This window comes from Hordeum vulgare, chromosome 4H (assembly GCF_904849725.1).
Source record: "Hordeum vulgare subsp. vulgare chromosome 4H, MorexV3_pseudomolecules_assembly, whole genome shotgun sequence".
NCBI classification, from domain to species: Eukaryota; Viridiplantae; Streptophyta; class Magnoliopsida; order Poales; family Poaceae; genus Hordeum; species Hordeum vulgare.
In genome coordinates this window covers 389,152,130-389,224,218 of record NC_058521.1, presented here as the reverse complement: position 1 = coordinate 389,224,218, position 72,089 = coordinate 389,152,130, and the positions used below count along the sequence as shown (strand labels likewise).

At 43.7% G+C, this 72,089-nt stretch overlaps 1 protein-coding gene and 2 pseudogenes across 1 annotated transcript; all 3 read right to left on the bottom strand.

The window, feature by feature from the left end:
• Positions 1-14,513: 14,513 nt before the first annotated feature.
• LOC123448689 (villin-2-like) lies at positions 14,514-23,571 on the bottom strand. Its single transcript, XM_045125657.1, has 24 exons — positions 23,374-23,571; positions 22,669-22,776; positions 22,472-22,571; positions 22,302-22,370; positions 21,968-22,204; positions 21,700-21,877; positions 21,483-21,615; positions 20,671-20,830; positions 20,441-20,594; positions 20,255-20,355; positions 20,002-20,160; positions 19,626-19,694; positions 19,480-19,548; positions 19,162-19,299; positions 17,021-17,149; positions 16,532-16,679; positions 16,387-16,397; positions 16,160-16,300; positions 15,954-16,079; positions 15,816-15,872; positions 15,607-15,705; positions 15,341-15,521; positions 15,082-15,257; positions 14,514-14,988 (listed from the first exon to the last, which is right to left on the bottom strand). The coding sequence occupies exons 2-24, from the start codon at positions 22,722-22,724 to the stop codon at positions 14,875-14,877; spliced, it is 2,805 nt and encodes a 934-aa protein (XP_044981592.1). The 5' UTR covers positions 22,725-22,776; positions 23,374-23,571; the 3' UTR covers positions 14,514-14,874.
• Positions 23,572-27,413: 3,842 nt separating this feature from the next.
• Positions 27,414-28,809, bottom strand: LOC123450553 (annotated as a pseudogene).
• Positions 28,810-30,308: 1,499 nt separating this feature from the next.
• On the bottom strand, positions 30,309-32,425 carry LOC123450551 (annotated as a pseudogene).
• Between the last annotated feature and the right edge of the window lie 39,664 nt (positions 32,426-72,089).

Here is a 72,089-nt window from a genome sequence, read left to right as displayed (position 1 = left end):
TCCACTTGGCTTCGTTTATGAAGGTAGCCACCATGTGGCTGACACCAGGAGGAAGTTTCAAATCATCAATGGGTGTGTTTGGGTCTTCATACCACACATTGATGAAGTCGAGGAGGACCTTGGGGTCCATCGCCAAAGGAATAGCACTGCCTGATGCTTGTGCTACCCTTTCTTGCTTGTTCCTGATGATGGCTTCCAGAGTTTCATCATCATATTCATCACTTCCCTCTGATGCAGATGGGACTGTGATGATTTTGCTGGGGCTGGGCAGAGGTGCAGGTTCAGTTGTTGTCAAAGTCTTCAAAAGGGGTGTTGAAGACTTCGTCTCCGAGCTTGTTGCAGCTGGGAGTGAGGAGCTGGAGCTGGCAGTCGTAGTCTTCACGACTTTCTTCTGTACTGGCTTTGGAGGTGGAGCTGAGGACTTTGGTGTAGATGCGATTGGTGCTGAGGGTTTTGGCGCTGATGGTTTTGGTGTTGACGGTTTTGGAACCGAGGGTTTTGGAGCTGAGGGTTTGGTGATAGAAGTCTGTGCAACCTTCTCTTGGGGCTTTGAAGCTTTTGGCTTTGTTGGCACAGACTTTGGTTGAGGAATCTTGGAGCCTGAGGTTTCTACTGCTGATGAATGAGCAGCACCGGAGGCAGCAGCTGAGGATTCATGAAATTTCTTCACTGCTATTTTGGCTTGCTTCTTGAGCTTGGCCAGATGCCTTTCTTTTTCATCTGGGTAGTCATCAAGTGTCATAAGACTTGAGGGATGAGCTACTTGATGATCCTCAAGTGGGGCCCTTCTGCCAGGAGGCTTCAACAAGAATTTCTTCGCATATTTTGGAGTCACAAACCTGTACTCCTTCCACTCCTTTGCCCATCTGCGTTCAATTTTCTGCAGCCTAATCTTTCTTTTAGGCATAGTCTCAGGTTCATCATCAGGCGTGCAATAGTCCAGGTATATGTCATCAGGAATATCAACAGTTGTGTTCTGCTCCAATTTCTTTCCACCCTTCTGTTTCCTTTCTTCCTCCATTTTCTTCAGACGAGGAACTTTCTGAGGATTTTGAACTCTTGAGGATTCTGATGAGCCTTGAAGAGTTTCTTCGAGAAACGCTGCAAATGAGTTGATGTGATGAGAACCGAGAGATTCATCAGCTGACATGTGTGTACCTGTGAACAGAGTATAGTTGCGAGGAATTTGGAGAGGTCATATGCGTTCTCAGATTTGAAGAAAATGAAAAGTTTGACAGTTTGAGGAATATAACCAGTGGTTGAGGAATTTGCTTAAGCATTCTATTCTTGGGTTCCAGAGTTGTACAGATCCGAAAATTCGCACAATTGAGGAATCTCGTGAAAATCTTAGATGCTTAGCTAGTTCATCAATGATTGTGGTGATGGATAGTGTTTGAGGAATCATGTGCGCATCGTATCTTGAGGAAAAAACAGATTTCACATGGGAGAGGTAAAATTTCAGATCTAATCTGTTGTAAAAATGGGATATAATTACCCTGGAAGGTGCGAACGAAGAACACAAAAAGGTGGTGTTGGAGAGGCTCTTCGGTCAAGTGTCCAATGCACCCTAACTTGGTAGCAGAGGACGTCTACGGCGGCGACGGACGTAGATGTTCCGACTCCGGCGTGATCCTGGCGACGAGAAGGTTGAGGCAGTGAAGCTCTTCCTTGCCGGCGACAAGACTACCAGCGGTGGCGCTAGGGTTCGGTGTGCTGTGGCAGGAGAGCGATGAGGCGAAGAAGATGATACCGAGGGGGTTAAGGACATATTTATAGCCCGAAAGTTACTGTTTGGCGCGGAAGTTTCGGACCGAATAGCCCTTGCCTCTACGTCTCCGCAGGACACGTGTAGCTCCCGTACGATGCGGTGGATATAGTGGAGATCGTGGCTATCCAATCGTGGGAAGTGGGGGTTCAGTTACTGTTCCTTTGAAGAAAACAATTTTTCGAAGATTTGAGGATTTTCGTTACAAAATCATCAGCTGACAAGGATGCAGTGAGGATTTTGAACAAAGTTTCAAGTAGAACGCATATGATGAATTGAATAGACTGGATAAGTATAGCATAGAGGGAAAATAGGGTCCGATCACATTCACTTAGCAGAAACATCAACTTGAAGAAATAGCAATAAGTGAATGCTGTTGAGGACTAGAAATCACAGTCTACCTAGGCAAATGAAAGTCATCAAGTGTTTTTGAAGATTTTGCAATAGATCATCACAATGAAGAACAGCTGTTTTGAACAAAAATACATTGTGAGCAATTTGATCATTTGAAGAAAATCAACTTGAGGAATTTCACATTGGGCGGTGGCGTTGCCCACCATATAAGAATGTTGATTACAGACGCCGCGTACAATTGTCGTAGGGCCCTGAGAATCAATTTCTTCGTTAATTTCTTCATATTCAGAGTGACTTTCTTCATTGGTTGAAGAAAATCGTTTCATCATGTGTTGCACATCTAAGTCATCAACTTTGCATAAGTGTTAGGATGTGTGCATGTTTTTACAAAACATTTGAAGACTCTAAGATATTTAGCTCACACAGCAACTTGCAAAACCTTTTCTCATCCAAGGGCTTAGTGAAGATGTCAGCCAGTTGATCATCAGTCTTCACATGGTCGATGAGGATATTGCCCTTGAGGACATGATCCCGAAGAAAATGATGATGAATCTCGATGTGCTTGGTCTTCGAGTGTTGTACTGGGTTGTAGGCAATCTTGATAGCACTCTCATTGTCACAGTAGAGAGGCACATTCTTCATGTTGATGCCGTAATCCTTGAGGGTTTGCTTCATCCATAGTAATTGAGCATAGCAAGAACCAGCAGCAATGTACTCAGCTTCGGTAGTGGAGAGTGATACGCAGTTCTGCTTCTTTGAGGACCAGCAAACCAGTGATCTTCCGAGGAAATGGCATGTGCCAGAAGTTGAATTACGATCCACATGGTCACCAGCATAGTCTGAATCAGAATACCCTACTAGATGAAGATTGGAGCCCTTGGGATACCATAATCCTAGTGTTGGTGTGTGAGCTAGGTATCGAAGAATATGTTTCACAGCCTTATGGTGTGATTCCTTCGGTTTTGCTTGAAAACGTGCACACATGCAAACGCTAAGCATTATGTCTGGCCTAGATGCACATAGATACAATAAAGAGCCAATCATAGAACGGTATACCTGCTGATCGAAATCTTTACCATTTTCATCAGTGCCGAGGTGACCGTTGGTAGGCATTGGAGTCTTGGCACCTTTGCATTCATGCATGTCGAATTTCCTCAGAACATCCTTGAGGTATTTCTCCTGTGATATGAAGATTTCATTGCTTTGTTGACGAATTTGAAGACCTAAGAAGAATTTCAGCTCCCCCATCATAGACATCTGATATTCTTCACTCATCATATAGGCAAATTCATCACTGTATCTTTTGTCAGTACAGCCAAATATGATATCATCAACATATATTTGACATACAAACAGTTCATTATCATAAGATTTTGTGAAAAGAGTTGGATCGAGTGAACCAGGTTTGAAGCCTTTCTTCATGAGGAATTCCTTCAATGTATCATACCATGCCCGAGGGGCTTGCTTGAGGCCATACAGAGCCTTTTTGAGTCTGAAGACTTTGTCTGGATTCTTTGGATCCTCAAAACCCGGGGGCTGAGCAACATATACTTCTTCCTCAAGCTTACCATTGAGGAATGCACTTTTCACATCCATTTGATATAAGATGATGTTATGATGATTAGCATAAGCAAGTAGGATTCGAATAGCTTCAAGTCTAGCAACAGGTACGAAAGTTTCATCGAAATCTATTCCTTCAACCTAGGTGTAGCCTTGGGCTACAAGTCGTGCCTTGTTCCTCACCACTTGACCGTCCTCATCTTGCTTGTTTCGGAAAATCCACTTGGTGCCGATTATGTTATGCTTGCGAGGATCTGGTCGTTTGACGAGCTCCCATACGTCATTCGGCTTGAATTGAAGAAGTTCGTCTTGCATGGCTTGGATCCACTCCGGTTCCAGAAAAGCCTCAGCTACTTTTGAGGGTTCTGTGATAGATACAAAATAAAAATGCCCACAAAAGTTAACTAAGTGTGAAGCTTTTGAGCGAGTGAGAGGACCTGGCGCGTTGATGTCGTTGAGGATTTTGTCAAGTTCTACTTCATTTGCAATCCTTGGATGAGCTGGTTGAGGATTTTGTCTGGGCTGAGGAAGTGGTGCTGTTGCAATTTCCTCAGGAGCATCTTCTTGACTTTCATCGGTGATAGGGATTGTTTCTTCACCAATTTCCTCAGAGGGAACAATGTCTTCAGTAGGCTTAAGCTTTATTGCTTCCTCAGGAGATAGCTTATCTGGATCAGAAGGCAATTGCTCTCTTTGCGAGCCATTAGTTTCATCGAACCGCACATCTACAGTCTCAACAACTTTGTTGTGATAGTTGTTGAAGACTCTGTAGGTGTGCGAGTCCTTTCCATAACCGAGCATAAAACCTTCATGTGCCTTAGGTGCAAATTTCGAGCTATGATGAGGATCTCTAATCCAGCATTTTGCACCGAAGACTTTGAAATAACTTACATTGGGTTTCTTGTCAGTGAGGAGTTCATATGAGGTTTTCTTGAGGAATTTGTGAAGATATACCCTGTTGATGATATGGCATGCAGTATTGATTGCTTCAGGCCAGAAGCGACGAGGAGTCTGATATTCTTCAAGCATAGTTCTCGCCATCTCAACCAGAGTCATGTTCTTTCACCATTCTGCTGAGGAATACCGAGTTCATCAAGATAATCATCAAGACCAGTGTTTTTGAACTCGGTTCCATTATCACTCCTAATATGTTTGATCTTGATGCCGAAGTTCGTCGAGGCCCTTGAAGAAAATCGTTTGAAGATTTCCTACACTTCAGTTTTATACACTATGATATGCACCCAAGTGTATCTGGAATAATCATCAACTATGACAAAGCCATATAGAGATGCTGCATTGGTTAGTGTTGCATAGTGTGTAGGTCCAAATAAATCCATATGAAGAAATTCAAAAGGACGTGTAGTGGTCATGATGGTTTTGGAGGGATGCTTGGATCTGGTCATCTTCCCAGATTCACAAGCACCGTAGAGATGATCCTTGAGGAATTTGACTGATTCGATGCCAATGACATGCTTCTTCTTTGCAAGTGTGTGCAAATTCCTCATGCCTGCATGACCTAGTCTTCTATGCCACAGCCATCCTTCTGAGGTTTTTGCTAGTAAGCAAGTGGCTGGTTGAGGACCTGTAGAGAAGTCAACAATGTACAAATCCCCTCTTCTTACACCTTTGAAGACTTTGGATCTGTCAGATTCCATGATGACTACACATCTATATCTACCAAAGATAACAATCATATCAAGATCACAAAGCATCGAGACTGACATGAGGTTAAAACCAAGGGATTCAACAAGCATCACTTTGTCCATATGCCTATCCTTGGAAATAGCTACTTTGCCAAGTCCCAATACCTTGCTTTTACCTTTATCAGCATATGTGATTTGCTTCAGAGGTGATGGAGTTAGTGGCATATTCATCAGTAGGCTTTTATCACCAGTCATGTGATGTGTGCAGCCACTATCGAGAACCCACTCTGTATTTTTGGGTTTGTCATCCTGTAGATGAATTAGTACAGCTTACCATCTCATATGCTTCAAATTTGAAGAATATGATACTAATTTCATCATAACAGAAATGTAAGGACGTGTGAAATATTTCTATTTCATCAATCATTAGCTTGCGTCCTATCAAGCATTTCCTCAGGTCTCCAGCAAATTCTTCAGATGATGATATTCATCTGGAGACCTGACCTGTAGAAGTGATTAGTTTGATTTCTTCACCACCCACATCTGAAGGGGTGGCAAAGCGTTCATCATCCTGCGAGCACCATATGAGAAAGGTGGCGTTGAAGCTAATGCACTTCTCTTAACAGTAGGGGGGTTAAAGTACTCATATGAGTATGCAGAGAACTGGTTTGAGGATTTATGAACATAATGACTTGAAGAATAGAGCTCATAATCATATTCCTTATAGTTTCCCTGCATGTTAGACGCATAAGCACGGGTATGAGCATAGTTTTGACCAGTTGAGGATTTTGATCCTCTTGAAGACTTTGGTCCTCCTGAGGAATTTGATCTGGGGTTCAGATTCTTCAGAGGTGATGTCATGAGGACATTTACTTGAAGATTTTCAAGACAACTTTTGGGAACCCAGATTTTCCTCAGAGGAGGGCCATTCCTGCAGTTAGTTCCAACATATCGAGCAAATACTTCACCAGATTGATCTTTGAACAGTTTATAGTTGGAATCAAATGACTCATCCGAGGAATAGGATAATTCACATGAGAAGCCAGTTAGATTAGATGGATCAAAAGGAGGCCCTGTAGCAGCAACCCATGAGGTTTTGGGATACTGCTCAGGTTTCCAATAAGATCCATCAGCATTCAATTTCCTCTCAAAGGCAATTCCTTCTTTCCTCGGGTTCCTGTTCAAGATCTGATTTTTGAGCACATCACAAAGGATTTGATGTCCTTTGAGGCTTTTGTACATGCCTGTTACGTACAATTCCTTCAACCCTGCATTTTCATCAGTGACATTTGTGTTTTCCTCAAGTGAGGAAATAGACACAACAGGTGCAATTGAAGTATTTGTAGCAGTGGTAGCATTTGAAGATTCTGGTGAAGAATTAGCAGTTTCACGATCAATGCATTTAAGACATGGAGGAATAAATTCAACTTGACTAGCGCTGATCTGTTGAGATAGTAATGAATCATTTTCCATACGAAGATCATCATAAGACATCCTCAGCTTCTCAAGATCAAGCTTCCTTTGAAGAAATTCGTAGGGAAGCTTCTCATGATCAGTGAGGAGTGTATCATAACGATCCTGAAGAATATCAAATTTAGACTGAAGATTTTTCATGTCATCAGCGAGGATTTGATTAAGATTCATTTCATCATTCAACATATCATCACTTTTGTCTAGCAGTTTTTGAAGCTTTTCCAGAGCAGTTTATTGTTTAGTGGCAATGATGGCAAGTTTACTGTAACTGGGTTTTTTGTAATCATCATGTTCACAGTCACTTGAATCAGATGAGGAGGCATTATGTGATACCTTTGAACCTTTTGCCATGAAGCAATAGGTTGGAGCGAAGTCATCAGCATAGTCATCAGTATGGATGGTGCACTCATTTTCTTCAAGATTGAAGATTGACTTGCTGACGAAATTGGTTGCTAGTGCAAGACTAGCCTGTCCGGATTCTGAATCTTCTCCAGAGCCTTCTTCATCATCACATTCTTCTAATTCTGCCTCGGAATCCATTTCCTTGCCAATAAGTGCCCGAGCCTTTCTGAAACTAGTCTTCTTGTGTGAGGAGGACTTTGAAGATGAGGATTTTGAAGATTTCTTCTTCTTATTTGAGTCATCTGAACTGTCATCCTTGTATTTATTCTTCTTTGATTCCTTTCCCCAGCGAGGACAATCAGCAATGTAATGACCTGATTTCTTGCACTTGTGACAGGTCCGTTTCTTGTAGTCCTCAGATGCAGATTCTGATTTCCTCATGTCTCTTCTTGATGATTTACCGAACTGGCCTCGTCGTGTAAATCTCTGGAATTTCCTCACAAGCATTGCAAGTTCCTGACCAAATTCTTCAGGGTCACAACTGCTGTCATCTGTGTCTTCTTCTTCAGATGAGGAAATTGCTCTTGCCTTTAGTGCACGTGGTCTGGAATAGCTTTGTCCATATAGATCTCTCTTTTCTTCTAGCTGGAATTCATGAGTATTTAGCCTTTCAAGGATATCAGCAGGATCTAGCATCTTGTAGTCTGGTCTTTCTTGGATCATCAGAACTAAAGTGTTAAATGAAGAATCCAAAGATCTCAGCAGTTTCTTCACAACTTCGTGATCAGTGATGTCTCGAGCTCCCAGTGCTTGCAGTTCATTTGATACGTCAGTGAGGCGATCAAAGGTGTCTTGGCAGCTTTCATTGTCATGTCTCTTGAAGCGATTGAAGAGATTGCGAAGAATATCAACACGAGAGTCGCGTTGGGTTGATACTCCTTCATTTACCTTGCACAGTCTCTCCCAGATCAGTGTTGCAGAGCCTAAGGCACTTACTCTTCCAAACTGGCCAGGGCTCAGATGACCACAGATGATGTTCTTCGCTTGAGAATCGAGTTGCTTGAATTTCTTCACATCAGCTGCAGTGACACTAGCAGAAATGATGGGGACACCATTTTCCACAATATACCAGAGATCATTGTCTATAGCTTGTAGATGCATTTGCATTTTGTTCTTCCAGAAGGGAAAATTCTTTCCCTCGTAGGTAGGACATGCTGCAGTCACCTTAAACATGCCTGCAGTCGACATAACTAAAACTCCAGGTGGTTAAACCAAAATCACACAGAACAAGGGAGTACCTTGCTCTGATACCAATTGAAAGTGCGTTATATCGACTAGAGGGGGGGTGAATAGGAGATTTTTAGAATTTCATCACTGAGGAAATTCCTTTTGAGGAAATTCCTCACTGATGACTAACTTACAACGGAAACAGTTAAGGATCAGTAGTGCAATCATTCACAACAGCAGTATTGCAGAGTGAAGATTATGAAAACAGATTGCACAGTAAGCAGGCACGCAGAATACAGATGATGATTTACTCAAGTGAAGAATTTGGGGTTGAGGAAATTCAGAGAAAGTCTTCAGCAAATTCTTCAAACAGTCACAGTGAATGTCATCAACACATAATACAGAGAATGTAAAGAGTTGAGGAATTAGAACCCGATTCTTGGTGAAGACTGTTGTTGATGACCCAGTTCCAACTGCTGTGACAGTTGTACATCTGGTTTGGAGCGGCTTGGTATTGAAACCAAAGGACACCCAGTCCCGGGACACACAGTCCCTACCGTACTCTCCTTGAGCTTAAGGACACACTGTCCTCGCCCAACACTCGTGGTAAGTCTTCAGGGCAGACTTCCAAACCCTCACAAACTCGGTCACCCGGCGATCCACAATTAACTGCTGGATTGCTCTAGACCATGACGCCTAACCGTCTGGAGGATGCACAGTCCTCAAAGGTAAAAGGCTTCAGTTCCACACAGGAACAACTTCTTCAGTGATGCTCAATCACTAGGTTTGGTTTGTGGTTTCGGTGGGTGGTGTATTTCCTCACTGATGATTTACTCTCGAAAGCTCTGACGAATTTGGGTTGCTCTTATGACAAGTGTCAGTTTCTAACGGAGCAGCCAACCAGCTAGTGGTTGTGGGGGCGGCTATTTATAGCCTGGGAGCATCCTGACATGATTTGACATTAATGCCCTTAAATAATATGACCGTTGGAGTGGATAAGACCAGTGACTTGGCGTGGCTATCGAAACGGTCGGGACCCTCAAATGTGAGAGTCCTCATGTCACTCATATTCCTCACTTGAGGCTTTTGGTAGGATTTGGCTTGGGTTGAGCATCATGAGGAAATTCATTCCATAGCGTTACTTTGACCCCCTTTAACAGTACGGTGTTCCTATTCATCAAATGCGAAGAAAGTAAAACAGAAAACGTAAATCTTCATGCTTCAATTTCTTCAGAACGATTTTCTTCAGGAACCACCGATCTTATCAATATCAATATCTTCATGAGGAATATCAATTTCATCGCAAATTCTTCGCGATTCATTTCTTCAGCTTCAGACCAATTTCTTCAACTGAAGACATATATTTTTAGGGGTCGATATTCTTCAAATATCTCAAACTCCTCAATGACTTATAGATCCTGTGTACACTTATAAACACATTAGATACTTAACCTATAAGTCTTCAAACCACCAAAATCACTAAGGGGCACTAGATGCACTTACAATAGCAAGCAATGTCTTGCTTCATCTTAGATCACCAACATTTCTCAGGAATGTCTAGATACATCTTGGTACTTCCCGGGTGAATAGACAGGGATGTGTCGTGTGCTTCTTTCATAACTTTCTTTGTCATAAAGTCGAATTGGGCTACCACAAGGCGATCTCTGAAGAACAAAGCTCCATCTTCATCTAGAGAGAAATCCTTGGCCTTCTCAGAAGAAAGATCATTCTTAATTTTACCAATTTTAGTGTCTTTCTCTTATGCGGACTTGATAGCTTTCTAAAGAGTCGGTTCCAAGACAAGGTTATTAAGATAACCCTATGGAACAATATGAAGGTCCAACTTGAGAAGTTCTTCATGAAGGCGGGGTTGAGCTTTCTGAACCATGTGGTTGTTACAATAAGCTTTTCAACTCAAGGCATCTCCCATGACATTAGCCTTGCTAGGGTTATAAGGAAAACTTGTTTAATTATGCATGTACTGAGATATTGTTGCTTCCGCTGACTTATGTATTCGAGCCTTCGTGGCCCTACTTGTAATATAAAAGCTTTATGTTTGAATTTGTGTCTGTGTTGTGTTATCTTCTCGTGAGTCTCTCATCTTGATCGTGTGCATTTGCGTGTATGATTAGTGCATGATTAAGATGTGGGCGTCACAAGAAGGGGTTCCTTATTGATATGAGTAGTCTATCATCCCTAATAAGCCATACTATCACATACACCCCCACTCAGAGGAACCAATGTCCTCATCGGGCCACAAGAATGTTCCCTCTTGGCATATATGTCTATGTGTCCAGTCTGGTACATGTGTCATGTCGTGTGCCATGATGGGTCACAAACGTCATGAACAACATGACCATGCACTTGTCTGCAAACATCCGTGTAACCGCAAGAGTTAGATCTGATACCAACTTGTAACGCCCCAAACATACTCGTCGATGGTCGTTACTCCTTGCGGATCTAGATTGGCCTCACAGATCAACACTAGTCTTTCCTGCACACTTTGTCCTCACTCGTGCGCACCTGTGAACAACTTCCCGGTCGGTCACCTTCCTGATATTACTCCAAGTTGAGCATTCTTAACTTGGGACTTATTTCCGAATGGGCTTCCAGAAAAGAAGGAATTCATTATTGATATGAGTAGTTTTTCATCCCTAATAAGCGAGGTTATCACATCCGAGGACCTCAAGCGCATACAAGTGTGTACGTCAAGGAATCCACCCAGATTCACCAAGTCACTCAGACATCTCCCTTACTTTTGGCCTGGCATCAACACTTTGACAAAGGATACATATAGATGGGAGCTACAACGTTCGAGGGACTTAATATCATACATCAAGTGTAGTTATAACTGTCGTTACATGTAACTATCGTAGTTATAGCTGTTGTTATTTGTAACTCTCGTAGTTACACTCCTTCATTCCCCTTTAGACGACTCATTAATGGGGCATTCACACTCTATATAAGCCAGCATTGAGCTCCGAGACAAGGGTTTAGCATTCCATTGTAAACACACACCCACACAAAACACAAAGCCCGTGGGAACGAGACATAGGGTTTTACCTCTCTGAGAGGGGCCCAAACTCGCTAAATCCGAGTGATATACTTGTGATGTAGCTAGGTCCTCCCCTCATTCGTACCCCGAGTACTCATTGTCAGGATCGTTGCCTCGACATTTTGGAGCCTACAAATTGTGTGGAGTTAAACCAAGAAGTTTGTAAGGGCAAGGAGATCGCCTACTTCGTGAAGATCTACCCCGAGTGAGGCTAGTATTTCGTGGATGTAAGGCATGATGTCATAGTCAAGGTTGCTTCTTCATGGACCCTTTGTGGGTGGAGCCCTTCATGGACTCGTGCAGCTGTTACCCTCTGTGGTTTGAAGTCTCCATCAACGTGGATGTACAATAGCACCACCCATCGGAACCAAGCCAAAAACATCATGTCTTCATTGCGTTTGATTTCTACAATGTATCATTTACATACATATGCAATGGCTCTACTATCCGTTGATCAACTCTTAGACTTACATGTGTAGGGTGTTTCTTGACTTGGTAAAATTGATAAAACTTGCCTACAATTAAAATTGGGAAAAGGATAAGTTTTATTTGGTCAAGTAATCTAATCAACCCACCCTCTAGAAATACTTTCGATCCTACAGATATCACTTGTAGGATTGCAAGTAGGTGTAGAGGGGGTGATTAGATTACTTGACCAAATAAAACTTTACATTTTCCCAATTTTATTTGTTGGCAAGTTTTACCAATACACTCAAGTCAAGTAACATCATAGACATGCAAGTATAAGTAGTCAGCAGTGGAAATTAGAGACATTGCATATGAAAGTAAAGGAGGGATCTGAAAAATCAAACACAATGAAGACACGGTGATTTTTAGCATGGGCCCGATAGGTGGTGCTATCATACGTCCACATTGATGGAGACTTCAACCCACAGAGGGTAATTGTTGCACGAGTCCATAGACGGCTCCGCCCATGAAGGGTCCATGAAAAAGCAACCTTCTCTATGCCAACCTTGGCTTACGTCCACAAAGGACTAGCCTCACTCGGGGTAGATGTTCATGAAGTAAGCGGCATCCTTGCCCTTACGAACATCTTGGTTCAACACCACACGATTTGGAGGCTCCCAAGCGACTCCTAACCAATCTATGAAACACCACCCTCTAAAAGAAAATAGATGTTGTGTTGATGACGAACTCCTTGATCTTGTGCTTCAAAATATAGTCTCCTCAACACTCAATCACTCTCTCACAAAATTTGGCTTGGTGGAAGAGAGGGATTTGGGTGGAAAGCAACTTGGGGATGCTAGAAATCAAGGTTCATATGGTTGGAGTGGAATCCCTTGATCTTAAGACAACTCTAGGTGGTTCTCTCTCAGAAAATGGATGTGAAAGGTGTATGCTTCGTGTTGGTTGCTCTCATTGAGAGTAGGTGGTGGTGGAGAGGCATATAGCCATCACCAAGAATTTAACTATTACTCACTTTATGTCCAACTCGATGAAACTGTTTAATAATCTCGGAGGCACCGAATGGTGCAAAATATTCGAACGTTAGACGTTTTGGTGTGACCAAATGGTGTCGCTCAGAGGGAATGAAGTGTGATGACCTAAGCGGTTCCTCACTTCGGTAATTCTGATCGGCTGCATTCGGAGATTCGAAAGTGAAACATATGGAATACAGAAGGTTGGCACATGCACTTTGGTGGGACCGAATGTCATTATCAGTGTCATCGAGTTACTAGGGTTTAGGTTTTGGCTGATGTCATGGATATCTCGGTGGGATCGAGATAGACTTAGGGAAATTAGACATGTTTGAATCTGAGAATGTGGTTGACGACTTTGGAGGCAAATCTCTAAGCACGTGAGCAATTGAGTCATCAACAAGACCTCATTCCCTTTTAATAGTGTTGGTATTCCCATGGACTCAATGTCATATTGGATACTTAACCATAAAGAAGAGTCTTGGAGCTTTTGCAAATCCTAGTCCTTAGCATTTTGAGGGGTCCACATCCACATGTCCTAGCCACCTACATTGAACCACCTTAAATGATCTTTGGAAAGGCGTTAGTTCAATGATGTATATGTTGTTTATTAATTACGAAAACCACCCGGGGATTAGTTGCACTTTTAGTTAGGCCACCGTCAGCGCTGGTCACTGCCACACGAACCGGGAGGAAGGGGCAGTGACGAGGAGACGATGCACAATGGCGATCCCAGCTACATGGTATGCCGCCTCGGCGAGGTTCGCCCAATCCATCGTCCGACAGCGTGCAAGGGAGTCCGAGGGCGACGCCAAGCCTCGGGGAGGAGAGGGGCGCAACAAGAGGGAGCAAGTTCTGTGCTATGATCCGCCGATAGCGAGGGGGGACCTACGGCGCCCACGGGGTCGCCAAAGCCACTTGCAAAATCCATGTTTGTCCCTCTGTCGAGCAGAGTTATCGTCGCCCGCAGGGTCGCCAAAGCCACTTTCAAAATCCATGTTTATCCCTCTATCACGCAAAGTTTATTATGTTTGCCGAGTTCCCTTTACATGGCTCTGAGCAACGACATGGTTCTGCTAATTCGAGCACGTTGCCAAGAACTGTACTCGGCTTACGCTCCCGCGGTTTGACTCTTAGCAAAGATAACAGTAATGACGCACAAAAAATACAAGTCTAAGGGCTTGTTTGGAACTACCCTGCTTCTTAAAATTCAGCTCCGCTTTAGAAAACGCAAGCCAAACAAGGTAGCTTCACTACCTACCGCTCCGCAAAAAAATTAAAATCTGGGGTACAACTTCATGTTTTTTGTGAAGCTCTTTAGGAGGTGCTCCAAAAAAATATGGAAACTGGAGTTGGCAGAAAATTACCCACCATTGCCATCAATAAATGGATACCCCTTCGTTTCTCCCCACTCATCCAATCAGATATATCCTTTTCGTTTCTCCCCACTCATCCAATCAGATATATCCTTTCCACCAAATTTCTCGTTCTTGAAGCTGGAGCTAGATGGAAGCCAAACACTCTCTTTAAAAGAGTTACGACTTCTGTATGAAACCGATCCAAAGTGAATTTGATGGACCGGAACTGAATTTTATGAAGTAGAGTAGTCTTAAACAGGCCCTAAGAAGGCAGAAGTATTTTTTGTCAAAAGAAAATAAAAGTAAAAGCAGAAGTCTGGATATGAAATAGTAGGAGTATCATACATCTCAGTAGCAACATAGAGTGACCATGAGAAACGACGCCAAGAACTGATACAAATTTGAGCATGGCAATGGTGTACATGTGCATCAACGAAGAATAACCACGAGAGCAATTGATGTAGGAACGATCCTTGGAGTTGCGTAACGCAGATCATGTAGGAATTATAATATACAAATAATAATACTGCAGCCTATAAAACTTGGGGAAATCAAATGAGCAGATAAACCAGCAGGTAGTCTCGCGTCTGGAACATGAAGACTGCTGGGCTTGGGCTTGTGGTACCAATCATGGAAGAGAAAACTAGGAATTTGTGCTTCAGAAAAGATCCGCTTTTCTTTTCTGCAATTCTTGCTTCCACCTTGGCTGCTGGTAGAACTCCTCCTTGTTCATACCAAATACAGTCTGGAATTCAGTGTCCGACAAATATGTCTGCAAAAGCATAATGGAATAAGCCTCTGATTTGAAACCCGACAGATTAGATAGATTTCTATGGCCGGAAAAAAGGCAATGGAAATGACAAACCTCCCTGCGCTTGTAATCTATCCCACGGACAGGGTCGGTAGACTTTGATATCAGACGGTCATAGCTGAAGATTGTTTCACCACCATTCTCGTTGGCAGTCTCTTCCCGTGATACGTCAGGCTCAGTTCGCTCCGCCTCATCCACCATATCAAATTCTGCTGCTTCACCCTCTGCATCTGTTAATCAGCTCAAGTTGTCAATATTTGGTATCAATCAAGATGAAGAAGAAACAAGAACGTAAACACAAATCCCGGCCTACCATTGCGGGGACTTTGAGAAGACACTGAATTAGATAATGCTGCAACAGCAGCTGCTCTCTGAGAACCTTGACCTGGACGAGATTGTGAACCTGACGTATTGAGTGAAGATGATAATGCAGCCAATGCTGAAGCACGCTGAGTAGGTCCACCATCACCAGAGCTTTGAGGCCTATCAGTAGACTAAACAAGACCACAACATTAGTTGACTTGTGAGATGTGCATTTTAATTATTTAGTAATAATTTGCTAAGAAATACTTAAATTACCTGTTTATCTTGGGAAGATGGATTAAAAGCGGATGAAAGTGCTGCCAGTGCTGATGCCCTTTGAGTTGGTCCACCATCACCTGAGCCCTTAGGCCCACTCTGCAAGCAATTATTAACTACTTTACCAAACTGAAATTGGCTTTACATTTCCAAGTATCTTTTCCATAAACTGAAATTGACTTGAAGAGAAGAAAAAAAATGCAACTTACCTCTGAACGCATTCCAAAAAGAAGTGAAAGTTTCTTCTGAAATGAATTCCCATGGATCTGTTTCAAGGATGAAGTTTATTATAAAACATCCTAAAACAATGTTGACAGCAGGTTCATTACCAGGAGCTCCTAGCATACCAGAGATCTGGTGCTATCCCAGGAGAAGTATGTCCTAAAGAAGCAAGGTTCATTCCCTTCACTGACTTTATAGAGAGGCACGTCAGGTGCAAGACCTTCGAAGGTCAACGCATGCTCTATGTATTTCTGCATAAAAGTGGTTATTTATCTATGTTGAACGGTACTAATACAGATGAAAACAACAAAGATAATATTTCATATCATACCTCGCCAATTTCAAATGCCATTTGTTTCTCTTTTGTGTCCACACACTGACCCATCCAAACAAAGACTTCGGCGTGTGTGTCAAGTACCATCACATCTTCGGTCAACAAATCATCTTGTGAAAAATTGTAAACTTCAGTTACCTACAGATAAAGAAGCTTTTTCAAAATTTGCAATCCTGAAGTGCTGGAGCATACAAAATTTACAGTTCAAAGAATGAATGACAAACCTCCAGCTTGCCTGATAAGTGGCGGAACATGAACAATGAAAACAACACACCAGAAGATGATTAGGGTACTTGTACAATATAAACTCCAAAAGTAGCAGCAACAAGATAAAAAATAATATGGATTTAAGTTCAGAATCGAACTGACCATTCCTAAATGAGAATGTGTACAGATGGGGTTCTCTAACAACATCCTGTGTGGCATTTATATTTGAGTAATTCTGTTTTCCACCAAGAGCAGACCAGAAAGAAGAGCTCTCGGTTCCCTCCTTGCAATGCTTGACAGCAACGCCAGGCTGTGGTTTGGAACACATAAGATAATCATAGTCAGCAATAAGTAACTGGAAATTCATGGAAATATCAATCGTTCTGCAGTCCTCACCTTCTGTACATTCAAGGGTATATGGGACTTATGGGCACACACAAACACATATACAACTCAACAGATGTCATCTCATTTGATCTAATGCCTAGAAAGTTATTGCATGACAAGGAACAAGAAAATGTAACATGAGCTTCACTTTCACAGATTCACAAGTTCTCAATAGGAGCACAGTTTATCTTTTCTTAAACACGAAATTGCAGTCACTAGAAAAGATAGAAGGGGAAGAACGAAGGTGGTATCTTTTTCTCATACCTTCAAGAACTCAGCAACTTTTGCAGCCCACTGTTGTTGTTCATAAGAACTTGTGTTGCCAATCCATATAAACACTGAATTTCCAGATTGCAGGACAAAACAGTTTGTAGAACTCAAGGATGTTGACACCTACAAAATTGTTACTGACAACTTAATTAAAAGAAGCAAACGTTTGTTTCGTACTACCTAAGGTTAGTGGAAAATATGTAAACGAGAATGACGCTGGATGTTTGTAAGTTTTTAATGAACCCAGTATGCTAAAAGGTCATTCTGAAGAACAAGAAGAATGTGGATTTTATTATCGGAAAAATCAGTCCTATCTCTATCTCCACCACTTAAAAAGAACATAAGGTTCACGTTTAGCTCTTCTTTCCTTCGTCCAAACCGCCACGTACGTTCAGCCCTCCCTCCTCCCAGTTTTTTTTTTTTTGCCCTCCCATCTCTGTTTTTTCCACTGGTTTTCTCTATTAACTGTTTCAAATAGTAGAAAATAAAATCCATTTTTCCATAGGCAATCACATTAGCTATAAAATGGCACGTAAGCCACGATGATCATGTACAAAAACTTACCAAAATTTTAGTGAAACGTTTATAGCCGGCAGTCTCGGCCGGACGCGCGTTGTGCGCTAGATCGCGTCCATCCTGTGACCGTGCGCCTCATGTGACTAATCATCTGGGCCCGCCGCGAACCGTTTTCTTTTCTTTTTTTCTTTCTCTCGCGACAGAACGCATCTTCTCCTCCGGTTCTCTTTTTCCACTCATTCTTTTTTTCTCTCTCCCACACAGGGATGTGTTGCAAGCTCACGCATCATGGTAGAACCCGCGACGCGCCATGGGGGACGAGACGAGCGCCAGGGCCTGCGGTGGGAAGTTGCAACCAGATTCAGGCAGCTACTGCAACCGGGGGCGGCCCGTGCTGCTGGACCGGGGTCTGCTGATGCTGGAAACAGCAGCCATGAATGCTACAACCAGCAGCCATGGATGCTACAATCAAGAGAGACGGGCACCTATGCTTCAACCGGACATGGAAAAATGCTTCGACCAGCCTAGGAAACGTTACAACCGGTCACGGAAAAAGCTTCAACAGGCATGGTAGAAAATCTTCAGCCCCCCATGGAAAAGCTTCAGCCGTGAAAAAAAAAAAGCTTCAACAGGCATACAAAAAGCTTCAAGCGACATAGGAAAAGCTTCAACCGGCGGTGAGAAAAGCTTCAATCGGCGGTGAGAAAAGCTCCAACTGGCATAGAAAAAGCTTCAACCGGCGGTGAGAAAAGCTTCAAGCGGCATAGAAAAAGCTTCAACCGGCTTCGGGAGGGGAGCTTCACCGATGGTAAAAGTTTCAAACAGCAGTTGAAAAAGCTTCAACCGGCTTTGGGTAAAAAGTTTCAGCTCTGCACTTGCCGACGGTGCGAGCGGCGATGCCGTGGGCTGCAGGCAGGCAGCACGGCAATACTACAATGGCGGCAACTAGGGATGCTGCAACAGCAGAGAGACGTGAAGGAAGGGGGGAGGGCGAGCTGCAATCCAGTGCCGCTGTGCTGGAAGACGGCAAAGTGCAGCGCGGCGAGCCGCAAGGGTCTCGCCGGAGACGGCGGTGCTGTGAGCGCCGGCAGCGGCAAGCGCGGAGTCCACCATGGACGAAAGTTGGTTAGCTGTGGCCGCCTCGGATCTCGCCGTTGACTTCTTCTATGCGTGCGTCGTTAGGTGTGTCTGTTTTGCACAAGACGAGCAGAGCAGATCCAATGGTTACAACCACTCCAATCGAACGATGCAGGAGGGACCAACCGAAAGCTGGCGCCGGTGCGCCGGCGCCTAGCACTTGCCAAAATTTTAACGCACAAATTTCCAAATGATGGATGCTCAATCAATATTTACTTCACAGCATTGCTTCCTAACAGCATGGTAAACCACCGTACTATGACTTTTTCACTGTTTACCATTATGACACTCTATTATGAATCATTTATGCCACATCATGAAACTGCATTTGAGCAAAACGAATCTCAGAAGCTAACTAAATTCTTAGTCATTATTATGGTATGTCATCTTACAACATAAAAATAAGCGTTAAATACAGTTTCACACTTTCAAGAAATATTGTCACTTTGAATCAAAGAAGGACAGGTAGAAGTAGACCATACCGCATCAACTTGAAGTGTTTTATTGTTATGAATTGGCGTTCCATCAATTCTAACAAGAGCGACACCGGTGCCAGGATATGTTTCATCTGGCAAGCCCTTCTCTTGTACAGAATTCTTGTATCCGCAGCTGATTCCACCCTGCATGATTTTAGTAATAAACTTAGCTGATACTTGACAATGTAAATATCTTCAGCTATGCAAATCAATCCAGAGTTTTTTTAGAACGATTGGTCCATAGTTTGCTCCTCACAGGATAGCACTTATTATGAACCCAATCATTATACATTACTTGAGTAAGGTAGGAAGTAGAGACCATACCTTAAGAATAACCATGGGCTGGAAAAGAGCAATAAACTGTGGAGGCTCCTTCCCTTGATATATACGACCCTGCAATACCAAACACAACACATGTCAAACTCCTTTCTGGATATATTGTGCAAATTGTCACGACATAAATACACTACCAGAACAGGTCTTGCTTTCATTGAATTCCAAATCGTATTAGTTATTTGAAGAGCCATATGCTGATCTTCCTGTTACAAATAAATGAAAGAGTAAGTTCACAGTTTTGTAGTGGGATAGGGATTACTAACAAACATGACATAACAATATCTAATTGTGCTGAGAAGAACAAGAATTCATTGAAAATAACAGAAAGGTCAAGAAGAAAACGTGCAATACATAAACTCGAATTTACCATCACAATGATGTGGTGATCACATGCAAAGTAAGAAAAGGCACAAAAATGTGGGGTGATTTCATAAAAAGACGAGAAAGAAAATATAACCAATAGTAAGGTACTATATTTAAAACATTTGAGAACGGTGAAAACCCAATTACCAGTATACTATTCTTCCCAATCCAGCAAGTTAGATAGAATTCTTCTCTTTTATCACCCGAATGATATGTATAGAGAACAATATAACAATCCCCGCTATGAAATTTTCCAAGATCTTCCTTCGGAAGAGCAGTCTTAGCACTGCCATCAACACACCATACCTGAAATATGTGCATAACTTTTTTATGGCACCTTCCTGTTTCCAATTGTGGTTATTAAAAGAACTTGTAAATTATGATGCATGATAAGCAAAACCTCAAGCTTTCCCCCGACTTCTAGCAAAGGAGGAACTTCCTCATTTACTGTGGGGCTGTTTTTGGAGGCTCCCTTGACATCACCTTTTTTCTTCAACATCGCTAGAGGAAAACAAAGTATTATCAACACCAATCAAAAGAGGAACTTTTTAATATACCAAAGTACAATAAAAAATAAAGAAACTACCTGCAACTTTTCCTCGGCCATCCTCCGCACTGGCTCCTGCCGCATTACTTACAGGCCACGAATCAAATTTGGACTTGAACGTATGGTCCTCATAACCTTGAATTACTTGAGTCACTCTTGTTGTCTTTGGCCTATTTTGCTTAACAATGAATTCCTGAAAATCAAAAATATAGCTAGGATGACTTATTTGAACAAGATAACATGCTCAAAAGGATATCCTGTGGGTTTACCTCCACTGCCACACTTGCAGCTTTCCTATCATCCACTTGTGTTACCCGGCCAACCCATACATATAACTCGGACCCGCAGTCAAGTAGAAAGCATTTAGTGTTCTCAAGAATTGATTTTGTCAAAACGGTATCTTCTAACGTCAGTTTACCATTATTGACACTGCAAACATAACAGGTGACATGTGTGAAGACAGTTCAAGGAATGAATAAAAAGTTGAGACACTGAAAACTTGTAAAATAAATCTACCATACAATGGGGCAAGCAGACCTAATATATAGTACTCCCTCCGTCCCATAATAGAAGATGTTATTACAACCGATATACACGCATATTAGTTGTAATAACATCTTATATGATGGGACGGAGGGAGTAATAAACTTTACAGGTCAACTAGAAGTCTGCTGTCCATTCAGTAGATTTGACTAACAGGAAACTGCAGAAACCTATAAAAGGAGCAGGCTAATCTAAGAGATGGTAGTGAGAGATATCCGAACATCGTCCAAAGGATTTTAGTTTCAGCATAGAGTTGATCTATTTCAATGTCTACACTCTTTAACCATAAACTTCTATATGTGAAGTTTCTATTTTATGAAGAGAGGTACGAAGTCTCCATCTTCTCAACCTACTGACTCACATCTCACAGCCCCCACTTCTGACTCTCCAATAGGTGTAACTGCCTTTTGTTGGTACAGATATGTAATTCACTAAAACATTGCACAAGTTCAAAATTGATGAGTATCCAATTGTTGGTTAATTTGATCAGTTGCAATCCTTTTACAATTTTTTCATAACAAAATCCTTGTACAGGTACCTGTAAAGCTTTGTTGGTGTAGTTTCAAGAATAACATCATCATCACATGGAGCTTTCTTCCCTATTGGTGCAAAACCACCAAAAACGACCCAGAATTCACCTGAATCTGATTCTGCTTGCAATTTTCCATCATCTATTATAAAAAGCAACTATAAGTAAACGTGTTTACTTGCCTCACTATGTCACAAGTATTTAGTTAAAATGTTGGGCGTCTCACCAACAATTGCAACATCACACACTCCTTCATGGTACTTGTCCTTTAAATGTTGGATCACTTCCAGTGCTTTGGCTCTTTCTTGAATATTGGAGTTAGCACCATTGAATTGATATATTTTCTTTTCAGTATCCAAGATAAAGACATCGTCGTGGTTTAATGAGGAACGAGCAAATGGAACCTGAATAAACAAGACACTGGAGGATTAGTTTTTCATATGTAGTGTATTTTTTAAAGGAAAGGAAAGGAGATGAAATGAAATGTATTACACCTCTTTGACTCTGATAGCTCTCTTTCCTTTGCAAATATACAGCCGCGTTTCAAATTTTTCCTCCTCTGGCTTTCTAAACCCAGAAGCAAAACCTCCCTCCATGGGTATAATGCATGGCTTGAAGTATGATATGAACTTATCAGATTCGTAACCTTGGGGTTCCCTGTGCTGGACTGCACGACCCCCAAGCATGCTATCAAGTTCAACCGTCTTGATTGCTGAAGTGCCAGCTTCATCCTGGATGACAAGATATCAAGTGAGGATGAGGACTGAGCTAGAGGGAAATGCCATTCTGGTCGGTATAGAGAAAGTCGTGGTACTATAGAAGATGTACTTGACTAGAATCTTTCCCAATCCAGAAGTGAATGTCAAAGAGGTAAGCACCACCCCTGTTACAAGTCGTCTAGCAGAAAGATGAAAAACAGTAGTATCGATTAAAAAGGGTATTCTTGGTGAGAAGAAATAGGAATTCAGAAAGATTCCTCGGAAAGATGAAACAATCACCTGCAGAACTATGTATGAATCTCCACAGTAGAATTTACCATAATCTGACTTTGGCAAAGGAACTGGTTTAAAATCTTCAATCCGCCATATTTCTGTCCCACTGTAGGGTTGTTAAGGGGCATGCAACATAAAGAGACAAGGGGAGTATTGGGCGAAAGCAAACCAATAGTGCCTAGTTGAAGAAATGAAAAGGATACGGTTTTTGGCCAGCTCCTTGAAATGCAGGATCAAGGACCTGTTTTGCACTTGACATTTAGAAGCAACCTTAAAGGAGACTCCACCACACAAGACCTGTTACTTGTATACTGTGAAAGGAACCAGAGAAACAGTTAGCAGCTGGGAGAAGTATAGTTACTATATTTCCTGGATTGACATGGATATGAATGAAATTAGTATGATTCGAACCCATAATCAAGTCAACAGGATAAGTTAGCAGCTGGGAGAAAGGAATCGATACTGTGGCAAATAAGAGAAGAGCAGCCATGATAAATCAGGAGGCAGGGATTGTAGGATTTCTTGCTCCGACCAAAACTGCAAGTCTGATGAGAACATGAAACCTGAACCTAGGCATGCATACGCAGAACCAACGACCATGTGTGGGAATCGCATTGAAATGTCTAGCGCAGTTGATCAATGTCCGATCGGCCAACCGATTCATCGACAACAACTGACCTATATCAGACGTCGGCCGACCGCTCGCATTTAACCCACATTCCTGACGATCGGTGGATGGAACAAACCAAAATCCCTCCCAACCCCGAAACGTAATGACACAATGGTGGGGACCTTCAATCCCACCCAAAATACGATACGCCCGGCGGAGCCACACAGACTAGTGGGATCAAATCACAAGGAAACTAAACCTTAGAAGCCCGAGAATCGACGAGAGGAGAGATACATACCTTGGAACGATCCCGGTGGGACGGCGGGCTCGAAGGATGGATAGATGAGGGGGATGGAGGTGGCAGGGAAATGCGGAGGCGAAGCTGGCTAAATAAAGAAAGGAAGCGGGGTGGCGCTAGCTACGATTGCTCCCGTCCTCCTCCTCCTCCTCCGAGATCTAAGAAATACGTACCGACGTTTCGGGCCTGGCTTTTTAAAGAAAACGCCCCCTAACTATTTATACGGCCGCGTAGCGCGCGGCAGAGACTGATGATCGAGGGAGATGGATGTTCAACTCTTAGAGCATACTAGTTAAATGCAGATACGTTGTCACCGGACAACAAAATAATGCGATGTTGATGTCCTTACGTGGGTTTAATCTCGATCCACTCCTTTTGCTCAAGATCTGCTCCTATCGCTCTACTTCACACAATATAGTTTCACTTTAACATGATGAGCTCCCGCCTATGATGCTACGACAAAAGTAAACCCGTATTGTCGCTAGGGACAAGTGTATAGGTCTGTTGTCAACAACTTAGTTTTTTCGCCTAGTGTTGTCATTACTGAAGCACTTTAGCTATCCCTATTTATGGAATCCTCAATTACTACCATCAGAAAGGGAATGTGACCACTGTTTTAATATATTTTTTCTGAATCTTATTTCAATTTTTATTTTCAAAATAGAACGGTAGAATTCTGACACTACATAAGCAACTTAATTCCACCACACTTCGCTTTCATGGACTTCACCAAAGCCCACACATCATTCTTCAGTAGAAGGTCGGTTTATATTCAAGTTTGTTCATGCAAATTTTAGAGAAAGTAATTTGAATATTAAATTAAAGGAGTGGCATTATCAAGGTTATTTAGGGTTTAGGGTATAGGAGGGGAGAAGGAGAGGCATGTGTACGTTTTCAACCTACAGCAGATATCTGGATAACAAACCTGTATGAAAGCAAACATGATATTGCATCTTAGTTTCGTGAACAACTATACTGGGTAATACAGAATACAACAGAAGAAAATTCAACTGAATGTAGAGAAAAAATAGAACCCACCTGCTGCTCTGGCCGTCACATGCAAGCAGCAAAAACTATGCATAAACCAAGATGTGGTGGGCAACACAAGTAAGCAAATAAAAACCTATATTTTGCATAACCATGCATCGAAATCCAATTTCTAGAAAGGCAAATGTCATAGATCTTACACCTTGATCGAATAAGCTTCTCGCAAGAACAACCCTAATAAGGACAAAAAAAGAATCAACTAAAAGTATTATATATTAACAATTAAGCAACCACCAAACTTTAAAGGTTACAACTCTTGCCCAGTGAAACACCCTTTGCCAGACATAGCAGAACACTCAAACAATTTTGTTACAGAAAAATAAAATCATATACAACTATTATATACAAAATCTAATCCATTGCCACCGTCTACTCCCGTCCATTGCCACCGGCGGATCTCCTGTTGTCCGTTGCGTCACCATCCATTGTCCCACCATCTGTTGCCACTCGTTGGCCCCTGCCATGGGAGAGAAGAACCTGGGGGTTCATGGTGCAGCAGTAAGGGCAATGCAAAGGCACAAACAATGTGATGTAGTTTCAATAAAAACATGTCGCATGCTGCAGAAGTCACAATTAATAGACATGATGTGGTGTTGGGAGGACTATTTTGTGTGCCAAAAGAACGTGTCCGCACTCTGCACTAATGAACATGATAGTTCATAACTTAGTATCAGCAGCGAATCAGATAATAGATGTGTGTGTTTGTTCCAGTTCTGACAGTAAAATATGTTTTACTCGGCAAAGTGCACGTCTAATTTGCAGAAAGATTGGAAAACGTACCTGAGAGCAGAGGATGACCGCTAGCTCCATGGTTCAGGAAGAGCGTGAAGTGGCTGGTCAGGCACCGCCAGTTTGGCGCTTCCACTGCCACTCCTCTGCTCGAGTGTAGCCACCGCGTCGGAAGACCACCGTATTGGAAGTGACCCACCGGCTGTCACCCTTGTTAAAGCCTGGTTTTTTCGTTTACAAGATTCTTGTATTCTTGTAAAAATAAATAGGAAGATTGTGTGATAACTTATAGTGAAAAGGCAAACCTAGAATCTCTAAGAACATGCAGATACTACTGGATTACTATGGTTGTTGAAGTCACAATGCAAATTAACTCACCTCTTTATTCGGTTGTTGTAGTTTTGAATCACATACTTCTCCATGCGCCATGTGATCTGGATAGTTCAGAAGGAGGAAAATGTGAGCATATGTTCCAATGGGAGGACCACCATGAAAATTTATTTTGTGTATGCTTACTGGTAGATGCCGATGGCGGCTTTAATGCGAGCATATGCTTACCTATAGATGTCAATAGCAGCAATTTAGATGAAAAATAGATGGTGGAAATTAGGATTTACTTATGCAACTTGATTCAATCACACAACTTACATACTTGATGATGTCAATTGTTGCCTAGACAAATCAAAACTGAAAAACTACTAAAAAAATAATTGGAAAATAATGAAAGTGGACATGAGTATTTGCTACTAATATATGAAAACCACATAAGTAAAACTTAGATTACACCCTGAGAGTAACTGCAAACTGCAGATAAATATTTAACAGCTAGAATTTCAGCCGCGACATCTTAACAATGAAAAATTAACAGACAAATTAGCAGCACACATGGAACTAAATCGACCAATCAGACATTAGGGGGGTGAAATCCTAGTAACTGACCGATGTGGCATGAATCGTTTGTGCGTGATAACAGATCAAAAGATGGCGCACTCAATGATACTCCCTCCGGTCCTTTTTACTCCGCATATTAGATTTAGGTCAAGTCAAACTTTATAAAGTTTGACCAGATATATATTAAAAAATATCAACATCAACAATACCAAATATACATATCATGAAACTATCTTTCATAATGAATCTAACAATATTTATTTGACATTGTGAATATTGATACATGTTTCTATAAATTTGGTCAAAGTAGAGATACTTTGACTTCGAACAAAGCTAATATGCAGACTAAAAAGGACCGGAGGGAGTACATGCGCAAGAGATGGGAATCATCATATACTCCCTCCGTTCCTAAATATAAGACATTTTAAATATTCCACTATAAACTATATACGGATGTATATATATAGATATATAATAGTGTATAAATTCACTCATTTTACTACGTATATAGTCTATAGTAAAATCTCTACAAGGTCTTTTATTTAGATACGGAGGGAGTATAGTTTAACTTGAACAAACCTCAACCATGAGGAAATAGGAGCACTGCTCCTTGCCTTGAGCGCCTGCTTGCTTTGGTTTAGCACAAATTAGCATGTTTTAGGATCAAAATATTGGTACCTGAAACAAAAAACAAAAAATGATAGGACGATGTAAGCGGCAACGTCTTAGGAGCAAAAAAAATCAGATCATGATAAGAGCTTCCTAGCAACACAATCATACCTACAAAGGGGGGGGAGTAATATTTTCTTCGACATACAAACTGAAGGCATGTTTTTAAAGTCAAGGCACATAGGAAACAGAATGGAGGCACAATAATATACATGCATAATTAAGGGACCTCATATTTAAAGATCAATATAACTGGAAATAAGTTGACCACAACACTAGAAATCTAGTGGTGCACTCGCATGCAGCTATCGGACGTGATAGTGCATCAAATCATCTAGGCATTTAATTAATCTACAGTTGTAAGCATTTATATTAGTGATTATGTGCAATCAGTCGATTACATATTCCACAATCCACATACAGGTCAAGTATAAAAATGATACCTCACTCGGACCACCATTTATAATTTCTAGTACATTCCTAGGGACGGCTAGGATCTACATATCCTCTTCCGGTATCCTCCAAGACCAAGAGAATACTGGTGGATTTCGTTGAACACCTCCAGTACACAGCAAAGTAAGTAAATCCACCCATGGGGCATACCAACGGAATGAGCTTGGATTAACCTGACATGACGCTAGTCCAGTTACCTGGCTACTATGCTTGCACGCCACTTTGAGTTGATGGTTCTGCCTTCTCATGCTCTAGCTTTCCAAAAGCATGTAGTATGAATCAGCATGATCACCGTTACTCGGCACATCAGAAGCCATGTACAGCTGCAATAGATTTTATAGATAGCCAAGAAAGATTCAATGCTTGCTTGTCATGGTAATTCTCAGAACAACATAAATTTTGTGATTGATTAACCTGACATGACGCTAGAGGCCAAGGCTCTACAGAACCAGAGTAATGAAGGGATGATGTTCAGAGGCCACACCTTAAAGAAAGCCTCAAATACTTTGGGGGGATTGAATAAAAACGCAACAGAAAGCCTCTCGGGGTAATGGTTCTGCACGATATTCGCACTGTCTCTGGCAGTCTTTATGGGGGTTGCATTGGCCAGTGTCCATCCTGTGAAGTCTATCAACCACACCATTTTGTCTAGACCCTGAGCCCTCACGCAGGCTGAGAACTGCATTCTCCAGGGTATATATAAGATACCGCAACTGCCCCTGATGAGATGACGTATTCTTAAAAAAAATTATACGGGTGAATTAAAGGATAACGAAACTATAGGCCGCCAAAAACGTCGAGTTCTTACCTGCTTTGCAGGTCTCATAATAACGACGGCTCTCCCCTCTCTATCTGCGAAAGTTGCCCTGTACATTTTACCTGTTTCTGCTTCCACAGAAACATCAGGCTGGAATGAAAAATGAAAACAATCAGAAGAACGCTTGGTTACTTGACCAAGCTCTGAGAAATAAATCACTTGAGCATTGCAGGGAAGGAAAGCACATATATATTTACCTAGCGAATATCCTCAGGCCTGCTAACTTCCCTCCACTTGAGACATTTTTCCAACATTTTCCGAGATTTGTCAACATTCCAGTTGCGTGCTTTGAGATACCTAGCCAAGCATGCTTCACTGCAATACTTCTCGCCACGGGCAGACATAGGCCCAAGTGTAGCTCTCAGTTCGTTGATCTGCTCACAGAAGAATGTTACATGAGAAAATAGCATATATGTTTAACCAAAGATGCAGATACCAAGGGTGGTTTTCTCTTTGACAAGAAGTAGCATGCACCGATATTTCTCAGCTTACGAGGTACGACCGAACTGGAAACATCTAAAGAATTCATAAAAGAGCTCCTGTAGGTTCTGGTATGGAAGGGGGCTATGTTGTATCATACTATCAATGACAAGATACGTTTGTATCAAAGCACATGTAGAAAAGCTTATGTGGTCAGACATTTCACACTCCTAAAAATGCTACATTATGGGCTTTTGTGCAAAGCTGAATTTCATTTGATCTATATAGGATTTGCATGGTAACAGTTTTACAGCGTAAACCAAACGTGACAAATTTTCAATTATTACCTTTGCTTGTCGCTGCTCAGAATCATCTGAATTGAAATGAGAGGCCTACTTCCTACGGAACATGATGTCTTCAACTTACCGAGGCTTCAACCTGCAGATGTGAAATGACGATAAATTAACACACATATTAGATGAGTAAATAATTGAATACAATTGTATTTTCTATTTGACTAAACGTGAAAATAAGTTCGTCGTGACTTTTGAGAGGAAGTGGTTTTAAATCTGACAAAATTGGCGTGAGTCAGAGGTCATGTAGTGAGATTATTAATATTATGTCTGGTTTTCTTCCTATTACAAGAGTTCGCAAATAACATTAGAAACGACAATTAAAATTGGACAAAAATGAACATGATGTAATTATATTTTTAGTCTTCTACTACAGAATGTTGTAGAATGAACAACATGAGTCGGCCATTTTGTGTGCCAATGCAAAGATTACCACACTGTTAGTGTGAGGTCTTACCATCCTGATAAGTCTGAATGAATCACAAGTAGACCACAAGTATTTGGACCCATTTGAGCAAGCATAAATAAGCCAATTTGCTCTACCTACTGCCTCTGTCTCCGAAAAAGGATGGGTGCATCTTCCCCTTATTTTCTGTCGCCCATCAATTGAGCGGGTCGGGCAGGGCATCGTGCAGGTCGGCGAAGACGCGAGCCCCGGCGGCGGCGGCCTCGGCGGTGACCTTGCGTAACGAGCCGCCGGAGCGGGAGGAGATGAGGCGGCCGAGGTCGAGGCTGGAGACAATCCCCGACGGCGCGGCCTCGAGGGCCTCCCGGTTCGCGCGCTTGGACGGGCGCAGCGGCGCGGCGCCCTGCCCGGCTCAGGAGCGGCCGCGAGCGCGCGGGGGCGGGGGCAGGGGACCGAGCGGCCAGCGCCGGAGCGGGAGGAGATGAGGGGGCCGAGGTCGAGGCCGGAGACGATCCCCGATGGCGCGGCCTCGAGGGCCTCCCGGTGCACGCGCTTGGACGGGCGCAGCGGCGCGGCTCCCCGCCCGGCTCGGCGCCGACCGCAAGTGCGCGGGGGCGGGGGCGGGAGCGGGGGTGGGCGACCGAGCGGCGGCTAGCGCGCGGGGGCGGGGGTGGCGTCGGGAATAGCGGCTAGCGCGTCGCAGCCGCCGATGCCGCGATTGTGTCAGGGGAAGGAAGGAGAGGGGAGACGTGGGAGGCGATTGTGTCGGGGGAAGGAAGGAGAGGGAAGACGTGGGAGGTGGATCCACGAGATGTTTTTTTTCTTTCTTACGAGGTGGGATCGAGAGGTGGGATCTTTCGCTGCGAGGTCTAACCATCGCGGAGGTTGAATCATCACGACGACACATCCTGCTTTAATAGTAGAGATTTAAATATTCCACTATAAACTATATACGGATGTATATATATAGACATATAATAGTGTATACATTCACTCATTTTACTGCGTATATAGTCTATAGTAAAATCTCTACAAGGTCTTTTATTTAGATACGGAGTGAGTATAGTTTAACTTGAACAAACCTCAACCATGAGGAAATAGGAGCACTGCTCCTTGCCTTGAGCCCCTGCTTGCTTTGGTTTAGCACAAATTAGCATGTTTTAGAATCAAAATATTGGTACCTGAAACAAAAAACAAAAAATGATAGGACGATGTAAGCGGCAACGTCTTAGGAGCAAAAAAAATCAGATCATGATAAGAGCTTCCTAGCAACACAATCATACCTACAAAGGGGGGTAATATTTTCTTCGACATACAAAGTGAAGGCATGTTTTTAAAGTCAAGGCACATAGGAAACAGAATGGAGGCACAATAATATACATGCATAATTAAGGGACCTCATATTTAAAGATCAATATAACTGGAAATAAGTTGACCACAACATTAGAAATCTAGTGGTGCAGTCGCATGCAGCTATAGGACGTGATAGTGCATCAAATCATCTAGACATTTAATTAATCTGCAGTTGTAAGCATTTATATTAGTGATTATGTGCAATCAGTCGATTACATATTCCACAATCCACATACAGGTCAAGTATAAAAATGATACCTCACTCGGACCACCATTTATAATTTCTAGTACATTCCTAGGGACGGCTAGGATCTACATATCCTCTTCCGGTATCCTCCAAGACCAAGAGAATACTGGTGGATTTCGTTGAGCACCTCTAGTACACAGCAAAGTAAGTAAATCCACCCATGGGGCATACCAACGGAATGAGCTTGGATTAACCTGACATGACGCTAGTCCAGTTACCTGGCTACTATGCTTGCACGCCACTTTGAGTTGATGGTTCTGCCTTCTCATGCTCTAGCTTTCCAAAAGCATGTAGTACGAATCAGCATGATCACTGTTACTCGGCACTTCAAAAGCCATGTACAGGTGCAATAGATTTTATAGATAGCCAAGAAAGATTCAGTGCTTGCTTGTCATGGTAATTCTCAGAACAATATAAATTTTGTGATTGATTAACCTGACATGACGCTAGAGGCCAAGGCTCTACAGAATCAGAGTAATGAAGGGATGATGTTCAGAGGCCACACCTTAAAGAAAGCCTCAAATACTTTGGGGGGATTGAACAAAAACGCAACAGAAAGCCTCTCGGGGTAATGGTTCTGCAGGATATTCGCACTATCTCTGGCAGTCGTTATGGGGGTTGCATTGGCCAGTGTCCATTCTGTGAAGTCTATCAACCACACCATTTTGTCTAGACCCTGAGCCCTCACGCAGGCTGAGAACTGCATTCTCCAGGGTATATATAAGATACCGCAACTGCCCTTGATGAGATGACGTATTCTTAAAAGAAATATACGGGTGAATTAAAGGACAACGAAACTATAGGCTGCCAAAAACGGCGAGTTCTTACCTGCTTTGCAGGTCTCATAATAACGACGGCTCTCCCCTCTCTATCTGCGAAAGTTGCCGTGTACATTTTACGTGTTTCTGCTTCCACAGAAATATCAGGCTGGAATGAAAAATGAAAACAATCAGAAGAACGCTTGGTTAATTGACCAAGTTCTCAGAAAGAAATCACTTGAGCATTGCAGGGAAGGAAAGCACATATATATTTACCCAGCGAATATCCTCAGGCCTGCTAACTGCCCTCCACTTGAGACATTTTTCCAACATTTTCCGAGATTTGTCAACATTCCAGTTGCGTGCTTTGAGATACCTAGCCAAGCATGCTTCACTGCAATACTTCTCGCCACGGGCAGACATAGGCCCAAGTGTAGCTCTCTGTTCGTTGATCTGCTCATAGAAGATTATTACATGAGAAAATAGCATATATGTTTAACCAAAGATGCAGATACCAAGGGTGGTTTTATCTTTGACAAGAAGTAGTATGCACCGATATTTCTCAGCTTACGAGGTACGACCGAACTGGAAACATCTAAAGAATTCATAAAAGAGCTCCTGTAGGTTCTGGTATGGAAGGGGGCTATGTTGTATCATACTATCAATGACAAGATACGTTTGTATCAAAGCACATGTAGAAAAGCTTATGTGGTCAGACATTTCACACTCCTAAAAATGCTACATTATGGGCTTTTGTGCAAAGCTGAATTTCATTTGATCTATGTAAGATTTGCATGGTAACAGTTTTACAGCGTAAACCAAACGTGACAAATTTTCAATTATTACCTTTGCTTGTCGCTGCTCAGAATCATCTGAATTGAAATGAGAGGCTTGCTTCCTACGGAACATGATGTCTTCAACTTACCGAGGCTTCAACCTGCAGATGTGAAATGACGATAAATTAACACACGTATTAGATGAGTAAATAATTGAATACAATTGTATTTTCTATTTGACTAAACGTGAAAATAAGTTCGTCGTGACTTTTGAGAGGAAGTGGTTTTAAATCTGACAAAATTGGCGTGAGTCAGAGGTCATGTAGTGAGATTATTAATATTATGTATGGTTTTCTTCCTATTACAAGAGTTCGCAAATAACATTAGAAACGACAATTAAAATTGGACAAAAATGAACATGATGTAATTATATTTTTAGTCTTCTACTACAGAATGTTGTAGAATGAACAACATGAGTCGGCCATTTTGTGTGCCAATGCAAAGATTACCACACTGTTAGTGTGAGGTCTTACCATCCTGATAAGTCTGAATGAATCATAAGTAGACCACAAGTATTTGGACCCATTTGAGCAAGCATAAATAAGCCAATTTTCTCTACCTACTGCCTCTGTCTCCGAAAAAGGATGGGTGCATCTTCCCCTTATTTTCTGTCGCCCATCAATTGAGTGGGTCGGGCAGGGCGTCGTGCAGGTCGGCGAAGACGCGAGCCCCGGCGGCGGCGGCCTTGGTGGCGACCTTGCGCAACGAGCCGCCGGAGCGGGAGGAGATGAGGCGGCCGAGGTCGAGGCTGGAGACGATCCCCGACGGCGCGGCCTCAAGGGCCTCCCGGTGCGCGCGCTTGGACGGGCGCAGCGGCGCGGCGCCCTGCCCGGCTCGGGAGCGGCCGCGAGCGCGCGGGGGCGGGGGCAGGGGACCGAGCGGCTAGCGCCGGAGCGGGAGGAGATGAGGCGGCCGAGGTCGAGGCCGGAGACGATCCCCGATGGCGTGGCCTCGAGGGCCTCCCGGTGCGCGCGCTTTGACGGGCGTAGCGGCGCGGCGCCCCACCCGGCTCGAGGCCGGCCGCGAGCGCGCGGGGGCGGGGGTGGGAGCGGGGGCGGGCGACCGAGTGGCGGCTAGCGCGCGGGGGCGGGGGCGGCGTCCGGAACGGCGGCTAGCGTGCCGCAGCCGCCGATGCCGCAATTGTGTCAGGGGAAGGAAGGAGAGGGGAGACGTGGGAGGCGATTGTGTCAGGGGAAGGAAGGAGAGGGGAGACGTGGGAGGTGGATCCACGAGATGTTTTTCTTTCTTTCTTGCGAGGTGGGATCGAGAGATGGGATCGATCGCTGCGAGGTCTAACCATCGCGGAGGTTGAACCATCACGACGACACATCCTGCTTTAATAGTAGAGATTCAATATAGTAGCATCAGCGACGGAGCCAGCATTAATGCATAAAAGGACAAGTTTGTTTATGAAGGGGGTAAAGTTAATATGAAGTGACTTACTAAAAATTGAATATAGCAACAAGAAAAAGAAGATTTAGCGACCCAACATTTTTTGCTCCAACAACATTGCTATAAATTTAGCAAATCTTTCAATGACACGTGGAGACCTGTGCCACGCCAGGGCAGCAGGAATCTAAGGGACGGTGGGGTCCATTTATCAATGGAACAAAGGGATGTAAGGGACCACAAAAATTAGGCTGCTAAAAATTGTAGCAAGTGCCTCTCCACTTTGCAAATATACCAAGTGTGAATGCAAATATAGCAAGCTTTGTAAAATAATTTATGGGGGACCACTTATACAAAGGTTGTTGGAGCAATATTTTTGGGTCAAGTTGCTATATTTCTAGTTTTTAGCAATTCTAGCCAAATATACAAAGGCTATTGGAGATGCTCTTAAACCAGCAAATACATCCACCATGCGGCCCAGCGGTTGAAGCGCTACCTACCACCACCACCCACAAGCCGCCGCCACCCACACACGGACAAACATTTTTCTTCCGCCTCAAAAGCTCTATTTATTTCTTTTCAGGATCCAAACAATTTATTCCAATGCAATAGTGTTACAATCGAGTGGCATACAATCCTCAATAGATCATACAACAAGACTATATTCTATGTGACTCTGAGCAATTGCGAATCTTGAAAAGAAATATAGTATAGGAGGGGTTGAGTTGTCTATGAAGTGCAAATATATATCACGCTGAAATAACAAATGGCTAGATTAAACTTTGAGACTAGTAGTAATAAATATTTTGGCAGCCGCTAGAGGGGGGGCTTAAGCCTCTTAAAGCCCCCCTAGTAGATTTACCACCGACTATGAGACGTCAGTCGATTTGCTATACCACCACACGCACGGTGTGTGATGATAAACATTTTTCTTCCGCCTCAAAGCTTTATTTATTTTCAAGAAAACGCAAAGATTATTTGTGTTTTCATTGCATTGAAAAGATAGGAAAGAACAATCCTCTTAGAAGGTGAGTGTTACATGGGCCATGCATCCAATCAGTGGGCATCCCAAGACGTGAGCAGAACAACTCTTGGCCCAGTGCTCCTATTTGTGCCTAACATTTTGCCTCATCTTTAATCATATCCACTAATGCATCGATCGAGGGTCGTGCATTGTAGAAGACACATTCATTCCACTGCTTCCAATCATCGAGGGAACGAGCATGGCGATGGATTGCAGGCCTTTACACATCGTGTAAGGTGTCTGCTGCTTCGCTCGCAACCATTAGTCCATAAGGATAAGTTCATTTCTCGGTGGTTGTGATGGTATCCGCGTCAAGTCCAGGATGGTGTGCTAGGTTTGCCACGTGAACATGCAGGCCAAGAGCATGTGCTCAATTACCTCTGACCGAACACACTGCTCTAGGTAATGCCCGGTCTCGAGTGATCGACACGTCGAAGTCCTAACTAAGCTCTTCAGAGAGGTCAACACGTCGGTCTACATTCTAAGTGTGAAGGGGTCGTGGGCCTATCACCCTAAGCACTCATGCACGTCGCGTGACTGGCTAGGGACCAAGCCCACCTCTGTATACATGCATGCCCCTCACCCCAACAATCATCCTGCTCCACTGAGACATCTGACACAACTTTCAGTAAGAACTGACGATGTTGACGGCCCCATAACCATTATCCCATGCAACGGTTAGTGTGTATATGCCGATGGTAGTCTTGGTTCAAATACCCAAATCTTCTTAAGCATGTTATTATGAAATAAGTGCGGACACAGACCAGGGCCCATGCCCACCTCTCTCCTTGGTGGTCTTTGACTGCACTGTCATTTCGCCACAATAAATCACATGGGAGCCGTTGGGAACCCCATCCCACCACTACCTGGATGGAACCACCCGTCCCTTCAGCCCCAAGTCCGATAAGTATCATAAGTGGTGTAGTAATATATAGTATATCCGTGATCACTGCCACAAGGGGTTAGGTCTAGGATCCAAAGTATGTGTAGAGGGTGATTAGACTACTTGAACAAATAAAAACTTAGCCTTTTTCCAATTTTAGTTGTGGGCTAGTTTTAGCAATTGTAGCAAGTCAAGCACACCCTATACATGCAAGTCTAAGAGTATAGCTGCGGAAAGTAAATACATGCACATGTAAATAGAGGGTAGGGATATGAAGATCAAATGCAAAGGTTGACACGACAATTTTTGGCGTGGTTCCGGTAGGTGGTGCTATCATACGTCCATGTTGATGGAGACTTCAACCCACGGATGGTAATGGCCGCGTGAGTCCACAGAGGGCTCAACCCACGAAGGGTCCATGAAGAAGAAACCTTATCTATTCCATGACGGCTTACTTTCACGAAGGACTAGCCTCACTCAGGGTAGATCTTCACGAAGTAGGCGATCTCCTTGCCCTTACAAACTTCTTGGTCCAACTCCGCAACAAGAAGTAGGAGGCTCCCAAGCGACACCTAACCAATCTAGGAGACACCACTCTTCAAAAGGTAACAGATGCGGTAGTATGGTGAACTCCTTGCTCTTGTGCTTCAAAAGATAGTCTCCTCAACACTCAATCACTCTCTCACAGATTTGACTTGGGTAGTGTCGGGGAATGTTGCATGGGACACAATAATTTCCTACACACATACAAGATCTATCCATGGTGATGACCATCTAAGAGAGGAGAGATCTGATCCACATACCCTTGTAGATCGTTTAGCGGAAGCGTTAAGAAACACGTTGATGTAGTCGAACGTCTTCGCGATGTTATCACGATCTGTCCCGCCAACTCCCTATCAAGTGTCGAATGGACGACACCTCCGTGTTCGGCACACGTACAACGCGATGACGTATCTGCCTCCTCAATCCAACAAGCGAGGGAGAAGTGGTAGATGAATTCCCCGGCAGCACGACGGCGTGACGGTGGTGGTGATGGTGTTGTCCCGGCAAGGCTTCGCCTAAGAACTAGCGGAAAAACTAGAAGATAAATCGATTGAGGAAGAGAGAGGGGGCACCAAGGGCTTCATGTGTGCTCTTGGGGCGCCCCCTCCCCTTTATATATAGGTTTTTTAGGGGACCCTCTATATATAGGTGGAGGGGCATGGGGAACAACCCCTTCAAGCCCTAGGGCGCAGCCAAGGGGGGAGGAGGTGGAATCCTAGTCCCCTTCCTTCCCTTCCATACAAAGGTGGACTCTCCACATTTCCCAACTACATGGGACTTGAGGGACTTGTGCGCTTGGCCCAATAAGGCCAAGACATCTCCCCTCAGCCCATGCAAACCCTTGGGACATGGTGGAACCATTGGTGGACTTCCGGACTCCTCCGGAAGTTTCTGGAACCTTCTAGAAGCTTCCCGGTACAATAACAAAAAAACCCGAAACTTTTCCAGTAGCCAAAATATGACTTCCCATATATAAATCTTTAGCTCCGCACCATTCTGGAGCTCCTAGTGACGTTCGTGATCTCATCCGGGACTCCGTACAACTTTTGGTTACTACCACACATAACTCATTAATGCCAAATTGTCATCGAACCTTAAGTGTGCAGATTGTGCGGGTTCGAGAACTATGCACACATGATCGAGACACTCTCTGGCCAATAACCAATAGCAGGACTTGGATGTACATATTGGCTCCTACGTATTATACAAAGATCTTTATCAGTCGAACCACAATGTCAAGGATTCAATCAATCTCGTATACTATTCCATTTGTCTACCAGTATGTTAATGGCCCCAGATTTGATCGTCGGTATCTCCATACCTCATTCAATCTCATTATCGGCAGGCCTCTTTAATCGTTCCATAATATAAGATCCCTTGGCTAACTCTTTATCACATTGCTTGTAAGCTTGTTGTGATGTTGGATTACCGAGTGGGCCCTAAGATACCTCTCCGTCACACGGAGTGACAAATCCCAGTCTTGATCCATGCCAACTCAACAGACACCCTCGAAGATACCTGTAGAGCACCTTTATAGTCACCCAGTTACTTGCAACGTTTGATACACACAAGGCATTCCTCCGGTGTCCAGGAGTTGCATGACCTCATGGTCATAGGAACACATACTTAACATGGAGAAGACAATAGCAATAAACTAACATGATCATATGCTACATTCATAGTTTGGGTCTTGTCCATCAAATCATTCTCCTAATCATGTGATCCAGTTATCAAATGACAACTCATGTCTATGGCCAGGATACCTTGACCATCTTTGATCAACGAGCTAGTCCTTTAGAGGCTCACTAGGGACAGTGTGTTGTCTATGTATCCACACATGTATTTGAGTTTCCAATCAATACAATTCTAGAATGGATAATAAAGGATTATCATGAACAAGGAAATGTAATAATAACCACTTTATTATTGCCTCTAGGGCATATTTCCAATAGTATCCCACTTGCACTAGAGTCAATAATCTAGCTCACATCACTATGTGATTTACATTGTAATTAATCTAACACCCATAAAGTTCTGGTGTTCATCATGTTTCGCTCGTGGAAGAGGCTTAGTCAATGGGTCTGCAATATTCAGATCCGTGTGCACTTTGCAAATACTTATGTCCTCCTCCTTGATGTAATCACTGATGGAATTGAAGCGTCGCTTTATGTGTCTGGTCCTCTTGTGAAACCTTGGTTCCTTGGCTATAGCAATGGCACAAGTGTTATCACAGAACAGAGTCACTCGATCCAGTGCACTCGTGAAAGGATCGATGTGCTTTAATAGAGGGGTGAATAGGCAACTAACAAATTTTAAGCTTTTCTTTGAAAAATTTAGGATTAGCAACAAATAGGTTGTCTAGATATGCAACTAGGTGATCAACCTATATGGTGCTAACAACAACAATAATAAGCAATAAGTAAATACAAGTAAAGGTAAGAAATAACCACAAGTGGAACCGGTGAAGACGAGGGTGTGTTCCCGAAGTTCCTTCCCTTTGAGGGGAAGTACGTCTCCGTTGGAGCGGTGTGGAGGCACATGATCCCCAAGATGCCACTAAGGCCACCGTATTCTCCTCACGCCCTCACACAATGTGAAGTGTCGTGATTCCACTAAGTGGTGCTCTTGAAGGTGGAAATCGGACCTTTACAACAAGGTTGGGGCTCTCTCCATAACTCAATTGGAGGCTCCCAACAAAACCACAGAGCTTCACCACAATGGAATGTGGCTCCGAGGTGACATCTTCCTTCTAGGGTGCTCAAACACCCAAGAGTAACAAAATCCACACAAGAACTTGGGGAATCAATGTTCCTTTGGTGGAAGTGTAGATCTAGGTCTCCTCCTTAAATCCCTAGCAAGACAGCTTGGGCAAGAAACCCCTAGCAAGACAGTTTGGGAGAGAGATCGGGCAAGAAATCTTGAGTGCATCAATGGCAGAGAGAGAGAGGTAAGAGATAAGAGGGAGGAGGAAGAAACCCCTCCTTATATAGCCCCCCCAATTTCTAACCATTACAACCATGTTTTACACTGGGTGGTACAACCGGTTGCCATGGCGGTACAACCGGTCTTCCTAAATGAGCGGAAAAACAGGCCAGCCACCGCCCAACAACCGGGCCAAAACAAAGACTTGGCCCTGAGGTTCCACCAGCCATGGGCGCTGGGCGTGGCTAAGTCCCAAGCAGTACAATCGCTTGGAACACCGGTAGTACCCGCTATATTTAATATAATGGTACAACCAGTCCACCATCGCCCAACAACCACAGTGAAACAGAGCCGTGCCCGGTTGTGGACCGGTGTCGGGCCAGTACAACCGCCCAGGTGTTCAGCGGTACAACCGCCCATGGAAGTGGTACAACCGATCAGTTAGAAAATAGGGGCCTCTCTCTCAATGATGCGATGGAATGAGATGGGTGCAAAAGTGTGTGAGAAGAATTGATTCATCCATAGACCTCCAATGTGGATTCCCTCTTAATAGTACGGGATCCCTACGACCAAAGAGAATAAACACGTAGGGAACACGTCTTCAATCTTTTCTGTTTGGAGGGAATACCTAACCGTCTTGTGTTTTACATATGAAACCTGCATACTTGACACACGGTTAGATAACATAGTGAGTTGTCATCGTCACCAAAACACTTAAGCTGGATAATACCCTTACAATCTCCCCCTTTTTGGTGGATGATGACAACAACACGATTTGCATAGATGGTATCTAAAGTAAAAGTGGAGCTCCCCCTCGCTATGTGCCGCGGATGGTACAGGAACATGAATTGGAGCTCCCCTTGGTTTTAGAGACCATCCACAGGGTACATAGAGGAATTAACATTAAGGAGCATATGTATGAGACAAAGAGTAGAGCTTAAATGATACGGGTAATACTAAACATAGTCTCCACTGAAACTCAAATAGTCTCCACAAGATAGGTTCAAGACCAATTAACAATCAAATAAGAGTTCAACTTGAAAGCAAAACGAATGATACGACGAAACGACGGCCAAAGCCCCCGTGGAAATCCCGTCATGATATAGCTCTCTCCTCCTTTGGCATCATGACACCAAAAAGGAAAAGGGCGATGCTATCACCCCGGTGCTCAGTAGAGCTTGTCAGATCCATCAGACTCCTCGAAATCACCGCTAGCAAACTCATCATCACCATCACGACCATCACTATCAGACACATCGTGAGCATCAGCACTAGAGGAGGAAGCAGGCTGACCCGAGACCTCATCATCAATCCAAGTGTTATGACCATAGATCCACTTTCCTTTGGGTGATGGACTTCTGAGAACCACTGGCTGCCTCAAGCTTGAGAGCCCGCATAATCTGAATCTGTCTCCACCTAGAAAGTTTCTCATTGACATGGGCTTCATAGATCTTATTCTGAACATGAGCTTGGAGGAAGAAGGTATTCTTTAACTTATCTGAGAACTTGGAGACCCAAGATGGCTTGGCAGCTGCAGGAAGCTCAAAGTCACTGTCACTGGAAGTAGCGAAAACATCCTCATGTGCGTCCTCGGGGAAGCGAGGAGCAGAATGCTTCTTCTTTCGGAGTTTCTTGACCTCATGCTCAGTGAGATTCTTAGGAGAAGAGAGAGGCTCACCAGGCCTACGAACTGCTCACACAGAGTTGATGAAGCACATAATGAACGTAGCATACCTGGGGACCAACTTGTAGAAGACCATGGAGTAGAGCTCCTCCCATAACCATTTGGAAGCATCAAATGTAGCCCAGTGCCAGCCTCATCCCGCATGGCAACAAGAAGATCAACGAAGTATCCTTGAATCTCATCTTGATTGCCAACCTTTGGCAGGAGAACATTCCAGAAAACACGGTGCAAAATATCATATACCGGCAGCAGGTCCTTAGAAGAGCCAGGAATCCCACGCCCGGGAATGTACAAGGGGGAAAGCTTCACCTTATCCATAGAATTTTCCCGATCATGAGGACGAATGCTGCCCTTCCCATTGAGACCAGTATGATCATATGCAAGAGCATTGCAGAAGGCACGCCACGGGACTGCGAGAAGCTCATCATGACACACGAAGGTGAGGGTGCGAGCGTCATCATTTCCAAAGTGAACAGTGGCATAGAACTGGTGAATGAGTTGCACATCGAAGGGACAATTGAGAGTGATGAGCTTGAGCAAGTGAAATTTGTCACATAGAGTATATGATTCTCCAAAGTAGTCCATGTTGTTATTCGAGTGCTCAATGGCAATAGTCCATTGCTTTCCAAACTTGTTCTTGTGATGATCATAGAGCTCATGCACAATTCGCATCTGAAGAGTTTCTAGAACTGAGGGGTGACTTGTAACGCCCCGGACACACCCGCCGGTGGTCGTTACTCCTGGAGGGATCTAGCCTGTCCCCACATATAAATACTAGTCTTTTCTACGCACTTTATCCTCACTCATGCGCACCCGGGATCAACTTCCCGGCCCGGACACACCCACCGATGGTCGTTACTGGCGAGATCTAGACTGGCCCCACATATCAATAGTAGTCTTTTGTGCGCACTTTGTCCTCACTCATGCGCACCCGGGATCAACTTCCCGGTCGGTCACCCATCCTAGATCTACTCCAAGCCGATCGGTCACCCATCCTAGAACTACTCCAAGCCGAGCACGCTTAACCTAGGAGTTCTGTTCGAATGGGCTCCCAGAAAAGAAGGAATTCCTTATTAATATGATTAGTCTATCATCCCTAATAAGCCAGGCTATCACAGGTGGTCCGGGTGGAAGAAACGGGTTCCTCATAAGGATTCTGAAAACAAACCCGCTCCCAATCAGCTAGCTTCCATGAGTGCACTGGCTTGGCAAATTTTTGCTTGCGGCCAAGGCTTTTGCACGGCGAGAGGGATTAGTAGGGATCACAACTTCCTCGTGCCCAGAGTCATCCACGAGCCTACACCTGCTAGCACGGTTCTTGGTGTTCTTCCGAGGAGCGGAACGAGAACCAGAGCCACCTGTAGACACAGACTAGAGAAGCACACAGAAAGAAACCCAGAAAAGATGAGAGGATTGTATGCAAACGAGGAATAAATTAGGTATGAGGAGAAGAACTTAGAAGCAGTGGCGTAGGAACCAGGCAATCCGGTTGTACCGGTCACCAGAGCGGTTGTACCGCAGGAGCGGTTGTACCACAGATGCAAGTAGTTGTACCGCTCCTTTGGGGAGGCCGATGCATCTGGATCTGAGACCTACGCCACTGATTCTAGTGACTACTCCACAAATCTGATGGGAAACATATATGACCTCCTCTCTAACAATAGTTTGTCCAAAAACGCGGGATCCTAGCAATGCCCTACGAAAAACGGATCCAAAGAAGAGAACCCAAGAACTAGAAGGAAGAGGGCATTACCAGTGTGCATTGGAGGAGGTCAGGGGAGGAAGGCACCAGATCCGGGGCATCGGAGGCACTCCGGGCGATGGTGACGATGGTTGGCGACTAGGGCACCGAGAGGATGAGTTGGGCACGAAGGGGAAACTAAGTACCCCTTAGGCCTGGCCCTCCTTTTAGGCGCCGGTTGCTGCAGCCGGTTGTACTGCTCTGAAGAATGGTTGCACCGACCCGAAACAACGTGCAAATTAGTGGTAGAACCACAAACTAGTATCGGTTGTACCGCTGGGGAGAGACAACTCGTGATTAGTAGTTGTACCGCTGTTACCACCGGTTGTACCGCCCTGCCACAATCACCACCAGAAGAGATTCAAATGCGTACAATTGGATATGACAGGGTTTCGAAGTGAGGAGAGCTTGGGACAGAAATCAGACATTCAAGTATGATGGGGTAAGCTCTAAGGTGAACGAGAAGAAACACAAAAATGGTGAATGAGTATGATGGGGTAAGCTCCAAGGTGAACGAGTGGATTGGTATGGCATCGCGAAGATTTTAACCTTGGGCCCATGACCAAAGCTCGTCTTTGAGACACAAATACCATCAGAAATGGTGAATGTGAAAGATCTGATTGTTTTATGCATAATAGTAGGAGGGATAGTTCATTGAGAGAACTACACCACCCCTAAATTCATGCCTACATCTAAACATAATATAATGATGAGAGTGGTGGGATGTGCCTAATTTCAATGTACATTGCTCAGATAAATGATATTTAGCTCATGCCTTAACTCGCGGAATCTTGCTTCATTCAAAGGTTTTGTGAATAGATCTGCCAGTTGATCATTAGTGTTTAGATAAATGAAATCAATTTCCCCACGTTTGCTATGCTCCCAGATGAAATGGTGGCGAATACTGATATGCTTCGTCTTGCAATGCTGAACAGGGTTGTTGGATATTGAGATAGCACTGATATTATCACAATAGAGAGGCACTTTGTCACAAGTGACACCGTAATCCTTTAAAGTTTTCCTCATCCAGAGCAACTGAGCACGGCAACTGGAGCAACTACATATTCGGCCTCGATGGACGAGAGAGAAACTCAATTTTGTTCCTTTGAAGACCAACTTACCAGAGAGCGAGCAAGGAATTGGCAACCTCCGGAAGTTGACTTCCTATCCACACGGTCTCCCGCTCAATCCGAGTTTGAATATCCTATGAGATTAAATGAAGCACCTTTGGGATACCATAAACCAAAGTTTGGTGTATAAGCCAAATATTGAAAGATTCTCTTGACTGCCACATAACGGCTTTCCTTAGGTGTGGATTGAAATCATGCACAAATTCCCACACTCAACATAATATCCGGTCTAGATGCACAATGGTAAAGCAGAGAACCGATCATAGAACGATATACCTTTTGATCCATAACTTTACCATTGAGATTGAGGTCAAGGTGGTACTTGAGAGGCATGTGAGTGTTAGCCTTGGTAGGTTTTAGATCATCCATCTTGAACCTTTTGAGCATGTCTTGAGTGTATTTTGCTTGATTTATAAAGGTTCCTTGACTTTGTTGCTTGACTTTGAATCCAAGGAAAAACTTCAACTCTCCCATCATGGACATCTCAAACTCTTTAGTCATTAGTGTCGTAAATTCTTCATTAAAACCTTTGTTAGGAGAACCAAAGATAATATCATCAACATATAATTGAGATATGAACAAGCTCCCCTTGACCTTCTTAGTAAAAAGAGTGGAGTCAATTTTCCCAACTTCAAATCCACGGTCATGTAACATCTCGGTAAGGTGCTCATACCACACACGTGGGGCTTGTTTAAGGCTATAGAGTGCCTTATTGAGAACATACACATAATTAGGGAACCGGGGATCCTCGAACCCCGGGGTTGCTTGACATAAACCAACTCCTTAAGAGGAACATTAAGAAATGCACTTTTCACATCCATTTGGTATAATTTGAAGTTATTATGAGAATCAAATGCAAGCAACATGAAAATAGACTCAAGGCGAGTGACAGGAGCAAAGGTTTCATCGTAATCAATGCCCTCGACTTGAGAGTAGCCTTGTGCTACCAATCTTGCCTTATTCTGAGTGACAACACCGTTCGCATCTTGCTTATTCTTAAAGATCCACTTTGTCCCAATGACATTGTGGTTATCCTTTGGTCTTGGCACCAGTCGCCACACTTTTGTGCGCTCAAAGTTGTTGAGTTCTTCATGCATGGCTTCAATCCACTCCATGTCTTCGAGAGCCTCTTGTACCTTTAGTGGTTCAATGCAAGAAGCAAACACATGATGGGCAATAAAGTTTGATAATTGACGACATGTGGTTAATGTTGGGGATATTATCCCGCCCTATGACCCGCCCTGAGAGGCCGAGTCAAGATGATGGTAGCTCAACGTTCATACTCAAAGATGGGCCCTGATTTATGAAGCAAAAGGCGCAAGGTGGTTTACCAAAGAGAGCCGGCGGCGGCCCCAGATACGAAGAGGGCGACTCTCGCCCCACAAGGAATAAGGTCGCCCAGAGTTTCCTTGCTTAAGGAGTAAGGCGACTTAGAGACATAACGGGTCACATATCATAATGTGACCCGGACTCTTGTGAACCTAGGGTCTTGACTTGTATATAAAGGCGAGTCTAGGGTTGGTAGACTTAAGTTATAATCAATTGAGAGCTAGGTCAGGAGAAACCGCACCCTTGTAATCGATTTCATCATCAATAGACACAAAGGAGGACGTAGGCTTTTACCTCCATCGGAGGGGCCGAACCTGGGTAAACTCGTCTCTCGTTCCCGATCAACCCCTTTGAGCCGCCACATGGTTGCGATGGCTTCACGACTAAGTCCTTTCACGAGGACATCTGTCGTGATAATACCATGACATTTGGTGCCCACTGTGGGGCTAGCGCACGATGGAGTTGAGTTCTCAATGGGAGCCCTTCCAGGGTTCGGGAGCTATGCAGTTGGTCTCATGACCAAGAGCCGCCGTGGAAAGTGCTACATCGACAATTCGAGCTGGGGTCCCGAGGCCGGTTCAATCGAATCTGGTTACCAGGCCCCCTTCGGTAAAATTCATGTCTTCTTCAGCAAGATCGGTGCACCCATTCCCGAGCCAGACATCTACACTGACATCGTCGAGCCGACTCGGTTCTCCAAACCCGCCAAGTGTCAGATCAGGCAACATCACGTCTTTGTTGGTTTTACGGAGGGGGTCAACCTCTAGGATGAGCCGGCAACTGAAGGAGACAGCCCTATCAACTCAGACGGTCAGTCATCCATGGGGAACACAAACTCGATCTGCCCTCTCTATGAGGGAAGGCTTGGGGGCTTTCCTGTCGGGACGGGATTTTCAGGGATTTTAATTTCCCTTCAAAATGGCCCTTGTGCATTCCAGCCCCAGGAATACTGTTAGCTGGTGCATGAATCCTTGATACATTTTTCCAAGAAAAAAATACAAACTTGAAGTACAAGACCGAGGTGGTCCATAGAGTACATACAAAGGTTTCTAATGGTTGATGGAGGAAGCGGTTCAGGGATCTCCAACATCTATGGGACTCCATTTCCGAGAGGGACAGCTGACATGGATAATTCCTATCTCACGCGACTACTTTCTTCGGTACCTAGGTTTTGGGCTTATCGTCACGTTCCTCCCCTCCAAGCACGTAATCTGGCCAAGACAATAGCCAAGGACAAGCCAGTAAGTAATTTGAATGTACTCGCAAACATCATGAAACAAATATAAATCATCAGGGTTGATCACACCCGTAATAATACCAAAATACTTCGTCAACCCAGAATTACTTCTCAAGTTCTAGTAATGAGAATATAATCATACTGAGAATTAATAAGCAATCAATAAGAGTAAAATTAACGGATGTAATATAAAACATGCCTCCGTCGGGCGTCTGAGCAACACCACATACATGGCTTGAATAAAATAATAACGAGCATGCCATAGTCGGGCGTATGAGTGACACCACATAAATGGCTTATATGAAATAATAAACATGCCACTGTCGGGCGTCTGAGTGACATCATATAAAGCGCTTATATGAAATAATAAACATGCCATAGTCGGGCGTCTGAGAGACACCACATAAAGGGCTTATATGAAATAATAAACATGCCACAGTCGGGCGTCTGAGCGAGACCTCATAAAGGGCTTATATGAAATGATAATCAATAAAGAATATCTAGGAGGTAGAACCGTCCCAGGCATATTCAACAATCATAATCATAGGGGTTAGTCCACACATAATGATGTTTTTAACCATCCACCATATTTCCTGTTTAGTATCGTGCTTCGTTAACTACCTCTGAAGACCGATACTTGACTAGTCAACCAGTCGTTCTTGACCGTGGACACAGCTACTCAAATAATTTTGACTCTGCATAGGGTGTACTATTTACCCACGGCCCATGGTTTTCAATAGTCGCTCAGACTAATCCCACGTACAATATTTTAGAGTAAACACTCAGAACCATTACACATCCATTCTTCTCCCGCGAAGACCGATATCACTCGGACTACGCTGTCAGAGAAGAACCATAAGACGGGGAGGATCCAGCCTTGACTAGCATTGGATGAAATTAATAATGTGCTCTAATATGGGAGAGCCCTTCCCCTCTCGGTCCCAGACCGGAAACACCCATGCCCTCGGATTACTGGATTTAGTCCAGTGCCCCGGATACCTTCATCCCGACCTCTCTACTTGGTGTGTACCTGGTAATAGGTTTACCTCATACTATACCATATTCCTTTTCAGGAAGACCCATGACAGCACGATAGGTTAAGGTGACATACTGACAAGACTCGATCTATGGTCGACTCAAGAGGTTTAGATATTACTTGCATGATTAGCACCAACAAAATGCAGACCGAGTCACTACCCGCCGTACCCTAACATGTCTTGCTGACCACTCTCGTCCCACGAGATGTCAGTCCCACGGCCGTGTCTCCACAAGACACCGACCCTTACCGAATCCCATCCAATAGACATGTGTGGTAGGAAGGTGTGACTGTTGTCCCATGCATCTCAATTGTAACAAATTTACTTTCAAACCATGAAGCAACAAGCATGATTGTCACATAAAATAACACCAGATGTTTAGCATAACCATAAATTTATTCTCATCAAGCAGCCCACACACAACCAATATAGATGTAGGTTCAGAATGCTTGCCTTCCAAGTGTAGAGAGGTAGGGTTCACTCTAAAACTTTTGCAAGTTTTTGCTCCTCTCTCCTTGACCATTTTTTTAAAATATTCTAATTAACACACAATATAAAAACAGCACAAAAAGTTGTCTTAGAAAATTTTCAAACAAATACTAAAATAAACTAGACATAAGTTGAAAGAGGTGAGAAAAGAATCAACTCAATTGGAGTTTTATTTTAAAAATTAGAGCCAGTCAAAGTTGGGTCCAGAATCTGTTTTTAAAAACAAACAGAAAAGAAAACGTTTTGGCTCAAAATGCGCTTACGCAAAGGGGAGACGTATGAGGCTGACTATGCCTTCCCGAGGGGGAAGTGCACCACGCGGGTGCGCGGCTGAGGGATCGTGGCCACTCACCTACAGATGGGACCCATCTGTCGGGTCCTCCTTCCTCCTCCCACGCACGCTGACAATGAGCAGGGAGCTCACTCCGGCGGCAATTGCGAGCGACACGGTGCACCTCCAGTGACGCTCCGGCTATGCATCTGATCAGAAGGATGATCCGCACCCATTTTTGGGACTTGGAGACGCGGCGGAGCTCGAGAGCAAGCAACCCTTCCTCCACGGCGGAGGGAGCTTAAGGTACGACAAGGAGCGAGCTAGGGGGATGTCTAGGTGTGTTCTGAGAGGTGGGGCAACTCTAGGATGTTGATGATGGATCGAGGGTGGGCTCAGGTGGGGCTAGAGGGCTTCGGATTGGACGAATCGACCCGAGGCACAACGGAGGATGGGGTCACCAGAGCTGGGGAAGATGACGCCTACTGGCTCGATTGGAGCTAGGGGAACCTTGCTACGGCTGCTAGGGTGCTTGCTCGCTACTATGCAGCTCGGGGGGGGGGGGGTCCTTAAATAGCCGGAACTGTCAGTGCCGCGGAGGTCTTGGATAAGATTGGCGTCGACAGCTTCTGACGATGTAACATGGGCAGCTGAGGGTGGCAGCAGTGCTGGGTATGCAAGGGTTCGACGCAAAGGTTTGGTCCATGGGTAGGTGGCGCTTTGGGGTGGCTCGGGAGGTGCTGCCATGGAAGAAGCCACTGCCGATGAGGACATCAACACCATTGTTACACCCATAGACCTAGCTGCTATACATACTGGACCAGTTACTAGAGCTCGTGCACGCCAATTGAATTACCAGGTACTTCCTTTTCTTGGGAATACTTCTAATGTTCATGAACATATGATGATGCCTAAGTTAGATACTTTTCTTGTGCTCATGAATGAAGGACCTAGCATGGACAAGAAGGATATCCGTTGGAGCGGGATCAAGCATGGAGAAGAAGGTGCATGCGCGGGAGAGAACAATGGAGCTTGCACTGGTGATTTTCGCACTCTAAAGCCACCATAAAGAGAGTATGAAGGCTTTGGACGAAATATTCAAGACGCCACTTTATAAATTTCGTCCATATGCTATTATAGGTGTTGCACCACCTTATGTTTGGGCCAGGCCCATGTAATTTCTAAATATCATAATATAGGCTATTTTTAGAGTCCGTATGTGTGGGGAAACCGAGTTTAGGGCTTTTTTCGAACCCCTCCTCCAAGGGTCACAAAATTTCCTCTCTATTCCCTCATATATACATCCCTTAGGGCACCGTTTAGACTTGGGTTTTGTTTAGATTACAAGTTCGCCATAGCTGCAACTTCGCTTTCTTTGTTTGTGTTCTACGACCAGACAAAGGCGTCAGAGAACCCCACCTTCATCAATAAAGCTTTCCTCTTATATTCGCAATATCTTGATTGCATATTGGTTTCTTGCTTGTTCTTCATTTGCGTGCAGGAAACAAACCTTCGTGGTCAGGTTGATCGTGCTCCCGCGTGGTCAATAACCTCTCGGAGTTGGTTTAGCGATTGCTAAGGCGCGACCTCCTCAGACGTTCGTAGTCGGATCATCAAAGTCTACTCCACCAAAATGATACCCATGATCTCATCGAAAGACAGGGACAACTTCGCCTCTATTAAGTGGTATCAGATTTCCAGGTTCCTCGATGAGATTCTACCAGTTTTTCGTAGTTAGGTCGCATCTGTTCTTCATACCTATCGTCCACGAAAAAGCCATAAAAATTAGGATTAGATCATCATATCCGAACCAATCTAAGCCTTTGCATAGTCTTTTCACGAGTTTGCTTAGTTGAATTTGCGGTTACATCGTCGTGTCGAGTTGCTGGTCTTAGTGTCCAGTCCGTTAGAGTTTCGAGTTCTATTCATAGGTTGTCATGCCGCCACCACACCATCTTTTATCGCTACCATATATCAATCATCACTGCTGCCATATACAACCACCACGCCACCATTATCCTTGATGCCATATACCACCACCATATACCCACCACTATCCTAGTTTGCATCCTTTTCATTTTAGGTTAATTTCGAGATTTGTTTGATTTCGGTTTCGCATTTCCTTACCTGAGTAGGTTTCGAAAAAAAGAGAGCCTAGCACGCTTTCCAGAGCACTTTTTAGGCCAAAATTTCGAGGGCTAAATTTTTTTCCCTATCGTTTTGTTAGGCTTTTTAGAGAGTTTTGAGACACTCGCCATCATAGTGATTTTTGTCGCAATTTTTGATCGTCGCAGCCCCGGATTGCTCTAGAAATAAAAAAAATTGTCAATTTTTGTCGTGCCTATCCTGTTTTTATTCCTTGGGAAGAGTTTTGAGACACTCGCCATTATAGTGATTTTATGGAAAAAAAAGCGCACAAAAAAGCGCAAAAAAAGAGAAAAAAATCAGAGTGGCTCTTCCCTTGATTGGTAAGTGTCGTCGTGACTTCATTGGTGTTCTAGGCTCGTGTCTCTAGTACGGTCTAGCCTAGGACCAGCACGGTACCATTGTTGAGTGTGTTTTCAATTTTTCATCTATGAACTGATTATTGCTGACCCTTCTTGCTACCATATTATAAGCCTTCCCAGCTCCACATACATCTACATCGTGTGTTTGGCACCACCTGGCAATCGCTCTATCCAAGCTTTGAGAGTTTTGACTACACCGGTTGCCGATCGCCACCTGCTGCTGGGTAAGAATTGGTAAGAAATTGAGATTTGCTTGACGGATTTGTGACACACTACCACCACCACCACCACTTCTTTGTAGTTTCTAGGTTCATATTCTGATGTGTTCCTATTGCTGCTAAGCATGCCAGGATCACACGACGAGGAGATCGACTGGGAGAACCTAACCAACGAGGAGCTCCATGATAAATTTCAGCAAATGATGTCTAACCAGGTACATGATTTCGTGACCACCTTTGGAGAGGCCATGGACAAGCTCGAAGGTATGAAGAAGAAATTCGACACCAAGATGAGGTGCTTGCCCTTTTACCACCACCAGTTGCAGCTTTTGTCCCTCTTCAACCACAACCACAACGGCTACGAGTGTGACGTGTGCCTGTCGACCAAGTGCAGAATCTTGGTGTTGTTGCTACTACTGCTGATGCTCCTCCTGCTACTACTACTGAGGTTTCTATGGCTGAGCAGAATGATGATTATGATGATGATTATGATGGTGATTACGATGATGAGGGAGAGGTCGCTCCAGTTCGGCACCAGGAACAACAACCACCATGACAAGCCACTGGTCGTCCACATGGATACAATCGCAATGGTAGGGATGCACCACACCCTCAGGTATGGGATCATGACCATCTCCCTAAACTTAAATTGAATATTCCTACTTTTGATGATCGATATGTTCCTGATATATATCTTACTTGGGAGTTAGAAACAGAGCAACGTTTTACATGCTTGCAATTTCCTGAAGATAGACGTGTTGCTGCTGCTGTTTGTTCTTTCACTAGTTTTGCTTGTGTTTGGTGGTCTGAATATTGTTGAATACATCATGCTAATATTCCAACTACTTGGCCTTCTTTGAAAACTGCTATGCGTACTCGTTGGGTTCTACCATATTATCAACGTGAATTACTTCAAAACTTGCAGCGTTTAAGACAAGGAAAAAAGTCTGTAGAAGAATATTATCAGGAATTACAAACTGGCATGATTAGATGTGGTATTGTTGAGGACAATGAAGCTATGCTTGCACGTGTTATGGGTGGATTAAATAGAGATATTCAGACTATTCTAGAATATAAGGATTATAACACTATCACTCGTTTATTCCATCTTGTTTGCAAAGCTGAACATGAAGTGCAGGATCGACAAGCATTGGCAAGAACTAATTTTTCTATAGGTCGCACTTCCTCATGGACGCCACGAACCACATCTACTTCCATACGTCCTTCTACATCAGCACCACTTACTTCAGCCGCCAATTCCACCAGAGATACGAGGAAACAGGCCCCTGCCACAACCTTCGCCAATAGCACACCTTTCGGGCCTACACAGAGCTCTTCTTCGTCCATGGCATCCACACGGCAAACACATGAGGTTATTTGTCGTCGTTGCAAGGGTAGAGGTCATTATGCGAGAGAGTGCCCATCCATGCGCGTGATGATTATTACTGAGGATGGTGGATATGACTCCGCTAGTGATTATGACGAGGAGACTCTAACTCTTATTGCAAGTGAAGAACGGGGTGTAGATGAAACTGAACAAGAGACACAATACATGGCTGCTGACTACGCTGACAGGTATGAAAGCTTAGTTGCTCAACGTGTTTTAAGTGTGCAGGTAACACAGGCTGAGCAAAATCAGAGGCACAACTTGTTCCATACTAAGGGAGTGGTAAAGGAACGTTCTGTTCGCGTAATCATCAATGGAGGGAGTTGCAATAGCTTAGCTAGCATGGAGATGGTGGAGAAGTTGTCTCTCACCACCAGACCACATCCTCATCCTTATTATATCCAATGGTTCAACAACAGTGGCAAGGTTAAGGTAACACGTATTGTTCGTGTGCATTTTAGCATTGCTACATATTCTGATTTTGTTGATTGTGATGTGGTACCCATGCAAGCATGCTCCGTTTTTCTTGGTAGACCATGGCAATTTGATAAAAATGTTGTACACCATGGTAGGACAAATCAGTATACTCTTGTTCATAAGGATCAAAATATAGGTTTGCTTCCTATGTCTCCTGAACATATTATGAAATATGACATTGATAGAGCTAGTAAAGCAAAACAAGACCTACATAAGAGTGAAAATCAGATTGTAGCAAAGGAATTTGAGCAACACAATAGGCCTACTAAATCATGATCTAGTGTTGCCTCTGAAATTAAATTGAAGAGTGGTTGTTTACTTGCCACTAAATCTGATATTACTGATTTGGATATTACTACATTTGTTTGCTATGCTTTCGTATGCAAAGAGGTATTATTTTCATTCGAGGACATGCCACCCTCTTTGCCTCCTGCTGTCATTAACATTTTGCAGGAGTTCGCTGACGTCTTTCCACAAGACGTGCCACCGGGATTACCACCTATTAGAGGGATTGAGCATCAGATTGACTTAATTCCCAGTGCATCGCTGCCCAACCGTGCACCATACCGTACCAATCTAGAGGAGACGAAGGAGATTATGCGTCAAGTACAAGAGCTGCTCTACAAAGGTTATATATGTGAATCTCTTAGTCCTTGTGTTGTTCCTATTATTCTAGTGCCCAAAAAGGATGGTACATCGCGTATGTGTGTTGATTGTAGAGGCATTAATAATATTACAATTCGTTATCGTCATCCTATTCCTAGGCTAGATGATATGTTTGATGAATTAAGTGGCTCTATAATTTTCTCCAAAGTTGATTTGCATAGTGGATACCATCAAATACGCATGAAATTGGGAGATGAATGGAAACCGACATTTAAAACTAAGTTTGGCTTATATGTGTGGTTAGTTATGCCTTTTGGATTGACTAATGCACCTAGCACTTTCATGAGATTAATGAATGAGGTTTTACGTGGTTTCATTGGACGATTTGTGGTAGTATACTTTGATGATATACTAATTTATAGTAGATCTTTGGAGGAACACTTGGATCATTTGCGTGCTATTTTTACATTCTGATCATGAATCATTGAAACATATTAAAAGTCAAGCAAAACTGAACCGTAGACATGCTAAATGGGTTGAATTCATTGAGACTTTCCCGTACGTCATTAAACACAAGAAAGGTAAAGAAAATGTTATTGCTGATGCTTTGTCTCGTCGTTATACTATGCTTTCACAACTTGACTTTAAAATATTTGGTTTGGATCAATATGTGCGTGATGCTGATTTCAAAGATGTGTTGGAGAATTTTAAAGAAGGGAGAACATGGAACAAGTTCATCATTAATAATGGATTTGTGTTTCGTGCTAACAAGCTATGCATTCCAGCTAGCTCTGTTCATCTTTTATTGTTACAGGAGGCGCATGGAGGAGGATTGATGGGACACTTTGGCGTAAAGAAGACGGAGGATGTACTTACTACACATTTCTTTTGGCCAAAGATGCGATGGGATGTTGAGCATTTTGTTGCTCGCTGCACGACATGTCAAAAAGCTAAGTGATGACTCAATCCTCATGGTTTATATATGCCTTTGCCTGTACCTAGTGTTCCTTGGGAGGATATATCTATGGACTTTGTTTTAGGTTAACCTCGAACAAAGAAGGGGAGGGATAACATATTCGTTGTCGTGGACAGATTTTAAAAAATGGCACACTTTATACCATGTCATAAAAGTGATGATGCCGCTAATGTGGCAGATTTGTTCTTTTGTGAAATTATTCGCTTGCATGGTGTGCCAAATATGATTGTTTCAGATCATGATGCTAAATTTCTTAGCCACTTTTGGCGCTGTTTATGGGGTAAGTTGGGGACAAAATTTCTTTTTAGTACTACATGTCACCCCCAAACTGATGGACAAACTGAAGTAGTCAATAGATCTTTGTCTACTATGCTTAGGGCTGTTTTGAAGAACAATCTAAAACTGTGGGAAGAATGCTTACCTCATATTGAATTTGCTTATAATCGTTTGCTGCATTCTACTACAAAGATGTGTCCTTTTGAAGTTGTGTATGGTTTCCTACCTCGTGCACCTATTGATTTGTTACCTCTTCCATCTTTGGAGAAGGTTAATTTTGATGCTAAAGAACGTGTTGATTTGATCTTAAAGATGCATGAGTTAACTAAGGAAAACATTGAGCGCATGAATGCTAAATATAAACTTGCTCGAGATAAGGGTAGAAAACATGTTGTCTTTGCACCTGGTGATCTTGTTTGGTTGCATTTGCGTAAGGATAGGTTTCCTGATTTGCGCAAGTCAAAGCTAATGTCGCGTGCTGATGGTCCTTTCAAAGTATTAGAGAAAATAAATAATAATGCATATTGACTTGAGCTGCCTGCAGATTTTGGGGTTAGTCCCACTTTTAACCTTGCAGATTTGAAGCCATATTTGGGTGAGGAAGATGAGCTTCCGTCGAGGACGACTTCAGTTCAAGAAGGGGAGGGTGATGAGGACATCAACACCATTGTTACACCCATAGGCCCAACTGCTATACATACTGGACCAGTTACTAGAGTCCGTGCACGCCAATTGAATTACCAGGTACATTCGTTTATTCGGAATACATCTAATGTTCATGAACATATGATGCTGCCTAAGTTAGACACTTTTGTTGTGCTCATGAATGAAGGAGCTAGCATGGACAAGAAGGATATCCGTTGGAGCAGGATCAAGCATGGAGAACAAGGTGCACGTGCGGGAGAGAACAATGGAGCTTCCACTGGTGATTTTTGCACTCTAAAGCCACCATAAAGAGAGCATGAAGGCTTTGGACAAAATATTCAAGACGCCCTTTATAAATTTCGTCCATAGGCTATTATAGGTGTTGCGCCATCTTATTTTTGGGCTAGGCCCATGTAATTTCGAAATACCATAATATAGGCTATTTTTAGAGTCCGTATGTGTGGGAAACCGAGTTTAGGGCTTTTTTCGGACCCCTCCTCCAAGGGTCACGAAATTTCCTCTCTATTCCCTCATATATACAACCCTTAGGGCACCGTTTAGACTTGGGTTTTGTTTAGATTACAAGTTCGCCATAGCTGCAACTTCGCGTTCTTCGTTTGTGTTCTATGACCAGACAAAGGCGTCACAGAACCCACCTTCATCAATAAAGCTTTCCTCTTATATTCGCAATATCTTGATTGCATCTTGGTTTCTTGCTTGTTCTTCGTTTGCGTGCAGGAAACAGACCTTCGTGGTCAGGTTGATCATGCTCCGACATGGTCAATAACCTCTCGGAGTTGGTTTAGCGATTGCTGAGGCACGACGTCCTCACACGTTCGTAGTCGGATCATCAAAGTCTACTCCACCAAAACGATACCCACGATCTCATCGAAAGACAGGGACAACTTCGCCTCTATTAACTGTTGCCGACGGTAGACCACCACTGGTGTGCATACGGCGGCCCGATAGGTCTCCAGGAGGTGGCCATGTGATCCTTGTGATTTGGAGAGGTCGGGGGCGTGCTTCCTCGAGCGAGCAAGAGCCACACGTGCGGGGTTAGAGGGGACATTGTGGCTCGGCTGCGTTGGCTACAAAATGCGCGCTCAGGAGCATGCTCTTGGCATACCCGCCATGTGCTCGACACAATGCCAGAGCATGCCAGGGCCATGGGTTGGAACTCAAAGTCTCGAGATCCATTGATGGGGGTGGCAAAGGGTTATTGAACATGTTGGTTTGGTCCTGGGGTTAACTCCACCACACAAACTAAAAAGCTTGTCAAATCTGGTCACAGACACCAGGTGTTTGACAGAATGACCAGGGCATCTAGAGATGTTTTCTATCCACCAAAACTTTCATATAGGGGTCTCCTTGGATGCAACCAATGATGGCATAGTTAGATTTGGCAACACAAAAACTTCCTAGTGCAACATTAGCAAAAGTCCATTTCTGGACAGAAACAAAATGATGATACAACAAGGTCTTAAACAATATAGATGGGGCGTAAATCTAGTACTTAAGGGTTTTGCAGGGTCTACTACAAGCACAAAAAAAATTCAAAGGCATTGGAAAATAAAATAATATGGTTGTAGTGCAAATTGGTAATCTGGTGCAGAACAGAAAAAAAGAAGTAGTGCTCAAATTTTTTAGAAGACCAATATATGTTTTTGCATAAAACTCATTTATATGAACCCCTTGACCACTACAAATTTTTGTAGAATTTTTGAAGACTTATACCTAGGGGTTGTAGTATAAAACACCAACTTGGACCAGAATAGAAAAGAAGATAATGAGCATAACTTTTCCAAAACACTCATCTAGGTTATTGCATAAAAGTGATCCAAAAACACATGAGGTTATTACCAAGTTTTTGTGAAACTTTTAAAAGAAGTTATCAGATGCTTGTAGTTCAAATCAGCCCTTTAAAGAATTTAGAGGTAAATCTTTGAATACATGAACCCTAAAGAAATATTTATAAAAATGCCTTCATTTGATTTGGCAATAATTGGAAAATATTTGAGGCAGCACTCAGATCAATAATATCTTTCAAAAACTCCTCCTTAAGAAAGAAATATTTTTATAAAGTAAAACAAGGAAGGGGTCTGAAAATAGCAGAAAATCCAAGGATAAATTTTTGAAATCACCAAGGCTAATTTTAAATAGAAAAAATCATGCCCAAAATTTTGGGGTGTTACAAACTCTACCCCCTTAAGAAAATCCCGTCCTCGAGATTTGTTAGGGACGTTGCAAAATATAAACTCCTACCACGCTGCAGTATCTACATGAAAATAATTACTCCACAAGGTTATAGTAACAACGATAATTGGTGCAACTTTGGTGGTACATGGGCTACAGGCTATTGCTATGGTTGGGGAAAACGGGGTGTTGCTTCAAATGGCTACGACAAAATTTTCGAAAAAGGAAAATTTCCTATTTTCCAAATTTGTGCTTGTCGTACCCGAGTATATAGTGCTCACTCTCACTGACACGTGGGCCTAGGGCCCACTGTCAGTCTCTTCTTCTTCCTCCGTCTCTCTTCTCTTCTCTCTCTCGCGCGCGCTTTCCGCTACTTTCTCCACGCGTGGCGTCTAGCTCGTAGGCGTCTAGGTCCGTACCGTGGTAGTGCACGACATGCTAGCTGCCGGTGCAACGTGCACTCGCGTCGCGGGCCAGCGCTTTGTCGGCACTGCTCGCAGATTCGTGTCCGAACAACGGTGATCGAGCGACGAGTGGCGCGGGTGGACTGTGTCCATCACGCATCGATCTGAGGCTATAAAATGACCGCGTGCTTCTCTCCTCTACCTCACACTCGGCCTCACGCTTCATGCTTCCTCCTTCTCTTCCTCTCTGTTCGCAGGAGCTCGAAGGGAGGCTCCAATGGTGGACGAGCACCCGGGGTGGATGATAGTCCTGCTGGCTGGGATAATGGCGACGCTGATTGGGTTCTCAATGCTCCTATGTGTGATGATCCAGGATGATCGACGTGATGCTATTGCTCGGGTGGCGGCTCTCCAAGTGGCAATGAACACGAAGACTAGGCGCGCGCAAAAATGCAGGGGTGGCTGCCAGCGTGTTGATATCACTTTGCAAAAATAAAATACTCACCGTGTATTCCTTTCGGAGAAACTGTGGTGTTAGCGAGGCAATTAGCTAGGGTTCCGTGTTTGTGGTTCTGCTCTTAGTGCATTAGTAGAGTGTGTGTGGTTGTGAGCCGATTAGCATGCGAATAAAATCTTGTCAAAAAAATAATTTTGCTGCATTTGTTATATTAGGAAAAATAATTACACAAGGGTCATCCCAAGAAAAGCAATCCAAGGCAAAAATTCGCAGCGATCACACAATTAAAACACATGATGCAGTAATTTACAAGGCAAGGTACAACCATCACATTACACAATCGTAACTATACTGGTAGATACAACAAAGCATTTACGAAAGACGCAAAAGAAAAATCTAATGGTCATGAGGGAATATTCCTTGAAGTGGAAAATCTACTTCGTCTTCAGGGATGAGCGGTTGGAGGACTCGTAAAATGTGTCCTGCTGGGTCTATCCTCAGGGGTTCGCCAATGGTGATCTGAGGGTTTTGGATGGCGAGGTTCTGGAGAAAATCCATCACGTGTTGGGTCAAGCGCTCTTGAGCGATGACATACTGCACGAGCCTGATCAATAAGGGGTCTCTCTCTCTGAACGGCTTCCCGGAAAATACGCTGCTCCTCTAGGCACTGGACGACTCGGAAAATAACAGTACCCCCCTTTCACTGGCGTATGGTACTGCATATCGAACACGAGTAACTACTTCGTAGGCAGCAACCTCTATGGCCATTTCCACGGTAGGCATAGATTTTCCGCTGAAGCAGACTTCTATGGGGTCTTGGTTAGGGTCCACTGGGAAAATGTGCACAACTGCCCAATATTTCGAGGTAGTGGAAGTGATCCTCGATTTGAATAGCTCGTACCGGGGTGGAAGGGGAGAACCCATGGTACTACGGCTAAAATCCCACAATACATTAACAAAACTGCCCGGAGTTGCATCCGGAGTTCTGAGGTAACTGCCTTGGGGTAGCATGGCAAAAGGCTGTGAATGTAGTGCACAAGGTGAGGGATACTGGAAAGATCACTGGGTGACTCTTATATATGCGGGGTTGGGGCACAAGTTGTAGGTTGGGTTGGTCTCGGTGGTTGGCTTCGCTCTAACGTGGTTCGATCAAGGCCACAGATAATAGTCCATGAAATGTGACATATTACTGTGGTGGTCGGTTGGGAATCAGTTTCCCGCTGTTACGTCCAACTATAGCTATGCATCCCAAAAGCATACACAGATGACTATCTGTGGTACTTATAAAAATAATGGTACAAAAACAGCTTGCCCATTTGTTTTGTGATAATACCAGCTCATACGTTACACGCAAGAGAACTCTAAAGCAGTGTTAAGGCTTAGTATACTTCGTTTACATCTAGGTGAATTGGTCTTGCGGACGTCGAGTTTGCTGGAACTACGGCATCACGGTTGCTCGGGGAAGAAGGTGGAGCTACAAGGTTGGGTTAGCGGTGGTGTCCATTGGTGGTTGTTGTGGCTACCGTTCCGTTGGAGGAAATCCCCAAAATGCGGCGAAGCTCCTCACGGGAGATAGGCGCATGATTCGGGTCAGCAGCTGGGACAGACCTCTGGAGCTCAATCGGTCTCCCAAACATCACTATAGGGTTGATGGCGTCGGGCTCCACTTATCTCCTCCTTGGTTCAAGAAGGGCCAACTCTTCACGAGCTACAAGCAGGTCGAGGGTGACCTGAGCATACAGTGCCTCTTGCGCTCTCAAGTAGTGCATAAGGTGCAACAGGGTGGGGTCGGTCTCATGGTCTCCGCTGGCGACTTGGAGCGGCCTACCATAACCTTCACGGCTAGGGTAGTAGTAGAACAAGCGACAGTTAACTCCTGGCGATAGGTGCCGGAGTTGAACTATTACCTCTCGAGCTGCCTGCTGGATGGCTTCGGGCTCGTAGGAAGTTGTCCTGCAGGTGAACCGATGGGGACGCTCTTGGGTGACACTCCTGCCGTAGATGTGTACCGTGGCCCAAAAGTGACGAATGGCATCACTCGTGTGCTCTTGGTACTCAACATACTCTAGAGGCTCTTCCATGGCAAAGGTACGACGGGTCAGGTTGGCTAGGATGGCTACAAAACCTCCTTGCTCTGCAGCAGTTGTCTCATTGTAGACAATTGGGCCTGGCATCTTGATGTGGTAGTGGTTGTGATGTGCTATGCTGTGCAATCGTTCCCTTTATAGAAAAGGAGAACGTAGTCTTCTCTCGCAAGATTGCGAGAAAGGACAAATTGGTCGTGGGTCACTGGCGTGTGACCACACGGCTAGTCGGATAGGTTGGACACCGATTGCCTAAAGGTGTTGGCGAACACTATTCGGGCTACTGGTTTGGGCAGGCTGGGTTGGGTGGTTTCCTAGGTTTATTGACCCGGCTAAGATAGAATTAGCCAATGGTGAGCCTGGCTCCGATACCAAGGTTGCCAGGACCGGATTTTCAGGGATTTTAATTGCCCTTCAAAATGGCCCTTGTGCATTCCAGCCCGAGGAATACAGTAAGCTGGTGCACGAATCCTTGATACATTTGTCCAAGAAAAATTACAAACTTGAAGTACAAGACCGAGGTGGTCCATAGAGTACATCATGTTAGGAAAGCAACTTGTCTGTATTGAAGGCCCAAGGGGCATATATATATTACACATGACTTGAGGTGCAAGGAAAGTAAACATAGACTAATAAGGACTCCTAGACTAATACTAATAGACTAATAAGGACTCCTAGACTAATACTAATACTTCCTAACACCCCCGCTCAAATGCAAAGCGTATGCAATAGCATTGCATTTGAAGAAGTGTAATACTAAAAAAAATATGATAATCCAAATCCGCGTCTTGAGAGTGTCATCGTAGCATGAAGAGTCTTCAAAACTTGTCGAGTCAACGAAGGAGAGAACAAAGAGATGGCACATCAGAAGTAGACACCACATCACTTGAAGATACAAGATAAGTATCAAGAGAAGATGGGTTGTCAAAAGAAGATGGCACATCAGAGGAAGACACCGAAGAGATGGCACATCAGAGGAAGACACCGCATCAGTTGAAGATACAAGATAAGTATCAAGAGAAGATGGGTTGTCAAAAGAAGATGGCACATCAAGAGGATAAAGCATTGCGCAGAAAATCATAGTGCACGACAACCGTCGACGAAAGAAGCTCGGCGGATAAGGCACCATGGACGTAGATCGACAATGCAAAAGAAGTCGAGACAATCCTATAGAAAACAACAAGGGCAAGTAGGCCACAAAAGTTGCATAGAAAGGATCAGGACCGTAGAAAGGCTGACGGACTAAGGTATGGTGGACTCGCATGCATGAGAAAACACAAAATATCAACGAATTTGGTGGACGCAGCGGAAAACAAGAAAGCTAAAAGCTAAGAAGCATACACGACACAAAGATGCAAAATCCATCGTGTATGCAGAAGACATTGTACTTTTTTTTTCTTTTCTTTTCTTTTTAAGCTAAGCTGTGAAGTAGCAGCAGAAAGTAGCTAGCAGTAGCAGCTAGCAACAGGTAGCACCATGTAGCAGCAGGCAACACCAGGTGGTAGCCAGTAGCAGCTAGCACCAGCAGGCAACATGGGGTGCAGCGGGAACAGAGCATGCAGATGGAACGGACCAGCGGCCAGTACCAGCAGAACGCAACAGCTGACTCGGCCTCAACACAGGTTTGACCAGATGGCGTCAAACCAGGCGAGCCTCGGCCTCCTCATGAACCGCGACTCGGAGATCACCGAGCAGATCCTCCGGTAGGCCCGGGAGCGGCAGGAGCCCGAGATCCGCCCGCCCAGAAAGATCTGGGGCCGCCTCGATCTGGGCGGACTGGGGCAGGGAGGAGGCCGGAGGCGGTGGCGGCCGGAGGCGGCAACGACTGGAGGCGTCGGCCGCCGGCCGAGGCGAAGGTGGCGGCCGCGGCGCGCCAGGAGGCGCAGACGGCGCGGAAGCTACGGAGGTCGAAGGAGGGTCGCCACCGCGTTTGCGGTCCAGAGAGCCTCTTGCACAATCGGCGATGTAGCGCACGTCCCGAGCAATTTCCATCGCGTTGACGATAACTTGGGCAACGTTGCCGACGACTTTAAGCGTCTCCCATGCGGGTGCCACCACATCGCGGGCGCGACTGATCGCGTGGTACACGCGGCTCGGTGAGCAGGACCTCGGCAGGGCGCGTGAAGGGGGAGGGAGAGCAGAGCGAGACGGCCAGAGGACGATGGCGGCATCGCGAGGGTAGGGAGCGTCCGGTCGAGAGGAGGTTGGTGGCGTCGCGAGATTGGATCTGCACGAGTTGTGCGTGCTAAAAAATTAACCTAAGCTCTAATACCATGTTAGGAAAGCAACTTGTCTGTATTGAAGGCCCAAGGGGCATATATATTACACATGACTTGAGGTGCAAGGAAAGTAAACATAGACTAATAAGGACTCCTAGACTAATACTAATAGACTAATAAGGACTCCTAGACTAATACTAATAGACTAATAAGGACTCCTAGACTAATACTAATACTTCCTAACACATCAAAAGGTTTCTAATGGTTGATGGCAGAAGAGGTTCGGGGATCTCCAGCGTCTATGGGACTCCATTTCCCACAAGGACAACTGACCTGAAATAATTCCTATCTCACGCGGCTACTGTCTTTGGCACCTATGTTCCGGGCTTATCGTAATGTTCCTCCCCTCCAAGCACGCAATCTGGCCAAGACAATAGCCAGGGACAAGACAGTGAGTACTTTGAGTGTACTCGCAAACATCATAAAACAAACATAAATTAGCAGGGTTAATCACACCCGTAATAATACCAAAAATACTTCGTCGACCTAGAAGTACTTCTTAAGTACTAGTAATGAGAATATAATCATACTGAGAATTAATAAGCAATCAATAAGAGTAAAATTAATGGATGAAATATAAAACATGCCTCCGTCGGGCATCTGAGGAACACCACATACAAGGCTTGAATAAAATAATAACGCGCATGCCACAGTCGGGCGCTTGAGCGACACCACATAAAGGGCTTATATGACATAATAAACATGCCACAGTCGGGCATCTGAGCAACACCACATAAAGGGCTTATATGAAATAATAAACATGCCACAGTCGGGCATCTGAGCGACGCCCCATAAAGGGCTTATATGAAATAATAAATATGCCACAGTCGGGCGTATGAGCGACACCACATAAAGGACTTATATGAAATGATAATCAATAAAGAATATCCAGGAGGTAGAACCGTCCCAGGGATATTCAACAATCATAATCATAGGGGTTAGTCCACAGATAATAATGTTCTTAACCATCCACCATATTTCCTGTTTAGTCTCGTGCTTCATTAACTACCTCCAAAGACCGACACTGAGACCGACACTGGACTAGTCAACCAGTCGTCCTTGACCGTGGACACGGCTACTCGAATAGTTTTGACTCTGTAGAGGGTGTACTCTTTACCCACAACCCTTTCAATAGTCACTCGGACTAATCCCACGTACAATATTTTAGAGTAAAACCTCAGAACCATTACACACCCATTCTTCTCCCAGAAGACCGATATCACTCAGACTACGATGCCAGAGAAGAACCATAAGACGGGGAGGGTCCAACCTCTACTAGCATGGGATCAAATTTATACCGTGCACTAATAGGGGAAAGACCTTCCCCTCTCGGTCCCATACCAGAAACACCCATGCCCCCTGACTGGATGACTGGATTTAGTCCAGTGCCCCGGATACCTTTATCCCGGCCTCTCTACTTGGTGTGTACCTGGTAATAGGTTTACCTCCTACTAAAACATATTCCTTTTCAGGAAGACCTGTGGCAGCACGATAGGTTAAGGTGACATACTGACAAGAGTCGATCTACGATCGACTCGGGAGGTTTAGATATTACTTGCATGATTAGCACGAACAAAATGCAGGCCGAGTCACTACCTGCCGTACCCTAACATGCCTTGCTGACTGATGACCCACAAGTATAGGGGATCAATCGTAGTCCTTTCGATAAGTAAGAGTGTCGAACCCAACGAGCAGCAGAAGGATCTGACAAGTGGTTTTCAGCAAGGTAAAATCTGCAGGCACTGAAATTGTCGGTAACAAGTGATTGTGTGGTGAGATGATTCGTAGCAAGCAACAAGTAACAAAAGTAGCAATGGTGCAGCAAAGTGGCCCAATCCCTTTCGTAGCAAGGGACAAGCCTGGACAAAGTCTTATAGGAGGAAAAACTCTCCCGAGGACACGCGGGAATTTCTGTCATGCTAGTTTTCATCATGTTCATATGATTCACGTTCGTTACTTTGATAGTTTGGTATGTGGTTGGACCGGCGCTTTGGTACTGCCCTTACTTGGACAAGCATCCCACTTATGATTAACACCTCGCAAGCATCCGCAACTATGAAAGTAGAATTAAGACAAAGTCTAACCATCGTATTAAACTAGTGGATCCAAATCAGCCCCTTACGAAGCAACGCATAAACTAGGGTTTAAGCTTCTGTCACTCTAGCAACCCATCATCTACTTACTACTTACCAATGCCTTCCTCTAGGCCCAAATAATGGTGAAGTGTTATGTAGTCGACGTTCACATAACACCACTAGAGGAAAAACAACATACAACATATCAAATTACCGAACGAATACCAAATTCACATGACTACTATTAGCATGACTTATCCCATGTCCTCAGGAACCAAAGTAACTACTCACAAAGCATAATCATATTCATGACCAGAGAGGTAAGGAGTAGCATCAAGGATCTGAACATAATCTCTTCCACCAAGTAATCCAACTAGCATCAACTATAAAGAGTAATCAACACTACTAGCAACCTTACAAGTACCAATCGGAGTCGCGAGATGGAGATTGGTTACAAGAGATGAACTAGGGTTTGGAGATGAGATGGTGCCGATGAAGATGTTGATGGTGACGAGTCCCCTCCGATGACAGGAGTGTTGGTGATGACAATGGCGACGATTTCCCCCTCCGGGAGGGAAGTTTCCCCGGCAGGATCGTCCTGCCGGAGCTCTAGATTGGTTCTGCTCATGTTCCGCCTCGTGGCGGCGGCGAAACCACGAAAAATCTCCTCCTTGATTTTTTCCTGGATGAAACCCTTTATATAGCAAAAGAGGGGGGCAAGTGGGCATGCAGGGTGCCCACAAGCCCTCATGGCGCGGCCTGGGGGGTGGCCGCCCCGTGCACGCTTGTGGCCACCTGCACGCCCCCCTCTGGCACTTCTTCGGCCCAGTATTTTTGATAAATCTGGAAAAAAATCCTCATTGATTTTTACGGTGTTTGGAGTTGCGCAGAATAGGTATCTCAAACTTGCTCCACTTTCAGGCCAAAATTCCAGTTGACGGTATTCTCCCTCTTCATGTAAACCTTGCAAAATAAGAGAGAAAAGGCATAAGAATTGTACCGTGAAGTGAAATAACAGCCCAAGAAGCGATAAATATCAACGTGAAAACATGATGCAAAATGGACGTATCAACTCCCCCAAGCTTAGACCTCGCTTGTCCTCAAGCGAAAGCCTAGCTCAATAAATATGTCCACATGTTTAGGGTGAGAGGTGTCGACAAAACAAGAGACGAACATGCATGCATCATGATCATGATCAGAACAGCAATACCAACATATAATCTCTCATGCTAAAGTGATAATTCCTTCACAAAGTAAAGCATGGATCAAGAACCTTACCGAGAAGTAACAACCGATAGCCTTTAGTCAGGGAAGCAATTGCAATTTATTAGAACATCAAAAAGAGTCAAATAAGAGCTTGTAAAGCAAATCCACATACTCAATCATTCTTTCCTTCTCTACAATTGCTACAACTCACGTGGTACTCATGAGATCAAAGTTTCAGCTGGACACAGAGAAAGATAGGGGCTTATTGTTTTGCCTCCCAACTGCTTACCTCAAGGGTAATGTGAACAATAATAATTCATGAATACTTACCTCCAAGTTGACATATGAATATAGATCTTTCCCAAGCATATGACGTTAGCCAAGATAAAGGCGAGATAAGGAATTGGTGAAGATCACCATGACTCTTTCAAGGGCAAAAAGTAAAGGTACAAGATAGGCCCTTCGCAGAGGGAAGCAGAGGTTGCCATGCGCTTTTGAGGTTTGGATGCGTGTTCTCTTAGTGCGGAGGAACGTCACTTTATATTTCCCCCTGTGATAAAGAACTTTATTATGTAGTTCGTCGCTTTTATGTATTCCTCATCACAGGTTCGTACAAAGTTTATTTTTCACACACTAATAGATCATACATATTAGAGAGCAATTTTTATTGCTTGCACCGATGACAACTTACTTGAGGGATCTTATTCAATCCATAGGTAGGTACTGTGGACACTCATGGCAAAACTGGTTTGAAGGTTTATGGATGCACAAGTAGTATCTCTACTTAGTGCAGGAGGTTTTGCTAATATGAGGTGGAAGAAATCGTCACATGCTAAGGGATCTCTAATCATATAACATTGTTCGGAGCCAAGCAAACACAATTCATTATGTTGTCTTCCTTGTCAAACATCTACTTCTAGGCATGCAATAGTTTAGTGAGTGTTCACAATCATAGATGGTGTGAGAGATGATATATTTATATGTGAACCTCTCCTTCTTTATCACTTCCTATTAATTGCAACCATGACCAAGGTCTACGTTTGCCTACCCTCAACAAGTTTCAATCCTCATTCTTTTTATATGTGAAGCCATCTCTTGCCATAAGATCACTACATGATCTTTCATGCTTTTGTTCTATTCTCACTCTTTTGATCATGGCAAGAGGCAAAGCCCTTCAACTAAGACACTCTTTATTATATGGCTCACGAGCTCGAATACATAGGGGGTGACACAAAGCAAAACTCAAGACTAAAACACTAAGACTTTTACTCTACTAGAAAAAGAGAAAACTGAAACAAAGGTAAAGGCAAAAGATGTGATGGTGATACGATACCGGGGCAACTCCCCCAGCTTGGCACAAGCCAAGGGGCCGGATTGCCCATACCAATGCTCAGTTGTCTTCCTTTGGTGGTGATGGTGGAGTTGTTGCTGAAGAGGTCTTGAGCTTGTTTAATTTCCACTTGAGCATAAAATTCTGCTCCCTCGGATCATCATTTTCCTCTTCAAGCTTCTACACCCTTTGGCATAATTCCTGCTTACTCTCCTGCAGGAAATGAGAAGGGATAAACAAGGTCTTAGGCTTCTTCCTTGAGTCAGGGAGGCTCGACTTCTTGAACTCCACATGCATGCGTCCAGGTTGAGGTAGAGGAGCCTCCTCTTCATCGGAACTCGTTTGTTCCTTCCCCTTGGGATCATAATCTTCTTCCTCATTAGAGGTCCAGCCATAAGGATCAAAGTCCCCATAGACCTTGGGGCTAGAAAGGTAATCAGCCACATAGCTCCCCCCTTTGAATCCTGAGAAGACATCTTGACCTAGATTTGCGGCAGAAAACAGGTTCGAAACAAAAAACAGAAGAAATCTGCCTGATGCAGGGGTCACACCAAACGGAAGTATATATAATGATTTTTTCCAAACCATAAGGAGTGCCCTGCACGAAAACGGAGTCCGGGAGGCGCACGAGGTGGCCACAAGCCCTCACGGCGCGACCAGGGGGTGGGCCCGTGCAGTGCAGGCTTGTCGCCTCCTCGCGCACTTTCCGGACTACTTCCAATTTTTGTATTTTTTCAAATATTCCAAAACGGAGAAAATTTCCTACTGGAAAAGCTTTGGACTCTCTTTTCTTACCGAATCACATACCTCTTTGTTTTCGGAGTGTGAAACAGGCTGATAATCATCCCTTAGGTATTCCTCCAGAGTTATGGTATTGATAATATTGCTCTCAACATTTATGGGAGTACCTGAGATATAATGCTTAATTCTCTACCCATTTACAAATCTCGGACAATTACCTTCCGTGTTGTTCATGTTGATAGCACCGAAATGATATACTTCCTCAACAACATAGGGACCTTCCCATTTGGAGAGAAGCTTGCCTGCAAAGAATCTTAAACGGGAGTTATATAACAAGACATAATCACCTACATTGAACTCACGCTTTTGTATCCTCTTATCATGCCACCTCGTAACCTTCTTTTTGAACAGCTTGGCATTCTCATATGCTTGAGTTCTCCATTCATCAAGTGAGCTAATGTCAAATAACCTCTTCTCACCGGCAAGTTTGAAATCAAAGTTGAGCTCTTTGATTGCCCAATAAGCTTTATGCTCTGGCTCAAGAGGTAAATGACATGCTTTACCGTACACCATTTTGTACGGAGACATGCCCATGGGATTCTTATAGGCAGTTCTATAAGCCCACAGTGCATCATCGAGCTTCTTAGACCAATTCTTTCTAGACCTGTTGACAGTCTTTTGCAGAATTAGTTTAATCTCTCTGTTGCTTAGCTCTACTTGACCATTGGACTGAGGGTGATAGGGAGACACAATTCTATGGTTGACATCGTACTTAGCAAGCGTTTTGCAGAAAGCACCATGAATGAAGTGTGAACCACCATCGATCATTAGATATCTAGGGACTCCAAATCTAGGGAAAATAACTTCTTTTAGCATCCTGATAGAGGTGTTGTGATCAGCACTACTAGTGGGGATAGCTTCTACCCACTTAATGACGTAATCAACAACAACTAAGATGTGAGTATACCCATTGGATTTTGGAAAAGGTCCCATATAATCAAAGCCCCAAACATCAAATGGTTCAATGACAAGTGAATAGTTCATAGGCATTTCGTGACGTTTGCTAATATTACCTATTCTTTGACATTCGTCACAAGACAAGACAAACTTACGGGGATCCTTTAAGAGAGCGGGTCAATAGAAACCTGATTGCAATACCTTGTGTGCAGTTCTATCTCCCGCATGGTGTCCTTCGTAGGCCTCGGAGTGACACTTCTGTAGGATCTGTCCCTGTTCATGTTCAGGTACACAACGTCTAATAACACCATCTACTCCTTCCTTATAAAGGTGAGGATCATCCCAAAAGTAGTGTCTCAAGTCAAAGAAGAATTTCTTGTTTTGCTGGTATGTGAAACTAGGTGGTATGTATTTGGCAACGATATAGTTTGCATAATCAGCATACCACGGTGCACTACGTGAAGCATTGATGACATTCTATTGCTCATCGGGAAAGCTATCATCAATAGGTTGTGGGTCATCAAGAACGTTCTCCAACCTAGACAAGTTATCTGCTACTGGGTTATGAGCACCCTTTGTGTCAACAATGTGCAAATCAAATTCTTGTAGCAAGAGAACCCATCTGATAAGTCTAGGTTTAGCATGCTTCTTCTCCATGAGGTACTTAATAGCAGCATGATCAGTGTGAATAGTGACTTTGGAATCAACTATGTAAGACCTGAACTTTTCTCATGCAAACACGACTGCTAAAAATTCCTTCTCCGTAGTAGCATAGTTTCTCTGGGCACTGTTTAGAGTTTTACTAGCATAGTGAATGACATTCAACTTCTTGTCAACCCTTTGCCCTAGGACAGCACCAACAACATAATCACTAGCATCAGACATGATCTCAAAAGGTAAGTTCCAATCAGGTGGTTGAACAATAGATGCAGTTATCAAAGCCCTCTTAAGTATTTCGAAGGCTTCCTCACAATCATCGTCAAAAACAAAAGGAATATCCTTTTGCAAGAGATTGGTAAGAGGCCTAGAAATCTTAGAGAAGTCTTTAATGAACCTTCTATAGAAACCAGCATGACCAATGAAACTTCTTATACCTTTGATATCTGTGGGGTATGGCATTTTCTCGATTGCATCAACCTTAGCCTTATCGACTTCAATACCTCTTTCAGAAATTTTATGTCCTAAGACGATGCCTTCATTAACCATAAAGTGGCACTTCTCCCAATTCAAGACAAGATAGGTGTATTTACATCTCTGCAAGACTCGATCAAGGTTGCTGAGGCAATCATCAAAGGAAGACCCGTAAACGGAAAAGTCATCCATGAAAACCTCGACAATCTTTTCACAGAAGTCAGAGAATATAGCCATGATACATCTTTGAAAGGTGGCAGGTGCATTACATAAGCCAAAAGGCATACGTCTGTAAGCAAAGGTACCGAAAGGGCAAGTGAAAGTGGTTTTCTCCTGATCATATTGTGCAACTGGTATTTGGGAGAAACTAGAATAACCGTCTAGAACGCAGAAGTGTGTGTGTTTGGACAACCTTTCTAGCATTTGGTCGATAAAAGGCACAGGGTAATGATCTTTCCTAGTGGCTTTATTCAATTTCCTAAAATCGATCACCATCCTATAGTCAGTAATAATCCTATATGGGATCAATTCGTCCTTATCATTTGGGACAACGGTAAGGCCTCCCTTCTCAGGGACGCAATGCACTGGACTCACCCAATCACTATGAGCAACAGGATAGATAATACCCGCTTCCAGGAGCTTTAGTATTTCTTTTCTTACTACTTCTTTCATCTTAGGATTTAATCTCCTTTGATGATCAACAACTGGTTTGAAATCAAGATCGGTTTTTATCTTGTGCTGGCATGGAGTGGGTCTAATGCCCTTAAGATCATCAAGAGTATATCCAATAGCAGCACGGTGCTTCCTTAGAGTTTTTAGTAACTTATTTTCTTCATGCTCTGAGAGGCTAGCAATAATAATGACAGGATATATCTCCTTTTCATCAAGATAGGCATACTTAAGAGTATCAGGAAACTGTTTAAGCTCAAACACAGGATCACCCTTTGGTGGGGGTGGATCCCCAAGCAGTTCAATAGGCAGATTATTCTTAAGGATAGGATATTGTTCTAAGACTACTCTATCTATTTCATCCCTTTCATCCATATGCATATCATTTTCATGCTCAAGCAAGTATTGCTCTAAGGGATCAGTAGGAGGCACGGCAATAGAATCTAAGGCAATAGTTTCATCCTTACTAGGCAACTCCTTTTCATGAGGTTGTCTACCAAACTTGGAGAAATTGAACTCGTGTGACACACCTTCAAAGCCAACAGTGACAGTTTGCTTCTCACAGTCAATATGAGCATTGACAGTATTGAGAAAAGGTCTACCAAATATGATGGGACAAAAGCTATCTTGTGCGGTAGCAAGAACGAGGAAATCAGCAAGATACTTCGTTTTACCACACAAGACTTCAACATCCCTAACAATTCCCACAGGGCAGATAGTATCTCTATTAACAAGCTGAATAGTGACATCAATAGGCTCTATCTCAACAGGTGCAATCTCATCTTTGATTTCATCGTATAAGGATTGAGGTATTGCTCTAACACTAGCACCCACGTCACATAAACCATGATAACAATGATCTCCTATCTTAACAGAAACCACAGGCATGCCAACAACAGGCCTATGTTTGTCTCTAGCATGAGGTTTAGCAATTCTAGCAGGATCTTCACAGAAGTGAATATTATTTCCCTCAACTTCTTCAGACAGAAGATCTTTGATGATTGCAATGCTAGGTTCAACTCTAATTTGCTCAGGGGGTGTAGGTGTTCTAATATAGCCTCTACGTATCACAGTTGAAGCTTTAGAATGATCCTTTATCCTAACAGGGAAAGGTGGTTTCTCAATGTAAGCACTGGGAACCACAAGATCATTATAGGCATTGACTTTCTCTTCAACTAGAGTGGGTTTAACTACATTGACTTCTAACGGAGGATGATATTTAAACCACTTCTCTTTGGGGAGATCAATATGGGCAGCAAAGGATTCACACAATGAAGCTACTATCTCAGAGTCAAGTCCATACTTAGCGCTAAAGTCACAAAAAAATTTGTTTCAACAAAGGATTTAACGCAATCAAATGTGAAATTCATACCTGACTCCTTACCTTCTTCAAGCTCCCAATCTTCAGAGTTGTGTTTAATTCTCTCCAATAAATTTCAT

Excerpts from the sequence above, each read along its gene's own strand:
- LOC123448689 (XM_045125657.1), bottom strand. The coding sequence starts at position 22,724 with ATGTCAAGTGCAAAACAGGTCCTTGATCCTGCATTTCAAGGAGCTGGC. Across the intron at positions 22,371-22,471 it reads ATTCATACATAGTTCTGCAG|ACGACTTGTAACAGGGGTGG; the intron begins GTGATTGTTTCA and ends TCTTTCTGCTAG. Across the intron at positions 22,205-22,301 it reads TTGGGAAAGATTCTAGTCAA|GATGAAGCTGGCACTTCAGC; the intron begins GTACATCTTCTA and ends CTTGTCATCCAG.